The 60,948-nt window shown below is 42.8% G+C and overlaps 4 protein-coding genes across 10 annotated transcripts; 1 reads left to right on the top strand and 3 right to left on the bottom strand.

Annotated features, from left to right (window-relative positions):
• Nucleotides 1–491: 491 nt before the first annotated feature.
• Nucleotides 492–32,220, top strand: erc2 (ELKS/RAB6-interacting/CAST family member 2). 7 transcript variants are annotated; one of them, XM_030090846.1, is made up of 20 exons: nucleotides 492–1,280; nucleotides 8,542–8,565; nucleotides 9,488–9,922; nucleotides 10,214–10,288; nucleotides 13,308–13,463; nucleotides 14,505–14,672; nucleotides 15,374–15,541; nucleotides 16,394–16,531; nucleotides 17,361–17,501; nucleotides 17,813–17,953; nucleotides 19,991–20,026; nucleotides 21,902–22,104; nucleotides 24,615–24,737; nucleotides 27,437–27,448; nucleotides 27,852–27,975; nucleotides 28,120–28,280; nucleotides 29,880–30,027; nucleotides 30,709–31,407; nucleotides 31,713–31,780; nucleotides 32,110–32,220. In XM_030090846.1, exons 1-19 carry the CDS (start codon nucleotides 609–611, stop codon nucleotides 31,737–31,739), a joined length of 3,651 nt encoding a protein of 1,216 aa, XP_029946706.1. In that variant the 5' UTR covers nucleotides 492–608; the 3' UTR covers nucleotides 31,740–31,780; nucleotides 32,110–32,220. The 7 variants fall into 7 exon arrangements, with proteins under 7 accessions (XP_029946706.1, XP_029946708.1, XP_029946710.1 ...); XM_030090848.1 differs by lacking the exon at nucleotides 8,542–8,565; XM_030090850.1 differs by lacking the exon at nucleotides 19,991–20,026.
• Nucleotides 32,221–36,621: 4,401 nt separating this feature from the next.
• creld1a (CRELD disulfide isomerase 1a) lies at nucleotides 36,622–39,610 on the bottom strand. The gene is made up of 6 exons (XM_030090856.1): nucleotides 39,528–39,610; nucleotides 38,989–39,185; nucleotides 38,808–38,891; nucleotides 38,609–38,704; nucleotides 38,381–38,521; nucleotides 36,622–38,274 (listed from the first exon to the last, which is right to left on the bottom strand). Exons 1-6 carry the CDS (start codon nucleotides 39,608–39,610, stop codon nucleotides 38,054–38,056), a joined length of 822 nt encoding a protein of 273 aa, XP_029946716.1. The 3' UTR covers nucleotides 36,622–38,053.
• On the bottom strand, nucleotides 39,361–46,371 carry il17rc (interleukin 17 receptor C). Its single transcript, XM_030090855.1, has 15 exons — nucleotides 46,276–46,371; nucleotides 45,694–45,976; nucleotides 45,177–45,348; nucleotides 44,236–44,339; nucleotides 44,034–44,148; nucleotides 43,899–43,940; nucleotides 43,673–43,791; nucleotides 43,126–43,182; nucleotides 42,957–43,017; nucleotides 42,234–42,460; nucleotides 41,936–41,989; nucleotides 41,808–41,853; nucleotides 41,600–41,695; nucleotides 41,387–41,425; nucleotides 39,361–41,252 (listed from the first exon to the last, which is right to left on the bottom strand). The coding sequence occupies exons 2-15, from the start codon at nucleotides 45,799–45,801 to the stop codon at nucleotides 40,552–40,554; spliced, it is 1,941 nt and encodes a 646-aa protein (XP_029946715.1). The 5' UTR covers nucleotides 45,802–45,976; nucleotides 46,276–46,371; the 3' UTR covers nucleotides 39,361–40,551.
• Nucleotides 46,372–49,092: 2,721 nt separating this feature from the next.
• On the bottom strand, nucleotides 49,093–59,637 carry LOC115388106 (inter-alpha-trypsin inhibitor heavy chain H3-like). The gene is made up of 18 exons (XM_030091046.1): nucleotides 59,566–59,637; nucleotides 58,590–58,750; nucleotides 58,412–58,516; nucleotides 57,925–58,087; nucleotides 57,730–57,840; nucleotides 56,781–56,909; nucleotides 55,809–55,925; nucleotides 55,553–55,721; nucleotides 55,360–55,470; nucleotides 55,085–55,266; nucleotides 54,832–55,011; nucleotides 54,634–54,755; nucleotides 53,257–53,507; nucleotides 50,298–50,405; nucleotides 50,038–50,206; nucleotides 49,603–49,751; nucleotides 49,304–49,388; nucleotides 49,093–49,207 (listed from the first exon to the last, which is right to left on the bottom strand). Exons 1-18 carry the CDS (start codon nucleotides 59,635–59,637, stop codon nucleotides 49,093–49,095), a joined length of 2,499 nt encoding a protein of 832 aa, XP_029946906.1.
• Nucleotides 59,638–60,948: the final 1,311 nt, after the last annotated feature.

Raw genomic sequence — 60,948 nt, 5'->3', positions numbered from 1 at the left:
ACTAATTATTTTAGCAAGAAGATTTTTTTCCAGTGATATATTTTTTGTGTACGAAGCAATCGGGATATCGGACACAAAATTGATCCTGAGTTTTTTTTCTCTCTAACTGATATACTGTGGGGTTATAAAGCAGTCTTTCTGTCAGTGTTGTCAGAGTTAATGGGATTTAATGCAGATAAGTGGTGGCCAGTTGGGAGGCTGAGGGATGATGCTGGGAAATTTGCGTGGGCCATTTGAGATTGGAACCGCATCAGTTGGGACAGCTTGCTGCTTTTTGACTCATATAATCCTAAAAGCTTTAAAAGAAGCACAACTGCCTCTTTTTTTCCTTCAGAGCATGCGAAGCACCTCTCCGCTCACCTGAGTCAAAATTGTTGTTTTATTCATTTAAATGTGTGCATTTCTACATCTTCCACCTGGCCCGCTCTGATAGCTGTTGTTCGTCTAACAGACGTTTCTCTCTGTCTCCTCAGATCCCTCCTTCATGTGCTGCTCCTATTCAGACATGAAATAAGTCCTCCATGTTCGGTTCAAAGAGTCAGAGCGGTCTGATTCCAGCACGCCCCTGTTAAGGACTCTCTGGTGGCTGCGACGCTGAATCACGGGACATGTACGGCAGTGCCAGAGCTGTAGGCCATGTAGAGAGCAGCCCCGTACGATCCCCGCGCCTGCCACGGTCCCCCCGACTGGGCCATCGAAGGGCGCACAGCGGGAGCGGGGGTGGTGCGGGGGGCAAGACGCTCTCCATGGAGAACATCCAGTCCCTCAACGCCGCCTACGCCACCTCGGGGCCCATGTACCTGAGCGACCACGAGGGCGTGGGCTCCACTGCCACCTACCCGAAGGGGACCATGACTCTGGGCCGCGCCACCAGCCGTGCCATGTACGGGGGCCGCGTCACGGCGATGGGCAGCAGCCCCAACATCGCTTCGGTGGGGCTGCCTCACGCCGACCTCCTGTCTTACAGTGACCTGGGCTCCCTCTCCATGCTGCACCCCCACCACCACCAGGGGGTGCCCTCCGCCCTGCTCAGGCAGGCCGTGAGAGGCAGTGGGGGGGAGCTGCTGGAGATGCAGGCCCAGCTCAGGGAGATGCAGAGGGAGAACGAGATGCTGCGGCGGGAGCTTGACCTGAAGGACAGTAAGTTGGGATCCTCCACCAACAGCATCAAGAGCTTCTGGAGCCCCGAGCTGAAGAAGGAGAGGATAATGAGGAAGGAGGAGGCGGCGCGCACGTCGATACTGAAAGAGCAGATGAGAGTCACTCATGAGGAGAACCAGGTGAGACCCCTTCTCCGTTTGCGGTCGTAATCCACTCGTTACTGCAATGGCTTTCAGCTGCTGCTTGTCTGTTGTGTTTTCATTATTTCAAGTAATGTCTGCTTTGATCTGTCTCTGTTTTCATCAACCTCTCCTCTGCAATAAATCACAGCCATTCTCAGTCCAAGAATTAATGCAGCCGGTCGTGTTTTCTCAGTACTTGTTGAAACCTTTCTGGAAAGAATCCTTTGTGTGCATCAGTATTTAATCATCTCTCCCTCTCTTCACCTCCAACACTCCTGTGCAGTCAGTGTCCCGTCTGAAAGGCTTCATCTGAGATTTTAATGTTATTTTGGAAATCTGAGCTTTTAGCTGTTTGTGAAGGTGTAAAACAAACAAACAAACAAAAGAAAAAAACACTGACAATTACAACAGGCCACTTTAGACTCTACAAATCTTGCTTTATTCTCAAGGAGTCAGTGAAATTCTTCTCAGGGGGAGGGTGATGTTGTAGTTTTTTCTGCTTGCCTCAGTCTGGGGCAGTCATGGCCCAGTTAAAACAGCTACTGACACAGGAAGGCACAAAGCCCAGAGACAAATGTCAAGGACACTTAAACACTCTCTGTCTGTCTCAATCTCTCCTTGTCTCTGTTTTTTTTTTTTTGTTCTGCCTTTCTCTGATTCAGTCTGACTTTGATCGTCTCTCTCTGCCTTCCTCCATCCATCCCATCCCATCACTCTTTTTCCTCTTTGTCACATGTTTACATTTCCACTCAAAATAATGCAGATAGTGCCACTTAACACACTTGCTTTCATTCTGAAAAAGCCTCTCTATTGCTTTGATTTGGATGAGCTTCATGTCAAACCTCAGTTTCAGGATTCCAAGTCGTCAGCTGACTCATCTTGCAGACAGAATAAAAGCCCTTGGTTCAAGTTGGATATTTCAGCTGTCAGGAAATGTAAATGACACACTTAAATAGATTGTAGAATAGGTCAACGAATGGCTTTCTAGATTGGACTGTACCGTAGCCCCCCCTGTTTGAGCTTAGCTGCATGATGCAGCAAATTGAACAATGCCTGAAGCAATTTGAAGAGCGAATGTTCACAAGCTGGTTGGGATTTGTGCAACAGTCCGTCAGCGCTCCTGTCGGTCCGTCTGTTTAAGTGATGTTTCGGGGGGCGCAGCAGCCAGTGGGCCGCTCATTACTCAAAGTGGCAGACGCTGTCACTCTCAAGGTCATAGCAGGATACCGTCAGTGGGCGTGCGACATGAGAGATGCTCGTCAGCTGTTTGGATTCATGTAAAAGGAGACGCTTTGCTAAAACAGATAGTCTGGGACTGGCTGATCTAACTGGAGCTAACTGGAACCAGCATTAAATGCCTGTCAGGCTGTTATGTGAAGGAAAGCCTCACAAAAATGTCCCCTTTCAGGCTAAACCAACACCGTCGAAGTAACAGGGTCAGAGCAATTTATCATTTTTTTGCTCTTTCCTTTTAGTGGTATTTAATACTCAGCTTGTATTCTTGTGTGTATTTTCAGTCTGGCTTCATACATTGTTAGAGCTGAATGTGTCCATCAGAATATGGAAGCCATACAGTGCAGGCTTTCATCCCTTTGTGATTGATACAAAGACAGAGTTTCTTTTTTTTCTTCTTCTTTAGCCTTGTCCGGTGTTGGCCCTGCCTCTGCACTGAGCGATATTTATATCCCTCTGGTATAGTTCATTAATGAAGTATGTCAGCTAATAAAAGGCAGATGTGCCTTGTTACTATAATTAGTCTTTTCGAACTTGATTTCTGTGCTGGAAGGCATCCTTATGTAAGTGTGTACTTATGGCGGGATGGGTTGGTCACACCCACTGGGTTTGTTGAGAGGCTGGCTGAGAAGCAAATTGCTCCATTAATAATGGAGTAATTTCAGGCCAAGCCTTACGTCTGTCTTGTAGCACCCCTCACAATTGCATCAGGTGCCTCAGGCCTCTATCAGCTTGAGCAAATACCATGCATTATTTATCTTGTGAAACTAAAGATTTGGCAATGTGCACTTCTTTTTTTTACAGCATTTCCAGAAAACCGTAAATCCATTCAGGCATTAGAGTTTGTCTTTCATCAGCTTTCTGAGGCTCAGCCTCCACTGCAAGTCAAATACCAACCGTAGCCCGCAGACCTTAAAGAAAAGACGGTCATTGCTCATGACTCGTGGTGAAGATTAGCCCAGAACCGTTTCATTTGGTCCATTTTTAATATATATCACGCTACCGGCTCACGCTAGCATAGCGCTCGTCTGTTTGACTTGAATTTAACTGAATTTTTAGTCATGCTGAAGCTGGACGAAAACTGCTGGAGGCAAGTGTGTGTGTGTGTGTGTGTGTGTGTGTGTGTGTGTGTGTGTGTGTGTGTGTGTGTGTGTGTGTGTGTGTGTGTGTGTGTGTGTGTGTGCGCGCGCGCGCGCTGGAGCGTAGCATATCTGTCTGAGTCATGACCACTTCTGCTCAGCCACCACGTCAGCCCTCATCAACAGTTCCCACAAAAATGGAGGCTGAGCTCCTAAAATCGCTTCGCTCTGTCTGTGTGGTCGCAGCACCTCAGAAGACGTGTGTTTTCGAGCTTCGCTGCCCGTTATAACACCCACGTAGAAACATAGGTGAACAAATGAAACACGATACGTTGGTTCGACATTAAGCTCGTTTTACCCGGTGACACATGCACACTCAATACTGTGATGCATACATGCTGTATTGACTCTATAGGGGTGTCATGACACTTTGAGTACATGTGAAATCGTATATAAATAGTTCCCTTTCTTCCTGTGGCAAACAGCCTGCTTCTCATCTGAGCACGTAAGATGGCTGCTGCTTGTTGAATTGACAAGTGTCTCTCTGAAAATGCAGAAAAGCATGGAAATGTTTACAGAGAGACGGGCTGGTAAGATTAGGATCTGAGTGCCGGGTGGAGGAACAGAGTATTTAGGATAAGACAGTCGGCTGGTGTCTTTTTGTCAGAAATACCACAAGTTTATACTTTATCAGAGCTGTTCCAAATGTGCAAAAACACTTATTTTGACAAATAAATGAAGTATCATAAGTATTGCTGAAAAAAATGATCACAAAATAAAAGTTTTAAGGCTGCCAAAATGAATTATTTTGTCTTTTGAAATAAGAACATCATGTTTGAGCAATTTTCCAGTCAATTAAAAGCTTTGTCGCTCATCATTATCATCATCATAAATGTCGAGGATGATACGATACTGAGAGGCCAGAGTGACATGGCAGGAATCCTTGACATTGTTCCTGGTGCCTGAAAATAGGTATTTTAACTACATTCTCGAAAAATAGTACTTAGATTAAGAATTGTTTGGTCAGAATATTCTATGAATCCTTGTCTGAAGCAGAATGGTGAAACATAATTTGATACACATCAATTTGGCGATATGAATTACATTTGTTGAAGTTTATTGAAAAGATCTGACATCCAAAACAGTGCTGCTGTGGATAAATATTATTGATTACCATGCACCGGCAGACTGGCTTTGTGGTTTTCACTGAAAATGACTGTGAAATGACATGCTCCATCTCATTACTGCTGCCGTGTCATTGCTCTGCAGTACAAATCCAATGCTTCAGTACAACTTACATAGAGTTTAATCAAGTAGGTCAGATTTACAATTAATATGAATGAGCTGCGCCGATGTGCATGTGTACATGGGGTCAGTTGTGTCTTAATGATTTGTTGCCACAAATAATGAATTTAAAAGAAAATCAGGAAATGTCCCTTCACTGTACATGTTTTAGTTCTCTTAGTAGCAGGCTGAACAATGATGGAAAAGCTTGCAGCTGTTATTCCTGATAAACTTAACCTTAACCACTGTCAAATTTATCAAATGGGAGTATTTTCAGTTGCATGTGGTCATCTATGGACACACACAAATAGATTTACACAGATATAAACACTGGACTCATGTTGTTAACGACACAACAAAAACTACATTTTTCAAAATGCATTTTGAAGTCCTAGCACTTTTCTTGAAAACGAAAATCCCTATTATCTTTTCTAAGACTAAAATCCTGCTCTGCTGTTCATGGAAGGAGTTTATACAGTGTTTGTAAAGCTTGTCATCGACGAGGAAAACTTCTCACAGAGCGTCATTTTCAAGTCACATGCTGCTCGAGTGTCACGCTTGAGGTGTGAGAGATGTCCTGATGAGTTTAATTCCTTATTTGGTAAGATCCTTCATTATCACTCATTTTATTTTCACAGGATCCCCCCCCCCCCCATAGCACTTGCTGTAAAACCTGGAACATTTGTGATCTCACATATTTAGACTAAATTGGAGCTAGAAAGGGATCTCGATGTGTGTTTCTGAGCAGGTGTGTGAGTAGTTAGTAACCTGCCTCGCAGTGACACTTCGACACTCAGTGATTAGTTTGCTCAAGCTAAATAAAGATCACTCCCAGCTGTTGTCAACAATAAAGAGCGCTTCTAATACATGCTGTGTTAAACGTTCCAGTATAAATCAAACATATTAAAATGACCTTGTGCAAATGTATCGACATAAAGTATAGTTAAGAGAAGATTTCTCAGTACAGCGTTCCTTACTTAGCTCCTGTGTGTCTCGTCTCTCACATTTCTGCGTTCACACCGCTCTCCAACGTTCCTGTAGCTGAGTAGAGATGAATAAATGCAGCGTCTGCTGACGCAGTGTGGGTGTAATTGCGTATTGTCAGCCATCACGACATATAACACAGAGATTAGGAATGTAGTGAGCGGTAGGCTGCTCCGACTCAGCGCTTCAGAGCTGTCCGTCTGTCAGAAAGAAACACCCACCTTCTTTACACACACACACACACACACACACACACACACACACACACACACACACACACACACACACACACACACACACACACACACACACACAGACAGTGCACCAAACATACAGAAGCTGGCTCATGTGCCACCTGGTGAAACACTTAAATGTCATTGGAGTATTTTTAACAGTTTGCAAAAAAAACAAAACAAAAAAAACACATTTTTAACCACATGAGTTATATTACACCTGAATTTGAAACCACCACCCTCCAAAGAAATACTATACACAGCTGTATGGCTTGTAAAACTCAACTCAGATATTGAGTCATAACTACAAAATAAAAAATAGAGATTTCAGTGATATTTCCTGCGCAGTGTCTGAACTGGCAAATACTTTCAGTGAAATACTATCACCTCTATGTGATGGAGTACCAAAAGATTTTGTGAAGACATTCGTAAGAATGGAAGAAGACTTTGTGTGTTGTAGCTCTCTGAAGGATTTCCTCTTTCTGCACTACAGAGTTTATGACAGCCGGCTCCCCGAGCTGCTGCTTGTGTCAGCCGGAGAGGGAGCGACCGCAGCTCAACATCACTCCGACTCCGGTCAAACCTCTGGAATCCGAATTTCCAGGATATGCAACTTAAAAGGAGCTTTGCTTGTGAGACAGGGAGGGACCACCTCGCCGATATCCGCTGAGTCACAACTGACTCACAGGAGCTGCTTCACTTCCGCCGTGGGTGATCGGGGAATTGTGAGAATTGGCCACGTCGTCGTCTCAAACCCACAGTGCAATTATGCAAATGGAGCCGTTGGACTGACTCCTGCAGTTTAGTTCCAGGACAGCAGCCTATTGATCAGGAAGGAGAGAAGGGGTAGAAAAGAGGATAAAGAAGATTTCATCAGTGAGGAAAGGGTTGGGTTTAAATCAAGCAGCGACAGCTGTAGCAATTCAATATTTAATCATGCTTCATTCTGTTTGATTATGTCTGAGTAAAACTGAGATATTTGTAATAAAGATGCGTCGGACATTCAATATTTATAACTTTAGAGGAAAGATAACTGTTTGTAATGAAAAACCTCTGTAGAATTACTCCTCTCTTGTAAACTGCGAGCATGTTTCGGCATGTATACAGCATGTTAATCAGCTCATCAGGAATGTGGGAAAATGACAATTTGACATGTTTGTGCTGGTTTCTGTTGTCAGACTAAATGGCACTGACACACAGAAGGGAAGTGTGACCAAAACTGTTGTTTGTGGTGGCAGTTTTGCTGGCAGGAGAAAAAGCACCAGCACCAGCGTGCACTGCCAGCACAACCAGCGCCCCCCGGTGGCTGGAAAAGCTTCACATTCAGTCATATACTGAAGTAAAAGTCAAGTAATTTTTTTTTTTGAGTAACTATTTTTGTTTTCTCTGATCTTGCTGTTGCATTTGTTAATTTGAAAATATTTGCAGTGAATTTGGAATAATCGTCACAGCCACAGCGCATGATGAATCAGAATGACTTCAGTGATCTGCAAAGTCACAGTTGATTCGGTAATCAATTACAGGGAAAGGCTGATTGTGACGGCTCTGTTATCGGTTCAATCAGCAACTCTAAAACCGCTTAATTCCTCATTTCCTGGCACCAGTTTCATTTGTATTTCTTTTCTTTCAAATGACATCTTCAGTGTTTCTGCTTTTCATGATGGACTGTGGACCTGTCTGGGGTGTATCCTGCCCTCGTCCACAGTTATCTGGGATTGACTAGAATAAAGCAGTGAAGATGGATGGATGGACAATTGAGTGTTTTTCCGTGGGCCTCTCAGTGTCTGATTTCCTCATTGTTCTTCATTTTCTGGTGTTCTTCCTAATCTGAGGTGGTTCCTGCTTCATGTCACCCCCGGGACTCATTTCCCACCTCCTTCCACGCGCGCATGTGATTTTATGCTCCTCCGTTAAGTTTATTAGGCTGAGGCCTGATTGCTTCAACCATATGTCATTTCTCTTTTTTCACAAACTTCTTCTGCAGTTCTCACTTTAATTCCTGCGTCTGTTTGTCCTCTTTTAGTCGTTGTTTTTCATGTCTTTCCAGAAAGGTTAGTTTGGCCAGGTCACAGCCTGTCTACTGGTACACTGACTTTCTTTCACGGCTGATACGTTGACTTGTTACGGCAGAGGAAAAAAAGAATTTCAGAAAATCAAGCTGAAGAATTGAAAGTGCACAATGCTGGGCACTGAACTGCAGCTTCGATTGATTCATTTCTCCTGTAATTTTCCTGCTGTGGCAAGCTGAGGTAGCTGTTGTGAAAAAGGTCCCATGTGAATATGCTGCACTGATTGATGGCTGAAGACTGAAAAAATTGGCAGCTGTCCTTTTTCTTCTGAACTCTGGCTGGTTTGTGTTGACCATCCATCTTTGTTGCATCAAGCTCTGACGCTCTGTTTTCACCATACATTTGTTTTTCTGTTCATTCTGCCCATGCTCTGCAGCTGCTGGATGCCAGGAGAACCAAGGTTTGTCCCTATGTTTGCACCACGTGTTGCGTGCACAACATAGAGTCACCTTCCGTGTGGCGTGTATTTTCAGACACCTGGCGATCCCTTTGCACCTTAAAACCTCTCTTCTTCCTACAAATCCTGTAACCTCCAATCGAATGTGGAATATTTTCAGCAACTCCGTCTCCCCCCTTCTCCCATGAACCATTGTATGTTTCCGTTCCAGTACAAATGATAAGTTATTCACATCAGTCTAAAAATGTCTGGTGCTCCATCCCTTGTAAAACCACAAACCCAGTGACCCCTATGACCCCTACGACTGCCTGTCCGTCCCTTTAAAACCTGAGTGGGCCATTTTCTGGACATAGATTGATCTGTGTGTCTTTCTTTGTTCCTCCCGTTAGAGAAAGTGTTGACACCAAACGTGAGTCATTCTTTGGCAGAAAATTGGCCCCGTTATTGACATTCCCTCAAACCCTGAACCGACATCCCTGCAGATGATGAAACATCGTTGGTGTAGTTGTGTGTGGTTCCATGTCATTTTATTGTGGACACACACAAATTCACAAACATGCACACTTTTATTATAGGTATTTCCTCATTACAGTGTATGGATACTTTCTTTTTCCTACTTAAAGCTTCAATTCGATCCCCTTTTTTTTAACAATTCAACAATGTCTTGCTTCTGGTCACTTAATTCCTGTCTGAGTGTTAAAATGGACTGAGGTAAGTTCTGTGTAAGTTCCCTATAATGGACCAGCTTAAACCACGAAGGTGTGTATGTGTGTGTGTGCGTGTGTGTGTGCGTGCAGCATTTTAGAATAACCTACCCTTGTTAAATGTGTTCTACAAAAATCATTTGTATACCTACAATTCAGTCTCGATAGTTGAATTTCTTTGTTGTGTATACGCGCGCGTTTCATGTGTGTGTTTTCACCAGCACCTCCAGATGACCATCCAAGCCCTGCAGGACGAGCTGCGCACACAGCGAGACCTCAACCACCTGCTGCAGCAGGAGAGCGGAAACCGCTCCGGCTCTGAACACTTCACCACCATCGAGCTGACGGAGGAGAACTTCCGCCGCCTGCAGGCCGAACACGACAGGCAGGCGAAGGAGCTGTTCTTGCTGAGGAAGACGCTGGAGGAGATGGAGCTGAGGATTGAAACGCAGAAGCAGACGCTCGGAGCCAGGGACGAGTCAATTAAAAAGCTGCTGGAGATGCTGCAGAGCAAAGGGCTGCCTCCCGGGCCGGGCAGGGCGTCTGAGGAAGAAGAGCAGGAGAGAGCCAGGAGAATCGCTGAGGCAGAGGCCCAGCTGGGACACCTGGAGGTCATCCTGGATCAGAAGGAGAAGGAGAACATCCACCTGCGAGAGGTATCCTCTGTCAACTGTGAAGTGAGAGTGATTCAGAATTAAAAGGTGCTTTGTTGCCACTAGATGGCAGTGCTGAGTGCTGCAAAATCAATATGCACTTCAGCCTGAACTGTGTCATATTGATTATGTAATGTATAGGTGAGAGCTGGAGAGCACATCAGCAGCATGAAACAATCCACATTCATGAAGCTCTCTGCACACCGTGTAAAGACACAAATAAATCATAATTATAGCCCCACTGTGTATGTAGCAAATAATTTAATATGTCTGTACAATCTATATGTGTTGAAGGAGCTGCACAGAAGGAATCAACTGCACCAAGACCCAAGCAAAACCAAGGCCCTGCAGACCATCATAGAGATGAAAGTAAGAGCTCGAGTCACACTGCCACTGAAACACACACACACACACACACAATGAAGTCCCATCAGATAGAATATCTTCAAAATAATCAAACCGACACTGTTTCTAGTTGAACTAACTGTTAAACTGACATTTACAGGAACTTTTTTGAAGCTGGCTGCATGTTTAAACTGAAACCTCTGCTGATGTGCGCAGCGCTGCTGAATCTATTGTTGTCCTTGTGATCCTCTGCAGCTGAGTCAATTGTCGGCTCACACAACACACTGTATCTGACACAGACACACCATGTCGCCTCACAGAGCAGTCGTGTAAACATAAACAGGAGTCAACATGGCTGCTCGTCATGTCAGCTTGCGAGGTTCAGTGAATGGGCAGTTTGCTGCTCCAGACTGAAACACACACGTCAAAAGAATCTAAGCTGCATAAGTTTTTCTCAATAAATAGCTCTTCAACATGACAAACAGTGAATCTGTTTACCATAATTTTTACCGGAATATAAGTCTGAAAGGATAGATTTTGTTTAATTTTGTTAATTTTGTTCAATTTTTCTCACTAAATCAAGTCCATCAACACTTTGTCCAGGTCAGGATTATGGGGGCTGGAGCCTGTCTCAGCTGACATTAGACAAACAAGGAACACTCCGAATTCATCTCCAGTCCAACACGATGCTTAAAAAAGGAAGATACACACACTTGTGCACGCATGTTCACACACTGACAATTTAGAGGTCAAGCTGAGTAATTAGGCTAACTAGAATTAGAATTCAGGATTGCCAAATAAGCAACTACAAATACATAATTTTCAGGTGTCTGATTGACATATTTTTCCATCAACTGGTTACTTTAAGCTTCTTTATTCTAACAAAATCAGTAGTTTGGTACCTCTTAAATTGAAAACAAGTTTGTGACAACTTCCATGATAGTTGATTTCTTTGGATACTCTTGTATCTGGTCCTGCATTTTCAGTGGCTGAAATCATAAAACACATAATAGGCAAATGTGCATCTCTTTGTATTTTTCATGCAAAATAGGCACATGAATAAAAACGAAGGCGTCTATTTCCTACAGTCACAACAAATATGAAACAATAACTCATATTTCTGTCTGGTGTATGCTGTTCATGCATTCATTCACACAGGCCTCAAAAGGGAATCCTGCATTTAGATAATTTGCATGCAACTGAGCGTTCAGTTTGTGAAGTGTTTGGGAAATATATGGGTGTAATAGTCGGTGTTTCATGAAGCTGTAGAGCTTCAGGCGAAATGAAAAAAAAAATGCATAATGAATTGGACAAAATTTTAAAAAATGGACTGGGATTGCTGCGGATTTAGAGACCCCACCCACTAACACAAGTGATCTCTTTTCAGCTGTGAGAAAACTCAGCTTTAGCTATGCCTGCTCTGTTGCCACGGATGCAGCTGGAGTATTCTTAATGCCAGGATCCAGACATGCCTGTGTTTTGTATATGTACGTATGTGGTAGGTGGAAATGTCTCTGCAGATGAACACTTGTTGTACAGCAGCTGGATTTGGCGCTCCAGATATGAGGAGCATCCAGCTCCTGAAGCGCTGCCTCACTGCAGAGGCCTGACATCACTTCCTCAAAATAAATCATGACATCATCGCTGAGCTGACACAGCCTCGCTCGCTCGCTCACTCGCCCGCCCGCTCGCTCGGCTGGATCCACACTGTGCAGGCCCCAGCCTCCCTCAGCGTGGTCATGTGACATCTGGGCTTCAGGATCCTGTTGATTTTCTCACAGAGCGAGGGAAGTCCCGCCTCCTCCTCCTCCTCCTCCTCCTCCTCCTCCTCCTGTGCCGAGCAGGAAGACCCTGCATCGTTCCCCCTCTCCTCTCTCGCTCTGCCGTGTTGATGCTGATGGAAGCACGAATAATCCTCCATCCCTCCCTCCCTCCAACTCCCTTCTACATCCCGCTCCCGCCCTCTCCTCCTCACTCACCAGAGACAGTGCACAGTATATAGCCTGCCTGCTGCTGCTGCCATGGAAACAGGTGTGGTTGTTTATGACAGTGAGAGGCCAGTATGCAGGGAGGTAGAGGGAGAGAGAGAGATTCAGAGGCAGGGAAAGAGAGATAATGAGCAAGATTTACTGACCAGGTCGATGTACCAGTGATTACATGTGGATGGAATAAAATCACGCTTCTCTGAAGGTACGGTGTCTCGTGTCTATCGCAGCGTTGTTAGTTCATCGATGTTCGTCTCGTAACACAGAGACTGAGGTGAGATGCAGCAGCAGGGCGAAGTGCATGTACATGTGCAGTGCTCACGCATTGACGTTCACCCCAGAGATCCTTCTTCGGCAGTTCATCATTCCTCATTACGACACATTACCCATGTTCCTCTGCAGCGGGCTCGGACTGACCCTGCCGACGGCCACAAGTTCATAAGTTCAGAGAAACCAGGAGGGGAGAAAGAGAGACGCGAAAAGAGAAGGAAGACAGGAAGGAACACGGTTGCTCTGTGCTCTGCTGAAGAAGGAGATGGACCATGGCTAATCTTAAAGACGTTGTATTATTTATTTAAAAAGCCGTGAAGCTAAAGCTGCGCTCGCAGTCGCAGTACAGAGACTGGGTTCTGCATTGATCTGCAAGCAACTACGACAAAAGCTGCGGCTTGTTACTTTTCTTTCTCTCCCCTCTGCACGTTTTTTTTTTCTCCAGTCCTGGCTGATCTCTCTGTGCTGGATGTGCGCTCAATATTTCCCAATGGTGATTAATCCTGTGAGCCGCTGCAAAGAGCTGGGTAGAAAGCTTCTGATTTCACCGACAGATACTGCAGTTGCACTCGGCCAGACCAAAGAGCTACTCTACTCTCCCTTCTTAGCCTTCTATCTTTCTTCTCTCCTTTCTGTCTTTCTCTACATTTCGGTCTGAACTTTTTTTTCTCTCTGTCTTTCCTGGACTGCTGTCTGTAGTTGAAGTATTTTTTTTTTTCACGTCGTGCAACTTGTGGACATGCAAGTCTGGATTTTGAGATCTGTGTTATCTGCATGTTTGTGTGCAGGACACCAAAATTGCCTCTCTGGAGCGCAACATCCGAGATCTGGAGGATGAGATCCAAATGCTGAAAGCAAACGGTTTACTGAACACAGAAGACAGAGAGGAAGAGATCAAGCAAATGGAGGTCTACAAGAACCACTCCAAGTTTATGAAGACCAAGGTAGAAGCATCCCACAGTGCATGCACAGAAACTGATCTTGTCAAACTTTGCTTGTTTTATATAAGATGACAAACTTGTACGAAATAGTTGAGATCGTCTGTGCAGAGTGGACACTAACTGAAGTCGATTTTAGTTCGCTGCTTTGAAAGGTGCCAGTAGCAAAGTGTCTTGTTGGCAACAGTGGTTGAGAAGTTGATCTGCAGTTTTATTAATGAATGAAAAATCAGAAATCCACACAAACCCACAAACCTGTCTTTCATGATTAAATATCTTGGATAGTTTCTTAAACCATTCATTCGCCTGTAGCGAAAAGTGGAACAAACTGATTTCAAATGTATTTATTTATTGATGCACGAACAGCTGAGTTTTTATTAAGGTAGCCTCATCTGCTTGATTTTCCGAACAGTCTGAATCTCAGAGTTAGAGCATCGCAGAGGAGCCTTCGGCTTTGCTCACTAAAACGTGTGATTGTGTCGAACATCGGCATGTCGGTGGCTCTCTGGGGCTCGTGTGTCTCTTCAAAGCGTCGACTCCGTGTTTACATACGGCTCTCTGTATTAGTCGACCAGGCACGGACCAGCCACATTTTGTTATTCTATTTTTGGATCCCTTTTCATCAATCATGAATAGAGATGATGTATAATATATGATGCATGCAGGGGAGTCAGTCCCAAATGCATTTTTAATGAGAGAAAAGCGTGTTGATGAAAATAGTGCAAAAGCTGTTCTGACTAACTGACGCTATTTTGTTGAAGAACGTTTCGTAAAGAACGACCCGTCTCCTGCCAAGCAATTGTTGCACATGTTTGCATTGTGGTTCCGTGTGTGTGTGTGTTTATATAACTGAAGAGCAGATGTATCACAGTTAACAAGTTATTAATAATATTGTCGTGATCACTGACCTCCCAACCACAACCAGCTGCATTATTGCAGTCAAACAGACGTAACTTCACTACAAAAACAAACTGCTTTCTTGTGTCGATACTCTGCATGGCTCCTGTTGTGTGTGTTATTTATTTTTGTATTGTTTATTTTGTGCAGATTGACCAATTGAAGCAAGAGTTGTCCAAGAAAGAGTCTGAGCTCCTGGCTCTGCAAACAAAGCTCGAGACCCTCAACAACCAGAACTCAGACTGCAAACAGCATATCGAGGTGCTCAAAGAGTCTCTCACTGCCAAGGAGCAACGCGCTGCCATCCTGCAAACAGAGGTAATGAAAAACCCTCCAATGTTTTCACACACGCAGTAAATCAAGCCAACAATACACTGCCCTACAAACGTTTTCAATTCTCCTCACCGAACCGGGCAAATAGCAGGCTCGCCCTGGAGCTGGGGCTTATTACTGCAAATCATATCAGCACTTTGTTTACTTTGGGGACTTAGCATTAAGTGAACTGCAGTTCAGGTCACCACGGAGAAAAGTTGCACGGTTATTATGTACTGTCACAGCCCATCTAGACCTGGAAGAGATTAAGCAGGTTAAAGTAATCAGTTACTGCATGATTTACACAAGATAGAGAACATTTATCAAGAACTTCTTGTTCAGACAAACCATGACAATTAAAATTAATTTAACTATTTTTCCTAAAGATTAAAAAAGAAGTTTTGGTAACACTTTACTTGAAGCCCCCCTGCATAACACATTATAAGTACATTCATAAAGCATTATAATGCCATTATAACATGTGTAGCTGTAGTTATAAACATTCATAGATGATCACAATGCCAGGACCAAACCCTAACCCTAACCCTAACCTTAATCCTATGCTGTATACTGCTGTATAGTGAGTTATAAAGCATTGTGATCATGTATTAGTGTTTATAACTACTTATAATGTGTTATAAAGAGGGGCTTCAAGTAAAGTGTTACCGAAGTTTTAACTCCTCTTTTAATGGGCCGTTGTTGCCCAGGTGGATGCTCTGCGTCTGCGTCTGGAAGAGAAAGAATCCTTCCTGAACAAGAAGACCAAGCAGCTGCAGGACCTGACGGAGGAGAAGGGTACCCTTGCCGGGGAAATCAGGGACATGAAGGACATGCTCGAGGTCAAAGAAAGGAAGATTAATGTCCTGCAGAAGAAGGTGAGAGTCAGAGGTGAAGAAAAACACCAGCGTGGAAAGGTTAAACACGTGGTGAACCTATTGAGCATTATTTCTTTTACTCTGCAGTGCGGAGGAAAATGTAGCTTTACTGGAAATGTTAGTATTATCACAGTGATTCAGTGGAGTCTTGTGTTGTTTTTCTTGTGTCCTGGACTCAACCAGTCACTGTGAAAATGCGAAGCCGAGTGGTTACTCTGTCCATTAAGTGTGTGAGAGTCTTGTGCTCTCTGGGGAAAAGTGTCCATAGAAAGACAAGCAAGAAGATATTTCTGCCTCACTGGCTCTAGTGTGTGTGTGCTATAAATACTCACCGAGTGTTACTCTCTCTCTGTCTCTCCACAACCTTCTCATCCATTTGCTTTTTTTTTTTTTAGTCTTCTTTTGATCACACCTCTTCTCTCTCCTTATCTCTTCTCTGACATTTCTTATCATCTCTTACCTGTTCACAATCTTTATTTTTCTCCTAGTGTGCCTTTTTGGCGTCATTTGTTAGTTTTATATATTAAACTCTACTATGCTGCAGTTCCTATTTGTTCAGAATCACCAGCTTGACTTACAGTATATTGTGCTCCACCCTTCATTCTACCCTTCTAGTCTTCCTCAGCAGATTTTGGTGTTTCTCTTCCTAAAATAGGAAGCTTTTTCTTTCCCCGTAAAGCCACAGTGACAAAAAAGGGTGTTAATCTTCAAAGACTTCAGTAATCACCCACTTCAGCTGCTACGCCATGTTTAAATACCGCTGTGGTTTTCTGATCCTGCTGTTTACCTCTGCTGTTTGCCTCTCCTGTCTGTGACGCCTCCGTTCCCCCGGCCTCCCCCTCGTCGGGTCAGATCGAGAACCTGCAGGAGCAGCTGCGGGACAAAGACAAGCAGCTGGGGAACCTGAAGGACAGAGTCAAGTCTCTGCAGACGGACTCCAGTAACACAGACACTGCCCTGGCCACCCTGGAGGAGGCGCTGTCCGAGAAGGTGGGCGGCTGGGGGGTTGTGTTTGAGAGCGGGGAGTACCTTCGCACCACACTGAGATTAGTTTTATCAGAGCGTAGCTTTTTATAGAAGCTAAATTAATGGACAGACACTTTTACTTTTGCGCAAAGCTACATAACTGCTTTAAACTGAACATGCAGGCATATTTGACAGAAAATTAGTGAAAATTAGTCATTATGTTGTTAAACTTTTTGAAATAGAAAGAGCAGCACTGAAGGCTCCCTCCACACCATGAGAAGGTTATATAATTTAAATGCCCTTTTCAAAGTTTTAAATAATAACTATAAGCTGACGTGAACTAACAGATTACAATATAATTAGATACCGTAACATTTTTATACCTTTATTCGCATTTAATGAAAAATCCGCTTCTCAACACTGGATGAAATTTTAGCAAAATGTGAAATAATATATTATTCAGTAAGTAGCATTGAATACATGAACGAGCTGTGCAGTTTGATGTGAAGCACAGTCCCTCGTATCTTTTAATGTCAGTGCCAGTGTTGATCCAGTATTCATAGGATCCAGACTGTTATTGATAAACTGAATCACAGCTTTAAATTCACAGGTTGTGGTTTTGGAGCCTCTCTTCCATGCGCAGATGAAACCCGTTAAATATCGAAAAGCTCAGCTCTTTACAGACCACTAATGGTTCTGTATTGGTTTAGTTTTTTTCTCGGACATCAGCAGATCTTTTACATGACGGATTTCACCCATATAAAAGTTTCACATAACAGTTATGTTTTAGATAAATACATAGTAATATGATGAACATGGATCTGACTGTTTTCTCTCTGTTTGTGTGTGCTAGGAAAGGATTATTGAGCGTTTAAAGGACCAAAGAGAGAGGGAAGACCGAGAGCGCCTGGAAGAAGTAGATTCCTATAAGAAGGAGAACAAGGACCTGAAGGAGAAGGTCAACAGCCTGCAGATAGAGTTAACCGAGAAAGAGGTCGGTCCACGGAGAGATTTTCTTTGTGAGGGTGTGTCTGCATGAAAGTGGATTGCACATGTGGTGGGTGTGCCTTTGTGTTTGTCTACTCTACTTTTACTGTACAGCATGCCTCATGCCTCTTTGTGTGCACATAATGAACCACTTTCTCTCAGTAGGCCTTTCTGTGGCATTTAAGCAGTTGCCTCGGGCAGTCTGACCCGTATATATACCTGCTGCTGCCGCCGCCGCCGCTGCTGCCGCTGCTGCTGCTGCCGCCGCTGCTGCCGGGCTGCCTGTTAAACCTGGGCTCACTGTCTTTCCACCTGCAGTCCAGTCTAATCGATCTGAAAGAGCATGCATCGTCGCTGGCTTCCTCTGGCCTCAAGAAGGACTCAAAGCTCAAGTCTCTAGAGATTGCCATTGAGCAGAAAAAAGAGGAATGTAGTAAGTTGGAGACGCAGTTGCAGAAGGTAGGTGTGCGTCTCTCAGTGCATAATCACCCATTAACACAATGTCATGTGCAGCTTCCAGTGAGGGTTTGTGAATTATGTCCTGATTAGTTTTAGCATCTTTCAGCCTCTGGTTTGGAAGCAAACAGTTATTTTAGTCGTACTTTTAAACTATCATGCCTTTATAAAATTTTGGCATAAAGATGGAACCATTCACAGCAAAAACAATATTTGAAAGGCAAGAACACTACAGAAGTCAGTCACCAAAGTGTATTTTTTTGTGTTTGTAAACCAAGTAAGTCTCATATAAGCTACTTTAAAGTTTCTATTGTTTCATACGTATAAAAAATAAATAAATCACAGCCTTCATCTCCTCAGAAAAGTTGTGTTTTATGAATGAAAGCTCAAGCATGAGGTAACCATTTATCTACGTTTACCGTGAATGATGAAGATTCACTCAGTTATTGAATTGAATGCACAATATGAATCTCCCATGGAAATATGAAATTGCTTGTTGAAGCGACGAAGTGGAGACTGTGGAGATGTCTCTCATTATTTGTGCCGAACTGAAGACAAGAAGTCAGAGCGGCACTGGAGAAAATAATTGACTTACTGTGAGTCCGGGGACCACTTGAATGGAGACTGTTAAATGGTTACAAACTAAACTTAAAAAGAACAAAAAACACTTGGTTTTTATGCTTTAAAACAATCATTCAACTGAAAAACAGATTTTGTGGATTTTTTTTTTTTTTTTGCCTCACTAGATGTATAATTTACACTGAAATATATTCTGAATGGCCACAGTTAGTTTGCCATTTTGTCAGAAAGTGTGCATAAAATACAAAATACCCGACATATCAAAACGATTCAGAAATCTTTAACCACCTTTAAAAATCACCCTGACTAATTCAGGGGACTGTTTCTTATGTTTTGTGGTGTTTTGAAAATGAAAATGAATAAATAAAGTACTTGAAAACAAATAAAAATCACCCTGACAGTATTTCCAATATGTTGAGAGAAAAGTCCAAATGTTATTCAATTTAATCGTAGATAATTTAGTGAGAAATAACTAATTATAACAAGAAAACTTAATTCATGTCGTTTTTGTCTTGTGTCTCTGGGCTTCTTCATTGATTTCTTCATCTCTGATAAATTAGATTCAAAAAACTACTATTTCAATATTTCTACACATAAAATCATCTTATTTGTTTTTTCCTGTAAAACACTGTTAAATGTTTGATGACTCATCTGGTGGGGGTGGGGGGGGGGGGGGGGTGTTATTCATCTTGCCTCCTAAAGAAGTGCGTCTGCTGCTTCCCTGCGCCAACAGAAGCACTGGCTCTAGATATTGGATTAAATTACTGGGGCAGTTAATGAACATTGACTTCTGAAAATGTTAATCAAGTCCGGAACACGCCCTCTCTACATTTTTACCAGAAATATTATTACCAGGTATCGAATACCACTCATTTATCATTTTATGCTGATGATAATGTGTTTGTTTTTTTTTTTTTTTTGTATTATGTTAAGAATACATTTGAAATGCAGTGTTTTAATTTTTACTATCAAATCACAAAAGAAATGACATAATCTTGTTTTTTTGGGGTTTTTTTTTTTTTCTTACTGGGGCTTTAATACTCTGTCGTAGCTTTTATGTCTGAACTGATCACGAACACAAACTTGACTTATGCAAAGCTCAGACTTCTAAACGCTGCCGTCACGCCGTCTCTGCTGCTCCGGGCCGTCATGCTTTGTCAGGGTGCGGCGAAGAGCAGGCAGTTGGTCAGGTCCTCCCCCCCCCCACCCCCGTCCTCCTCGTCTCCTCCGTAACCCACAGACGATCCCTCTGTCTCCGCCCCTCTGCATCTGTCCGTGCCGTCAATCCGTGACGACCCGTGCTGTACTGAGACTGTGTCACTGATCTGTCAGTCATGTAATGTCTGCTGTTCTCAACTTACATCCTAACATTTACTCTCCTGGGACCTCCCTCCTCCTCCTCCTCCTCCCCCCCCCTCCTCCCCCATGTCCCTTCCCTCAAACCCTCCGTTTGAAATGTAGCAAGCTGAGCAGCTATTCAGTCACATGAACAATCCTGTAAGTCCATCTTCTGAGTTTTCCGAGGCACATATTGAAAGCATGAGGACACTGATAACCTCTCTAAAGATAATGCCGACGGTGTTTGCGCCAGATCCCAGCACAGGTCCTGCTCTCACACAGATGCATGTTGCTCATGGCACTGAACGGATATCCTGAGCTTCGTATTGCACTCAGAGTCCTGTGTGACGTACTTCCTGTTCCCGTCTGTATCTGTGACACTTGGTGAAACTTGTCTGATCATACAGTGTTGTAGGTTTATTTTGTTAAAATTTGGTCCCATTACTAAGAAGGCCTGACTAAAATTAATGCAGAACTCAAACACAACTCTTCTTATATCCTTTTTTTCTTTTTTTCTTTTTTTTTTAGATTATGGGTTGTTATTCAGAAAAATAACAACAGAAACACGTTTATTTATTAGACAATGAGGTTCCCTCAACACCCTTCTATGGCAATTTCAACAAAACCTGGAAGAGGATTTACTCCAGAGCTGTTGGATTAGATTGCATTAGTTTTAGGTCAGTTTACCTCTGCAGTGGATTTAATCATGATTAGTATAAATGCATTAATGTAATGGCCAATGTCACGCTGAATTGAAAGAAAAAAATGGCCCAAACATTTCAGAATAAATGATTATAATGGGAGAAGACAGGAAATTAACCTGCTTTTTCAATTCATGGGTTAGGAACGATGGAATCAGATTCTGTGTGCTTCATCTCCAAATAAGTGTCTGAAGGAAACTGTAGAGTATTTCTTTATCATAATTTTGAAAATGGATTCTGACTTGATTTAATAAAAGCCATTTTTGCAGCGCTTGATAAAATCACAGGTTCAATATCAAATTGAAAGTGAAGAGACAAAGTCAATTAAGTCAACATCTTACAGAAATATACAAATAGTCACAAAACTGACCTCCTTGAACCCGGTTTGTCTATTAAAGAAAACATTTTATCAGCATATTATTGTGAAAATCATCTCTCACAAAGTAAATTCCAACTTTGCTCCTCATGCTTAAAATATGACATTTGATCCAGATCTATTCTTGGTCGCGCCTGCTTCTCTTTCTGTACTCGACTGACGGAGACTGTGCCGCTTCGTGGAGTTTGCATGACTTGGTTTAACCTTGATGCATGCCATCGCTGTCAGTGTTGCCACGCTTCTCCCGTGTCTCGATGTGGTGCGGTTCTCTGAGATCCTGGCCGTGGTTGGAGACCTCTGCAGTGTTTTTTGATGGATGTCTCTGTATATAACTCTGCGACGTGTGTTGACATGTGTGGCTGCGTATCGTCTCTGGGATGATGTGTGTGTGTGTGAGACGCTGTGATGTATTTGATGGAGAGTTACAAACTGCTGCAACCACGACGACACCGGTTTTACCGAGCTCTTCACTTTGTTCGTTTGTGTCAGATAACCAGCGAGAAAGAAGCAGGACCCTTCAGTTAACCGCCACTGATTTGTTGCTATTTCCTTCTCCACACACACACACACACACACACACACACACACACACACACACACACACACATACGCTGTCCTGCATTCTGCACGCTCACCAAATGTACGCAGGGACCGGGAGTCTCAGGGGGCCATTTAAACGGAGCTAAATAATAGCTGTGTGAAAGCTAATGAGCCAGCAGCAGTAATGATGCCTGCGTCCGCAACATTTCACTCCGAGCTTCATTCATTGAGAAAGACAGCGAGACAGAAAGCAAACTCCACATCCTGAGGCAGTGTTGGCCTGCAGTGTGTTGATTGTATGTTATTTTTTTTCATGGGCAGTAAAACATGCCACATGTTTTGAGTCGACTGTGTCATATTCCCTGAGTGTGTTGTTGCTTGTGTGTTTATGTGTGTGTGACCGGCCTGTTCCTGCAGAAGGCCCACGAGGTGGAGCAGCAGTCGGGCTCCAGAGGGAACCCGGAGTACGTGGACCGAGTGAAGCTCCTGGAGAAGGAAGTGAGCTACTACAAGGACGAAGCCAACAAGGCCCAGACGGAGGTGGAGCGGCTCCTGGACATCCTGCGGGAAGTGGAGACCGAGAAGAATGACAAGGACAAGAAAATCGCTGAACTGGAAAGGTAAGATCGGCGCTCTTATCTCAGCTTGGCTGTCGATGGCGCGCCGACGTAATGCGAGGATTTGCTCGCTAGTTCAGCAGAACTGATATGGCAAAGCCGCTCGCGATTAGCGCCGTGTCTGTTTGTTGTTTGGTTCTGCACAGATTTGACGTCACTAAACCCAGGCCTCGCAGCTCTGGACACGAAGATAAAGTATTAATTGTGTAGAATTTATGATTAAAGACAAAAAAAGCGTTTGTTATTCATGTTTAGTGTTAAGAAAAAGACTGTAAACCTGTAAATTTGCTAATTTACTGCTTGAATTAACCACAAAATGAGACCTGAACTGTCTGAACAATCCGAAACTCAAATAGTCTCTTTTAACCAGGTAGAGTGCACAGCCTGTGCCAGTGCATTTGGGGATTGTGAAATTGTACTTTTTTTTGCTATTTACCTGCAGAGTAACAATGTTCTAAGTTGGCAAAGTCCATTATTTGTTAAATTATTCATAGTATTAGTACTAGTGCTGCTGCACCAGTGAGACAAGCACAACCAATACCAGAACCCTGCACCCATCACATCAACAAAACATAAATTATTTAAATGTAGAAAAACACAACTTATTCAATGAAAATGAGCAAATTCATGTTGTGAATATAACATTGGTGAATTGACTGTTTCTCTTCGTTTGTCACACACAAGTAATATTATAACAGTAATAATAATAATAATAATAATAATAATAATAATAATAATAATGAAAATAATGATAATAACTCAAAAAAATCTGTTAAACGAACAAAATGTACAAGCCTCCAAGTAAACCGAGATATCTTGTGTTTCCAAGCTTGTGAATCAACTCTCTATCGTCATTAACCTAAAAAATACAGCCAGTCCCTTTGTGCTTGGCGTCCATAAGGAGTTTATTTTTCATACTTGATGTTTGTCATCTCAAAAGTGTTCAAAGAAAACCCTTCCGTCTTCATCTTTTAAACAGAATTTTGTGAGCCTGTGTTGATATCTACTGCTGTGCTCTAGCCTGCTCTTTTGGAGTGTTTTTACTCTGATACCACCCCGTTTATCCCCATCTGGAGGATCAGGCTCAGCAGAACCGACAGCTTAAGATCACTTATGGTTGTAACTCAACAAAGTAACATTCAGGTCCTGTTTTAGTTTTTTTGGTATTGATTTAGTTATTGACGAGTATCACTGACGATTGATTGTCTTTATCTCAGTAAATGTGTTTCTGATACAAGTTAAATTATACTTATTTTAAAGTCAATGAAGCAAACGTCAGCATTTACGCAGTGTAGTGCTCTAACCTGTAAGTCCAGTTCAAACTTTGGTTTGAGGTTTATGGTATTTATTATGGTATTTGTTGTGTTTGTGAAACGAGGTGAAAATGTTGAAAAATCCAGGTGTTCAGATGTCCTTCTTTGAAGGATTAAAATGCCTCATTCAAGTTTCTCATGTCATCAGTTTGACACCTGAAAGTGAAACAAACAAGCAAAACAAAAAGAAATAAAATCAGGATGTTGAAGGGTTTTTTTTTTTCTCTGTATTTTGTCCTTCCGCTTTTTTGAAATGGTTTCAATGAACTATTGCAGCTTTTTTTGTTCATTATTCAGATTTTAATATTTTTGAACCAAAGCAGGAAGACCTCAGTTGAAGTGATTTTGGTTTCTGAACTCGTCCTTTCTTGCTGAACCTCAGTTTCCAAGATATGTCCTGTCATAACATAAATGTTAGTTTTTATCTCCAAATGTTTGATTTACATAAAGCATTATCCCTCTATCAATTATGGCTACTCTATTTATGTTTTATGTTCTATAAAGGTATGATTTCATGAAGCTTTCTGCTGAGCGCATTGCGTTAGGTCCAGAAAGGAACCGTAGCTTTAGAACTGCATGGAGTTGCAGCAGAGGAGTTGCTGTAGAACTGCTGGTTATGTTTGATATCAGAGCATTTAGCTGCCTCCTTATAGAAGAGGTCGACCTGATTTCAGTTAATGGACTGCATAAACACACCCGAGTGGCCTCTTCAGCCCCTGGCTGGATGAGTGTGATGTGTTGTACCGTGGAAGCAGCTTGGCACTCCCGCTAATGAAAGAGACTGTTGTCAGTGACTTGAACAGGATTCAGACTAATGAGAATCTGTGTCATGAAGACGACCCTTTCCCTCACGCCACGCACCCATCTCTGAATGTTCAAACCAGTTGTATAGTTCACTTTGTTGAGTATCTTGATGATTTCTTTAGTAGTGCTTGAATAATTGAGTGTACTTGTGTTTTTTTTTACCATCTTTGCTCTCTTTCTTCCATCCTGTTTTCCCTTTCTTTCTCCTCTTTCATGCCCTTCTGTCTCTTTCTTCGCCCTCTGCCATTGACAACTTTCAACCTCGGCCTCGAAACCCTTTTTAACCTCACCTCAAATCCAATCCTGTCCTCTCGGACCTTTTTCAACCCTCCCTTTGCAACTCTTTCTCTGTCGACCCCCCCCCCCCCCCCCCCCCCCCTCCCCCACCGACACCAGCCCCCCTTCCACTGCCCCTCGCCCCACCCCTCGTCCCGGTGGCAGAGCTCCCCCTGACCCGCTCCCTTCTGTGTCAGCTGCTCCCCAGCAGATAGGGGGCATGGTGTGGGATTTCCTGGGAAAGTGAGTGCTCTGCCCTGGCACTTCAGCTCGGCTGCGTGGTTAAAGTCTCCGACTGCGACTGCTGCAATTGTATCTGGTTTCACCCGTGTGCCTCGGTCTGCCTGCTGTCTGAAGGATCCACAGATCTTTGTATCAGAGCGGCACAGAGTCCAGTGGTTCGTGCTGTGCTTGGTGTACTCGTGCACATGATACAAACATCCCTGGATTCAGATGTTTTTTTTCTTTTTAGTAGTTGCACGTGTTTGCTTTGTGGTGAATAGTTCGCATTTGTGCTGTCAGTGGTTTTTCATTGGCTTGTGTGTACTGTGAGTGTGTGTGGAAGAGAGAGATGCATGTTTATTTTTTTCAACTGCATGTGTCATTAACAGCTAATCAGAAATGAAAGAAAATAAAGATTTGGCTAAATGACATATCATTCAAAACTCAGCATAAACCTTGTGGATCACTAAATTGTGTCAGTTCAACGTGCAACTCAATGGTTTAGTCTTCAATAAGATCACAAGTGCAATGCATCAGATCGTAATGTTTTGAATATATGTCAGATGTCAGGATTTGGCATATATTCTGTGGTATTGTCGTGATTCTCTGATGCATTGCTCTTGTGTTTCTGTTGTGGTTTCTCACTATATTAATGGCGCATTGTAAAATCACTCTCAGTCACCAAAGACAAGAAAAACAACCAGCAACCAAACTTCACTCTTTAATCCTCAACATTCTGACTTAATTTCTAACCCTTACCAAAAATTGCACATATAAGATTTTTAACCTTGATCATTCTGTAGATATGATAATCATTGCTGTGTGATCACCTGTCTTGTCTGTGGTAAATTTGGTGTAATTTTCCCCACAGCTCTCAGTTGTTGTTAATTTCTCATGCCTTTCTATCTTTCTGTTGAAATAACTCGTACACACCTACAGACACACCGTTTGTTTCTTTGCGTGTCGTTGGCTGTTTGTCGTCTCTCATCCTACCAAGTCTCTATTCTCAGAGCTGAGTCCTCCTCCTGCCATGAGCACGCTTCCCCTTCTCACGGCCCGAACGCACTGGACGCGGAAGCGCCGCGCGCGGTAGCGCCGCGCACGGTAGCGCCGCGCACGGTAGCGCCGCGCACGGTAGCGCCGCGCACGGTAGCGCCGCGCACGGCGCTTCTGATCGCCTCCCATGTTAACCTATCTGACCGGCCGCACCGAACGCGCAGTGGAGCGCCGCGCGCGCCGCGGCTCGCGCTCTGCAGCGCGCCCGCTCCGCTTCGTTCTATTTTTCACGCGAGCCGCGAGCGCAGGGAGCGCCATATGTCAAGCTGGATCAAGCAGATCGGACCAAACAGGAAGTCGGAAACAGAAAAGGCAAGAGAATCCGGTCAATTTTCAAAATATAACAAATTAAATAACGATTAGTTACGGACGGTGTTGCTCGTCCGTCTATAATTTGTCACTTGGGTCTAATCACAAGAGAGATGGACACACAAACAGACATACGCACGTACGCACCCAAACACACACACACACACACACACACACACACACACACACACACACACACACACACACACACACACACACACACACACACACACACACACACAGCGACAGACATTCTCGTGATGCAGAAAAAAAGAGGACAGGAGGAGAAAAACTCTCTCCACAGGTCACCAAAACACACACATCCATACTGGCAGAGCGAGACAGAGGGAACAGGGAACAAACGTGAAAACCGAGAGCTGACGGAGCGAGCCGAGTGCAGCCGATGTGTGACCAGCGCGGAGAGCGCAGGCGCCTCCAGTGCGAACAGCCAAGCGCCGGCGCGGAGACGCGCGCGGCGCGCGCGACGCCTCCGCTACGCTTCCGCGTCCAGTGCGTTCCCGGCGTCATTCCAGCCACCCATCTGCCCGCCTCACCCCCCCCCCAACCCCCTCTCCCTAACTCTCTGACTCCCTCGCACCCTTTCTCACCTGCCAGCTCCTCTCCTCTGAAGTGATCCTCTCCCTCCTTCCTCCGGCTTTCCCTTCCCGACCGCCCCCGCCTTCCCCTGCCCAGCTTGCTCTAGCAGACACTGAGGGAAAAGATGAGCCCAGTGGCCTGCATGAATAGAGCTGCTGAGCTCCAGGTCCACAGGCGCTCAGAGTGAGGTGCCGTGGTAGGTAGGGTCTGGACTGAGCCCTCAGTCCCCGAGTGTGTCGGTTCAGTCGGGTCTCCTTTGTCTGAACGAACCTGCATCCATAACTGACTCCCTCACTAGCTCGCTCCCCCCCCCCCCCCTCCGCTCACTCCGGACAAACCACTGTTGGCTTCCTCCCGCCCTTTTGCTCGACAACTAAACCTGACCTCCTCTTCCCCTTCTTCTTTTGCCCGGCTGTTTTGTTTTTTTTGCCTGTCTGACTGCATGTCTGCCGCTCTCAGGCTGGGCAGCAGATGCACATGGTTCCATTTCTCTCGGAGAAGGTGCATCCTGCATTGGCCGCGTCAGGCTGCAGAGCAGCAGCCGACAGGCAAATCTGTGTTGTTTGACAAAAAACACAGTGTGATCTCCTCTGGGTTCACTCTACTATTTTCTTTTTGTGTGATTGTTTCTTTAAGTTCATGTTTTAATGTGTCTTTACTTTTTTTTCCTTTTTGTGCTCTTGTCTCTGGCGTCCAATGTCTTCTTCACTTGTCCCATCATCCCCTTCTCTTCTACCTATTCCTCTCCCCATCTGCAGTCTAGCTCCCCGGTAAGTAAAGCCCCTCCTCCCAGGATGCCCCCCATCTCCGCCTCTACCCATCCTATCTTTGGTACTAAACCTGTGAGTTTTCTCAGCAAATTAACATGAAGCTACCAGGTCATCTGCGATGCTCATGTCACGTTGCTTTCCTGGTAATCCCATGACCGAAACCATTTTGAAACAAGAGCTATTCATTCAAAATGAACTCGCCATGATTGCCTACTGTGCTGTTGTATTTCGGCTTCTTTCCGTTCCTACATTTCCGTTGTGCTTCACTGAACCCTACTGACACGCTACTGACTTTTGATGCTCCTCTGTCTCCTCAAGAAGATCCTTCATCAATTGAAAGAATACACCAGGTTTCTGAAAGTGCTTGACATGAAAATGCTCCTAAATCTTTGTGATTTTACAGACAAGGAGGCAAAGATTCGACGAAGAAGGGCTCAAACATCAAACTAGGACCACAAGGTGACAAAAAAGGCTTGGGAGGGGACCCGCGGAAAGACGGCTCCATAGACGGCAGTCACCACTTGAAGGTAAGGATTCTTTTTTAATCATTTGTTAAAATATTGATATCATATTTAGTAAAACCTCCAGCTGTTTTTTTACAGCTGTATGGAGATATGGGTGTTTTTTGTGGCAACTTCACTGAAATAATTGTTTCCTCCTTGGCGGCTCAGCTGGAGGAGCTGATGAACACGCTGGAGAGGACAAGGCAGGAGCTGGATTCCACCAAGCAGCGACTCTCCTCCACTCAGCAGTCGCTGCAGGAGCGAGACTCACATCTCACCAACATGAGGCAAGAGCGCCGGAAACAGCTGGAGGAGATCCTGGAGATGAAGTTAGTATCGGTTTAACAATCTAGCGTTAAATTCATGAAGACCTCTCCTAATTGAACCTCTTATTTATTTTTCTCATTGTTTTTTGATAAAGCTACATATTGAGTTCTTGATTGAAATTGCAATGTATTTTGCCCTGATATCATGGAGGAATCAACTGCTGGTATTTGCATGTACTGTAATGTCCATCCATCCATCCATTTTCTACCGCTTATCTGGGGCCGGGTCGCGGGGGCAGCAGTCTCAGCAGGGATGCCAAGACTTCCCTGTCCCCAGACACTTCCTCCAGCTCCTCTGGGAGGATCCCAAGGTGTTCCCAGGCCAGCCGAGAGACATAGTCTCTCCAGAGTGTCCTGGGTCTTCCCCGGGGTCTCCTCCTGGTGGGACATGCCTGGAACACCTCCCTAGGGAGGCGTCCAGGAGGCATCCTAAAGAGGTGCCCGAGCCACCTCAGCTGGTTCCTCTCGATGTGGAGGAGTAGCGGCTCTACTCCGAGCTCCTCCCTGGTGACTGAGCTCCTCACCCTCTCTCTAAGGGAGCGCCCAGCCACCCTACAGGGGAAGCTCATTTCGGCCGCTTGTATCCGGGATCTTGTCCTTTCGGTCATGACCCAAAGCTCATGACCATAGATGAGGGTGGGAACGTAGATTGACCGGTAAATCGAGAGCTTCGCCTTTCGGCTCAGCTCCCTCTTCACCACAACGGACCGATACAACGACCGCATCACTGCAGCCGCTGCACCGATCCGCCTGTCAATCTCACGCTCCATCCGTCCCCCACTCGTGAACAAGACCCCAAGACACTTAAACTCCTCCACTGGGCCAGAGTCTCTCCACCGACCTGGAGAGGGCAAGCCACCTTCTTCCGGTCAAGGATCATGGCCTCGGATTTGGAGGTGCTGATCCCTGCCACTTCACACTCGGCTGCGAACCGCCCCAGTGCATGCTGTAGGTGTGGGTTCGATGAAGTCAACAGGACAACATCATCTGCAAAAAGCAGAGATGAAATCCTGTGGTTCCCGAACCGGACCCCCTCCGGCCCCTGGCTGCACCTAGAAATTCTGTCCATAAAGATTATAAACAGAACCGGTGACAAAGTCCAACATGCAACATGGAACAGGTCCGACTTACGGGCCGGGCCCCGTGGGCAAAGGCCCGGCCACCAGGCGCTCGCTTACGAGCCCCAACCCCAGGCCTGGCTCCAGGGTGGGGCCCCGGCTGCGCCATACCGGGCGACGTCACGACCTTTGTTCTTTTTCTACTCGTAGGGGGTTTTGAACTGCTCTCAGTCTGGCCCGTCACCCAGGACCTGTTTTCCATGGGAGACCCTACTAAGGGGCATAAAGCCCCCCTGCAACATAGCTCCTGGGATCATGCGGGCTCTCAAACTCCCCCACCACGATAAGGTGGCAGTTCTCGGGGGAGATACTGTACCCTAACCATGTAACCCTAACGCTAGATACATTTTTTATTTTAATAAATGTTATTTTCTGTTGTTGATGCTAGGTCAAAGTGGTCTTGAGTAAATGGAATTGAATTGACTAAAGATGCATTGTGTTGCAGATTTTTGTGCTGAATGATTCAGAGTCATTTTTCTTCCAGACAACAAGCTCTACTGGCAGCCATCAGTGAGAAAGATGCCAATATCGCACTGCTGGAACTTTCTACGTCCAATAAGAAGAAGACCCAGGAGGAGGTGCTCGGCCTCAAGAGGGATCGGGACAAACTGATGCACCAGCTCAAACAGCATGTTAGTACGGCCGCACAGTGGCACACAGCCACCATTTTCCATATTGTGTAAACCAAGATAGAAACTAAAGCCCTGCAGGACGAGTCTTTTTCTTCATTCTATTTACGGGAATTCACAGATATGCATGCTTACTGTGCAGATTTAGTGTTGTACCAGTTCCAAATGCTCTGTCTTGTTTTAGTGCACAAGGGCTGTTTTATCATTTGGGAAAACTTTTATCTTAAGAGTTTTAATTTACATACGGAATGTAATTTGAATATTCAGCTCCTGGAAAGATTTTTTTCAAACTGCAGGTGTTCTAAGCAGAGTGTATTTGTTGTTAATCATCCGTCTATATGCATTTTCAGTTTGCCATCACTTATTGCTGCCTGAAAATGTCACTGCACCACTACTGCACCTGACCAAAGCCTTTTTTAAAGCAAATACGGCCAGAAGCTCACAGATGTGTGTATATTTTGCAAACTAAGCAACTTTGGTGCAGGAAGGGACGATGGCGAGCTGAATAATTGCATGAGAAAGCAATGCATAAAAAGGGTTTTTTTTTAACTTTAAGATGTATTTGCAAAGCAAAATCTGCCTTTTCAAAAGATTTTAATTAACATGGATCTGCACATCAGTAGCCCCAGTGTTGAACAGGTGTTTATAGTTTACAGTTGTTTTCTGACCTTCTTCTTCCTGCAGACACAAAGCAGAATGAAGCTGATAGCCGACAACTACGAAGACGAACAGTATCATCCTCATGGTCCTCACCACCCCCAGCCCCAGCCCCCGCACGCTCAGCCTCAGCCTCAGCCCCAGTATCCCCACGCCCCCCACGCCCCTCATGCGCCACACGCCCCGCACGCACCGCACACTCCCCACGCTCCCCACCCCCAGCAGACTCCATATCCACATGGCCAGCACCCACAACACCCGCAGCACCTGCAGCACGCACAACACCCTCAAGCTCCCACGCAGCACCCGCACCCACAGCAGCCCCAGCCACAGTACCCCCACCCGCAACACCCGCAGCACACACAACACCCGCAGCACCCCCAGCATCCGCAGCACCCGCAGCACCCCCAGCCTCCTCAGCAGCACCAACAGCACCCGCGCCCCCAACAGCCCCAGCACCCCCACCAGCAGCACCCGCAGCATCCCTCGCAGCACCCGCATGGCCACGCCCCGCCGCAGCACCCTCATCCTCAGCACCCACACGGACCCCCCCAGCAAGGACCGCATCCCCAGCACCCACACCCACAACACCCTCAGCACCCACAGCACCCACAGCACCCCCAGCACCCACACCACGCCCAGCACCCACGGCACCCATCACCCCACCACCGTGGAGGCCCGGCCCGAGGACCCCCACACTCTGGCCACCGCCCGTCCCCAGACCAGGTGAGACGTGTCCTCCACCCTCCATGAACACCACCTCAAAGGAAACCCTTCATGCTATACTGTTGAACAAAACAAATATTGGAATATACATTCATTATTTTTTATCAGACAGAATAAATCATTGGATTCAGAAGGAGTTAAAACAAAAAACCTGTAGCTTCTGCTATTTCACTCAAACCCAACCGCTGTGACAAAAATCAGAAAGAAAATTTGTTCTCTGATTTTTAATTCTCAGCTTGTGTGTTTTCACTGATGTGTGACGTTATTTAAAAAAAAGGTTTGACTCAAGTTTCCATGTGCTTCAGGATGACGAGGAGGGCATTTGGGCATAATCCTAGCTGTGACAACCAAAGCTCTAATGTTGTTTTGAGGGGTGAGTTCCATTTAAAGCCGACATATTATGTCCTTTTTTCCAGCAGCCATGCATGTCTTCATAAACTGTTAAGCATTTTTTTGAGCCAAAATCCCATCAGCTTTATATCTGTGTGAAGATCGTGTTTTTTTTCTGATTAATGTAAAAAAGACATGGGTTTTGTGTTAGGCAGCCCACAAAATAGTGTGTCATATTCATGTAAAGTCTCTCTCTCTCAAAAAAAAATCTCAATATGTCTCCTATAAGCAGTTTCCTGATTGTTTTCACTTTGCTCTTCATGTGTGTTGAGCTTCAGGACTTTAAATGTTTCCTGTCTCGTGTTGTTTCAGATGATTCAGTCACTACTGGAGGAGCAGAGCCATGCCATGATGTTGAAACACTACCCGACTAAGCATTTAATACCTTCACTCAATTCGAAATCAGAAATAGGACTTTTTTTTTTCTTTTTTTTCAATTTGTTTGTGTTTGTTTGCTTCGGGGAAGAGGAGGGGGGCACTCAGGTGTGCAGGCCACGTATGGAGACCGACGGCTGAGCAGGTACCTTCAGGCTCATCTGGACACACAATAATAACTGCGTGTTCAAACTGCAGCTCATACTCACACTTGCTCATTCCTAATTCCCTGCTCCAGGAGATGTGGGACCTCTTCTACCTGCGAACAGAAAAAGACGTCCTCCTCTTGGGTGACAGAAACACACCTGAGCTGGACGAACAGAGACAGACGTGCAGCCGATCAGGTAGCTCCGCTGTAAGAGGTCTCACAGAGGTCACCTGCTGATCGATCCGCCCGTTCAGGCCAAAAGTCACCCTCGTGATCCTCCCTGCAAATATCTCATCTGACCGTCCACCGGCCCAGTGTTTCTCTGCTTCATGCTTCCTCCTTTCTACTGCTTCAAGATCATGGTTGTCTTGCTGTTTGTTTCACTTTGCCTGACTGACTCCTCTGGCTCTGGCTGGCTCCTCCGCCTGACCTCTGTCATGGTTTCTCAATCCTCACTGCCCATGTGACGCACCCGGTGACAACTGACCCCTCTGCCTGGCTACCTTGACCCTCAGTGTGCAGAGTCTCTTGTCATGTTAAACATCTGATTATGTTGATGAGCTGTATTAACCCTTTGTGGCACACAGCGACCTATTTTTTTTTTTTTTTCAGCCTTTATACATGCCTCGCTCACCTTCCATTAATAGGGAGTCTTATGTTTCAGCCGTTCTAAGCGTGACGTTGCTTCCCTTTACTAGCATGTTCAAAACACCTGATACGAGTCATTCTAGGTTTTTCTAATGTCATTTCTCAGTGACATAGGGAAGAGGTCTGAGCTGGCTGGTAGCACGCCTTCGGTCTTGCCTGCAGCATCAGTGGGTTTGCGTGGCTGCATGAGCAGGGCCCTCCGGTTCCCGGGCTTGTTGGAGCCTTGATGCTGTTGCTGCCATCAACATTTCTCTTCATGTTACCTCATTTTAATCAGAAGTAGTCAAAAAAAAAAAAAAAAAAAGAAGAATCAATCTATGCAGATGTCAACATAGAGTGAATGCATTTTTTATTTGCCATCCTCACCGAGATCCAATCAAATCGAACTGTAATTAACCATCCAATCAGATCAGCCAAGAGAGTGGTCAGAAAACATTCGTTGTATTGTTCTGATTTTCTGAGACTATGCACCTATGCACCTCCTCTTTGTTGCAGGAATTTTTACTGATGGTGCTTCTGCTGGTGCTCAAACTGAAATCGTGTCAAAAGACCTGATCCAGAGCATCTTTCAGTCCTTTTACAATAAAGGGACTAGATCCCAAACGGGCTTCACCAACAACTTTAAAAAAAGACTGCTTTGTACATATGATTTGACAATGGAGGCTTCGTGGACAATGACCACTTTAAAGGCCCACACACACACCCACACAGAGGCAACGTCCCTCAACAGATACTGCTACTACTAAACATTGTTCTAGACTATGAAGTGAAGGCAGTGGCCAATAGATGTTTTCCCTGCAGGTCTATTTGTACCACTGACACCCCCGTTCTCTGACCTGCAGTATGCTCCAGCTCCCCTCGCCCTTGTACTCTTCCAGCAGTAGTCAGTGTGACCTCCCCAAAACATAGTGACTTTTTTTTTTCTCCTTCTCAACAGAGTGGCCTGTGCCTCGTAAAAAACTGTATACATATGATAGATATGCATATATTATACATATAGAGAGAAATCTATAGAGTGTGTCTATACATGGTCAGAAAATCGTTTCAAACTGACAAGATACTATATGTTTTTTCCTTCATGGTTATTTTTCTAACTGGCTAGAGGTCAGACAGATGTCTTATTTAGAGCGTTGAGTGGTGTGATTTTATTTTTCCTCTGATTTGTACTTTGTGAGAAAACCCCTCAGCAGCGAGTTAACATTCCCTGTCTGAAAATACAGGACAGCCCAAAAAAAAAAAAAAGATGAAAATAAAGAGCTTTAGAGCAGTTTATGGGAAATAAAGAAGTGCATCCATATCAATCTAGAAGTCTAGAAAAGATTACATTATTACATTCCTTTCTTAATGTGAATACAACTCAGTTGAAGACCACTTTGCCTGTGGTTACAACTTTAAACAACAAAAAAAAAATCTTTGTTATATTTTTATTTATTTATTTATTCTTAATTTTGCAGCTCACACAGGTAGCAATGAGATTATGTCTGCTGCACTCAGCAGGCAGAAACCTGCTCCTGTGAGTGAGGACTATCACACCGAACATCCAAGTGGAGGTTTGAGTGACTCTGTCTGGATGCATTTCTTTGGTGTGTTTGTCGTCGTCGTCGTCGTCGTCGTCTTGTAAACAGAAGTGGTGACGTATATGACCGTGACAGCCAAATAACTAGAAAAACCAACTCACATCGTTCCAGTTTAGTGGAGAAACTAAGTAGACTGTTACTAAAACCACTTCCTCTCACCGAGTCCGTCCCCCCCCCCATGGTGCCTGTCTGTCTCCCGTGTTCGGCCGAGTGTTGGTTGTTGTATATAAACGTCTTTCCGTCCGCCCATCATCCGCGAACCGAGGGTGATCCGTGCATCGTCCCGTCATGTCATCTGTTCCCCACAGCTCCCGTCGCTGACCAAGAATCAATCGGATTGTGTGGAACTTTGGTGTTTGTGTTTACAAATGTTAGGAGAAAGCTCCTCGTGTGGGTTTTCAAAGGAAAAAAAAAAAAAAACACAGGGGGGAAGACAATGCACACAGACAGAGGAGCAAAATTCCTCTCACTACACCATCAGGGGGATGGAGTACAAATCCTCTGTTTTCAGGTCCTTATCTACTGAATACTTGAAATAGGGAGTTTTCCTACCATGAAATAGCGCGTATGATTTACATGGTAGACAACATGGAACAGTTTAATTGTGCCCATGCATGCTGATTTTTACATAACGTGCCAACTGGAAGCGGTGATGTAAGGATAATCTCCTGTTCTCTATGCAGAGCGATTTCTCTACTGTCGTGTCAAAATAAGGTTTTCGGAGACAACGAGGCTTTGCGGCAGGCGACGTGCTTCTGGGTTTAGACCGCGGCGTAATCCTGGTTGACTGGCGTCGCAGTCGAGAAGGCAGCGCTTCATCCGTGCCTTGAAGCAGCTGTTTAGAAAGACTTTAGATTCACCAGTCATTTTCAAAAAGGCCTTCAAAGAAAGCGTGAGAAGCCGAACATAAAGTTTCACTTTATTGTTGTCAAGAGGTTGCTTTTGTTTCACTGTACGTCGCTGAAAACTTGGGATTAAACAAATCACTGTGACCAATGCCAGAAACATTTTTGTTTGACAGAACAAATATTGAGTTTACTTTTTTATCATTCATTTTTGTATTTAAGTTTGAGCTTTATTTTTTCTATGGTTTCAGCTTATTGAAAATGCCAGTTTGAGACTGTACTATTTGTATAAGTAAATGTTCTGAGCTGTACAGTAAAGACCTAGGAACAAATTTAAATGTGTGTCCAGCATGCTGAATGATTATTTGTGTGAACGTGAGTTACTCTCCCATGATGCATCATTCCTCATACATTAATTGCATCTGCATCGTGCATTGTGACGGTGTGATGTTGTGTTTGAGAGTGATGTGTGTCTCACTTACTGTGTCCCCTTAGTAGACAGCCTGTGCAGTTTTGTGAGAGTGCAGCATGTTTTTTGGGGTTGCTGGCGTAAATGTATTCATAAAAGGAAGATGTGTGTGTGTGTGTGCGTGCGTGTGTGTGTGCGCATAACTGCAATTTTTTTTGTTTTCTGAATGTATGTGTGTGTGCGTGCGTGTGTGTCTGTGTTATTATGAATGCACAAGAGAAAAATCTATTTAAAAAGATAACTTTATCAGAGAAAGTAAAGTCCCAAGAGAAAAAAGTGAGACTGAGAATGTTTCAAATGAAGCATGGATACTCTGTAATGTTTTTTTCTTTTTTCTTTTTTTTTTTTTCTTTTCGGGTTTTCAAACGATAGGAGGCTGTCCTCAGTGCCCCAGTTTGCTATTGTATGTGCTGTATCAGAATATTACTATTGAGTGTTGGCCAGCTTGTTTATATCCATGAAATAAAGGTGACTTTCTTTCTGTCTTTGTTTGTGATTTCCTGCTCGAGATTAAACTGTTTGCCGTTGAACAACGTCTTCAAACATTAACAGAGGAGTTATAAATACGTGGTAGACGTGTAGAAATAGAGGGTGTGACATTTTCTGCATGTATATCTTCAAAATGACAGCTTCAGTGTGAAGACAGTGAGTTCGGTTTAGCCTGGTGAAAAACACTGAATGTAATGACTGTGAATACAAAGACATTACACACAAACACATTTTATTAAAGCGAATCTCAGGTACACAAGATTCCGACTGTTCCAAAGTCAGTTTTTTTTTAAATAACTGAATTCTTTTTTTCCTAGTCCAGTGCTCACAAGCAGTGGAGTTTTTTTGACGACAAAATGGGGTAATAGCCTCAATTAAACAGACCATAATGTTATATAATGTGTTTAATGCAAAATGATCCTATTTTTAGGATTTTACCATCTTTAGAGTGCAGAGATGGGAGAGCTGGAGGGAAACAAACAATGCACTAATGAGCCATGAATAAATAAATAAACACTAGTTGTTGAACTATTCAAAAATTAGTTTTTTATGTTTGCACCCATAATTTATTTGTGTTCTTAAATGCAATTTTCAGTTACATGTTTTGCATAAAGCCTGTGACATCTAGAATTTTTAAAAGAAAAACAATCATTAAAGCCTTTTTGCTTGAGTGTTATTTTGCCAAACTTTGAAAAAAGTGGTTTATTTCAAAACATTTTAAATGAGGAATACATTTAAAATTTATAGCTTCGTTCTCCAGTCACTACTGTCAAAAACTACAATAATCAAATTTTAAATTTCACCACTCAGTGTCTGCACCTCGTGGATTTTGCAGCAGCGTCATCATAGATCACTCAGCCTAATAAAGATATTTCAGCATCTTTCTGGGCTTCATTTACATTTCGGTGACACAACATGGAAAAGTTTTTGTTCTCGAACTAAATGAGAAAACAACCACAATGATTCTGAGTTGCACGCAGCTTAACATGTTACATGATGCATTTCTGATTCAGTACACGATCAGCATTAAATGTGCGCAATGTGAAATATAATTCATGCCTCAGATGTTGAGTCACTATTGCCAGTCAGACCTGGTTTTTTCTTGGCTCTTGTTCTTGGGCGTCGTGATCCAGACTGGGTGCTGAAGTTAAACCTGTTTACCATGTCAAGTTCACCACACTAGTAGCTCAGATACTGATATTGTAGTGTTAACCGAGGGTCTGCAACCTGCAGCTCTTTATCCCCTTTTAGGTGGCTTCCTGCAGTTTCCTCAAAGTTCAGAGTAAATAAACATTTTTATCAACATTTATGCTGCTTTTATATCTTATAATGGACTTTGAGATGACAAACGTGACTCTTAAAAAAGGAGTGGCTCAGTTATTCCTTATCTCAAATATGCATTGCGTTCTGGCCTGCCAATAAAAAACATGAGGAAAAAAAAACAGGAGGAAGTCATTGTGTAAGCGCTAAATAGCCGAAATACCTAGACCAGGCAAACCAGCTGATACTACTAAATGACGAAAAACAAGTCAAGCAGTAAAATGGTTAAAGTTGTCACAATAGTTACATTTTCCATAATAAATAGCTGAAACACCTGAAATTGCTTTACTATGACAAAAAATGAGACAAATGAAGTTGTTTAAAGCTTTGCTGAGCAGAGACGTGGACTTGCACACCTTCGATACGGAATGTCCATTTTGGAAAATTAACGTCCCTTCAGGAAGCTGCTGATCAGCCGATCTCCTCGGTCAGACAGCCAGTAACCCGCCATGGCTGCCACGCCTCCCATGAATATGGACGTATAGACCATGTCTCCTTTGGCTGCGAGAGTGGCCAGAGCACAGAGGATCACCCCGAAAAACATCTGCTGCAGAACCTCCACCTCCTCATCCTGGATGTCCTCGAAAAGGCCCTTCTCCTGAGCATCTGCAGCAGGCGGGACATGAGAGGAGACAAGCAGAGCATTTTACTTTTGTATGACATTAACTTTGCTCGTGTATGCAGTTGTAAGTCAGTTTGGATGATAACTCACTCGGCAGCTGCTTCCTCACGCAGACGTCTGACTTGCGGATGAATCCGTCCGCACAGTCACATCGAAAGGAGCCTTCTGTGTTGACGCAGATCTCATCGAGACCGTGACAGGCAAGCACGCGATCGCTGCATTCATCGATGTCTGAGCAAAACAAAGGCATCCCGTCAAATTTCAGCTGCTGCACATACAACTGAAGTGTTTTATTTTTCTTCCCTGAGTTGTAATTACCCAAACATTTGGGCCCCATCAGTCTGTACCCGGTGGCACATTTCCTGCAGCGAGCTGGTCCACTACCCATGCAGCCCACGCAGGCTGCATCACAATCTGAGAACAGAGTGAACACTTGACTTTTTAAATGTAAATAACATTTTATTCGCAATTCTTAAATCTCATATTGTGCCTTTTACAGTAATTCTACATCACTGACCTCTGCACTTGAAGGATCCCTCTGTGTTCAAGCAGTAAGCGTTTGGTAAACAGTGAGCCAGTTCTGTGTCACACTCATCAATATCTGCAACAAACAAAAAAAAAAATAAATAAAAATTCATGTTTTATATGAAATACATTATGATTCTTTCCTCATTCATGGACAGATGTGTTAACAGTACCTACACAGGATTTGTTGTGGAGCGTCCACCCAGCTCTGCACTCCTCACACTGGTCGTTTTCTGGGCCAGAACACTTACTGCAGGCATCTGGACAGCTGTGCACGTGAGCCGCCAGCAGAGCCCACAGCCACGCAGCCTGCAGCAGGTTTCTGTGAAGCCTCACCTCCATCTGTTCACCAGGTAGAGCCTGTCTCTGTCTCCTCCAGTGAAATATATTCAAATGTTACTCTACAAATTTGAATGGCAATACTAGTAATAATAATAATGATAATAGCAGGTTGTACTTTAATTACAAAGTAGCTGTATTCGGTTTTTCCCCACTACTATGTGATACTTAAAAGACGGACTGGTTTTATTTTGAGTTTATTTAGATTTTTTTTTTTTTTTTTTTTTTTTAAAGGTTTAATGCACTTTATGGTTGTCACATTTTCACCCTGAAAAAATGATCTCAGAATAAACCTCACACACAGTCATATTACATGAAATGCTTTAGAAAAATACACGATATCATCAGAAAAATAACTGAGAGTGTTTATTACCTCCGCGGGAGTTCAAACTGAGTCGTCTTCAGTGATTCCAGCCGAGCGACACACCGACGCACAACTTTAAGTTTTCCTTGCATATAAGAACCGGATCATCCCGGGAGAGCGGAGAGGCCTTAATCTCCAAGCGCCGCCCCTGTGAACTGTACTGATGTATGTATCGAGCGTCACACTGTGCGCTTAACCAGACACGCGAGTGAACCAATCAGAATGAGGCTGACCGCGGACAAACGACCAATCACAACACGGGATCCTTCAAGTGGAGAAAGAACACGAGGCTTCATTTATTTATAGACGGACTGTGCTGTCCTGCGATATAATTAGCCTGTAGAATATTAAGGTAAGCATTCAACAGATCTGAATGTTGAACCTCTTAATATTTAAACATTTTTTTGGAGTATTGTGTGAACTGTTTTTGTGCTATCAGTGACATACTTCATTACAGGTAATTAACTTTGATTGTTGGACATTTGTTGAGTGAATCTTTTTTCCTTTATCTCAGAAAACATGTCCACTGTTTTATTTCATGTCACTCTCAGGGCTTATCTGAAACTTAGACTTCAAGGGACTGCACTCACGTTTGAAGTGTTTTCCAGCACAAACCCCTGTCACCTCACAGATGGATTTTAATAATTAAGTTGAGTACTAATCATTAATTAGCTGTGTATCTATTTATTTAATTCACCATCCACTCAACATGCTGATTTAATTTAAATGATCAGTTCACATGGTGATGCCCCCCTTCTGGAGCTATCAATGAAAAATTGTTATTTTAGAGGTTAAAATTTTAACTACTGGAATATTGCATGGACTATGTGTGAAAGTATCGGCACTCAGAGGAGTAAATCAAAAGCAACAGAGATTAATTTAATTCTTTTTACACAATTTACATTAGGAAAATGTTTTATTTTGGACTCTACATGAATTCTGTTGCTTTCAATTACAGAGGTAGTGTTTCAGTTTCACGGCTTGCTTTATAATATTTAAATGCACAGAACAGCAGCATGACTCATTATGATATTTAAGGGTAATTTTTTAAAGGGTTTGGCTCGTGGTTATTCCCAACTCCAAGATATTTGCATGACGATGCCCTCTGCTGGTTTAGTCCCTTTGTAGTTTTTGCCCTCGGTCCATCTGTGGTGCCCCTCGTTGGGATCGTCTGTCTCCTTTTATCTGATCCCCTTTCTGCCTCCACAACAGTCAGCTCTGTTAGAAGGGATTGGGTCTGAGAGGGGAGCTGGAACAGAGGCAGCCCCTGAAGAGGTTCTGGTAGACGTCTGTCTCTGCTGTGAGACTGTGCAGGATGTGAGTCGAATTTCACGAGAAGGAAGCGTTCCCCGGCTCTGCCCAGCTGCTTGTCCGCTTGAATGATGAACAGGGAGGCCGTGAACGTGTCGGCGTAGGGAGACCACAGCAGCGGGAGCTCCTTGTCTTTCCCGTTCATCTTAACGTCATTAGTCCAGTGAGTCCACTCCGCTGTTCTCTCCACAGCTTTTTGGGTTAAAACGAGCAGAATCCGGCCGCCCTGGCTGTCAAGCTTCAGCAGCTGCGAGTGCAGCCATGGCAGAGGTCCCAGAGTGCACTGCTCCTTCCTGCTCCACTGATCAACGGACACGCTGAAGCCCTGACTGCTGAGGAGGGATCCCAGCTGACACACTGAGTCTGAAACGTCGTCATCCACGTCCGGAGGGCTCAGCAGCACAACGTGACCATTCCTAACAACTTTAAATCAAGAAAAACACACAATAAGGTCAGAACTGTGCATTGTTATTATTATTATTTTTATTATTTTTATTATTATTATTATTATTATTATTATTATTATTATTACTTTTTAACAGTATAAATTAACTCACTCTTCACAAATCCACCATGGCGCCAGCTCCACACCCACTCTGCAAAATCAAGAAAATGTCCACTCAGTGTCCACCCAAAATGTGTTATTCTGTGTCGGACACACTTTAAAATCACCAGAGGCGGATTTTCTTATGCAGTCACACCATCAAAAACATAGCTATTCCCAAGAAATGCAAAAAAAAAAAAAAAATTAATAATAATAAAGTACTTACTCTTGACAAAGTTGTGGAAGAAATAAAACATTATCACAGTCAAGCAAAGCAGCAGCATGAGTCCAATACCGAGGAGACTCCAGTGACTCCTGCCGACTGCAGATCAACACAGACAACACAGAAAGTTCAAGTTAGAAGTGTTGCAATGTATTTCAGGAAGACGTCACAATCGGGGTGTCTGTGTTTATGTGAACTGGGCCAGACTTACTTTTATGAGTGCAGTAAGGTCCAAGCACAGCATCCTTTATTTTTAGCTGTACAAAGAAATACACTTTTCAACTAAACTGGTTTGTCATGTATGTATAAGGTGTAAAAGATAATAGAGGATAACTTTACCATCACACAAGACGAGAGCTTTGGGTCTGTGTTTTCAAATGTCCCTGATTTCACCTAAAAAAAAGAAATGCTAATTGTGAGTCATATTTAACATATTGTAAAGACTCCTGAAAATGTAATATACTCTATCCTTTTTATAATCTTTTTATAAGACATATCTCAGAACAACAGGGCGAAAGGATATAAAAACTGTGCAGTTTGCAATTTGTTAAAATTATGCAGTCAAATACTCAGAGATGTCACTCAATGTCCAGCAACAGATGGCGAATTAAGAGGTCAAAATCCAGAGCATTCTTACCCAGTGTCCTTTGGTGTTTTGTTTCCATGCACCCTCCACCAGCAGTCGTCTGAAGGCGTTTGCCTTGGAGCAGCTTCTCGCTGCTCCACAGGGCCACACTTCACCCTCCAGCCTGCAAGGAGCAGACACGTTCCACGACAGCATGGTGCCGTTGTTGTTCATTTTACTTTGGCGGACAGTCACCGACACATTGTCCAGTATATTCTTTTGTAGGATGTCAGAGATATCTAAAACACACAAATAAATCACAGTGTTTTAGCATCAAAAACATTTATCTCCCTTTTATCTTTTATTTTGTAGCATAAAAAAAAAAAAAAAACTAGAGGATGTGAATGGAGCTAACCCTGGAGGCAACAAAATGAAAACAAACTGAGGCCTTCTTGGCAGGCAGCTCTCAGCATAGTATGATATTAGATAACATTAGGGAACCTCTTGTCATTAGTTGCAAATGATGTGAATAATATTGACAAACGTTTACATACATTTAACCCCATGAAGCCAGAGTTCACTCGAATTCTGTCTTTTTCTCTTTTGTATATTTTGAAAACTAATTGATTAGATGTTGACTGTCCATCATCCCAGTAGAGGCCTTCATCGTCACATCTGTATCTGTGTTTTTCAAGAAGCAGTTTTGGGGTGTTGCGATGTTCATGACACTCAGTCAGAAAGGTGTAGAAAGGGGATGGAAGAAAATAGATGTCAATTTTTGAAATAGATTTTCACCTGTTTGGTTGAACGGACAGAGTTTTAAACGTCTCCCCCAATCATCGTCACTGTCCCAGAGCTACAAGACATAAAAACACAAACATAATTAGCGGATAACTCACAAACAGTTTTAAAAAGAGAAAAAAAGATGGAAGTATGCAAGAAGATGTGTGGGCGAGAACAGCACCTGCAGACACATACACGGGGTCACAGAATACAGCGGGATGGTCTCGTTGGTCCAACTCTGTAAAGTAAGATCATGACTTTAATGACATTGAGAGATACTCAGCAGAAACAGACAGACTGTATTGACTCTAGGATTGTGGCTGCATTTTCTTTCTTTCACCTATTTTCTATTTTTATTCTGTTACATTTCAGAACAAATTTTTTTCCAGTGCTTTCCTTCTAACAGCTTGCCAAACAATTTCAGGCCCTGCAAAAAGGCCAAGGTCAGAATGTGGGCCAGGACCTCTCTGTGTGGAGTTTGCATGTTCTTCAGTGTCTCTGTGCTGGACTGTCCATACTGCTCCCTGCTTCCGCCCGTAGGCAGCTGCCATTGGCTTTGATCTAACCTGTCCTGCCTCTGCTGCCCGTGACCCTGGTTTGGATACTGTGGGAATACGAGCTCCATGGATTGATATATATTTGCAAGATCAGATTTTGGGGATTATTTTTAAAATCTAACAAAAAAAAAAACAAAAAAAACACACAATCAACTGTGACATAACACTGACCTGACAGTTCCCATTCTCCTCGTACTGCACACACATCGAAGGGAGAGTATCGTTTCTGTTCTCAAAGTGCAGCTCCACCCGATTCATCTCTTGGTTTATTACACTGCTGACTGTTGGCACTAAGAAGAAGACAATAAAATACAATAATGTTTGTTTGAACGCTTGACATTAGACATGTTGCAACGTATGGATATGAGCATACATGTCCTTTTTTTTTTTTCTTTACCTTGGCATTGTGGAACACGCTGCGACAGGTCCATGGAGCAGACTGAGAACAAACAAACAGGTCATGTGTCACTGATACTGTGCAGTAAGAAACATATTTGCATGTTTTTACTGGAAATATATCAAATGTTATCACCTTCATCTAGAGATGGAGCTTCAACCTTTTGAGACCGACTTGCTTGTTGAGCAGGACAGACATGCACTATACTGCTGAATGGGAAGCCGTCTGCTTCAGTAATAACCACGGTTATCTAGAAGCGGCAGACATATTCATAAAAGCAGGCGCCTGGAAGTGAGTGGTGTATCAGTGACAGCAGAGTGTGTGTAGTCTTTAGTACCTTGACCTGGTTTTGGTGAGAAAGAGCTGCATGATCAACTGTAAACTCCACCTTCTTGCATATGGACACGGTAGCGGGTGTATAGTAACACACTGTCACACACTCTGTAGGAAGAGGGAGGACAAGAAGAGTGCAGCTGAGAATGGATTGACTGATGAGTAACATGAATGCACGTGAATTTGGAGGCCTGCTAAACCTCAGTTTCAACTGAAGCAGTTTTATTAGTTTAAATCAGGAAATACTTGATTATTTTTAAGAATTATTTCTCTGGTCTAAATATGAAACAATCTTATATATGTGCAAGTTTTCCATTGACATCTAATACATGGTTTTATCGATGGTGATGAAGATCTTTCTCCCAGAACGACCAAGAGATTTAGTCCCTCCAGTGGGATGCTCCGTACACCTCTAACAGCGACATCCGGATGGCTGAACCACTTCAACTGTCTCCTTTAAATGTAGAGCTGTAGCAGCTCTACATTGATTTTCTCTCAGATTTTCAGGCTCCTCACACGATCACAGAGTGAAACCTACGACCCTGTAGAGAAAACTATTCTAGTTTCTTGCCACAGCGGGCTGACAGTTCCCTCCTGCCACTGCTGATCTATAGGAAACTCCCATTTTTTCACCATTTTTTTTTTTTTTTTTTTTTTTAAATACAACAAGCTTACTCACCCTTCCCTGGAATAGCTCACATACTTTTACTGTCAGTACTTGGTTGGCTTCCAAAACAGCCTCTGCTTGTAACTACAGCTTAATGTTTACCTTTGGTGCATGAAAAAGTAAACTGAAGGTGAAGTTATTGTAGTGAGAGTTTATCTTAAGGCAGTTTAGACTGCTGGGCCCTTCACTATTTAGGAGAAGGGATTTAAAGGCTGATCAGTGGATTCAGAATACCTTTTGTTTCAGAACTAGTACATCAGATGGCAAGTGGCTCTCACCCTCAGTGTCCCCGTCCGGCTGAATGATGAGCTGGATGTCTACAACCAGACACAGTGAACACAGTCCTCCATCCAAACAGCAGAGCTTGAAATGTGGCTCCAAGCTGTGAACATCCACTGAGCTCATTGGGAGAAGAGACGTCTCATCTTTCATGGTGCACTCAGAGAGACCCTGAATAGACCCAGAATTGAAGAGAGAAGACAAGTCATCACTTTGCTGACTGAGCCTGGCCAGTAAATATTTGCTGTTCTGAGGATTGTATGCACATGAAACAATCTCATGTTGTGACAATCTTGTCTCCGAGCGATAGCGAGGGTCGGTCCTTTATTCTGTGTTTGAGAATGAAATGCCTTATCAGTCAAAAGGGAAATTGTAAAGTGTCAGGCAGGCTTCAGTTGTGAAAAGGAAATTAAAAAGGTGGAATCTGTCTGTGAGGAATACAGCTAATTTACTTTATCTTTCTGCAGTACAGGAACTAACTACTTCAGTGCAGCCCGTCTATGTACCACAAATTACCTGAGGGCAAACAACTTTGAGGCTGTCATATCCAAAAATCTCCAGTCCAGCAGCTGATATGAAGAGAGTCAGTAAAACGCAGCAGATGGATCTTCCAGGAGAACACATCCTGCTTCAGGACGCTGTGGGAGTGACTCTGTTAGGCAGGTCCACCATCTTCGTCCTCCTTGTCATCATTCAGGGTGGAGAAACTGTGCGCTGGCATAGAAGTCACTGTCCGCAAACAAGTTGTCCTGCCACAGCTGTGTGTGCGTTTGGCTTGAATTTCACTTTTGTTTGTTATCTGACAGAGAGAAACACACACAGCTTATTTTTTTGGAACTTATTTAACAAACTATCAAATTTAACAAATGTAGAAACACTCTTCAAGTGGTAGAAAAGTCATAATTGGGATCGGGACTGCACATGTGCGCACACAAACACAGACACACACACACACACACACACACACACACACACACACACACACACACACACACACACACACATGGGGTGTTCTGATATGATTAACAAGTAACTAACTTACTCAAATACCCAAAATGGTGTTAAAATAGTGATTGTAGAAAGATTTCAGGTACTTACTGTGTTAATGTTCAGGCTTGTTCCACCCGGCTTCCACGTCTGAGCTGTTTTAGTTGTTGCCAGGTATCTGAGTCAAGGTTGCACCACACTCGAAAATGATCTGATTCAGAACGTCCCTCCCTCTTTCTCACCTTCCCCTTCCTTCCTAGCTCTCTCTCCCTCTCTCTCTCTCTCTCTCTCTCTCTCTCTCTCTCTCTCTCTCTCTCTCTCTCTCTCTCTCTCTCTCTCTCTCTCTCTAATTGTCATTAAAGTGTAACCAACCTCAGAAACTGGACAAAGTTCAACATTTTAAACAGTTTCACTCTGAAAACTGCCTATATATTTTATTGTTTTTTGTTTTGTTTTTTTTTATAACACAGACTAGCTGGTCCTGGCAACAATTGGTGATTTTCTCTCGCTGTCGGGACTGAAACTTCATGCAGGTCAAAACGAAAGCAAATGTGTTGGCTGCGTGCATGAAGGTACACATACCTTTGGCCCACGCTTATAATCTTGAGTCATTGAGCAAGAGTTACCCGAGAAGCAGCACGAGGCCTCACGCAGCCGCTCGACTGGTTTGGCCACTAAAGGAGGACTGAACGTATGCGATGCCTGCTCCCTTCTTTATTTCACACCCAGAAATTTCACTCCTCTAATCGAATGAATCGAATGCAGCTTTCAGGCAATTCTTACTGCAGAGGTCACATCGTAGTCAATAGCTGTGGCCAAAAGAGCAATTATGCAGGTGTGTTGCAGTACAAGTAGTAACCATATCGCTGTTGGGAACAAATGATAAAAACATTATTGCAAAATGTATCATCAATCTTCTGGTCTTTGATCCTGAGTTGTTTTTTTTTTTTTTAATAGGAGCACGTTGTACTCCTCATAAACCGCTGGACAGAGCAAAACAACTATGAACAGTGGAAAAGATACACATAAAACTAAATCTGTGTCTCTTCTGAGGAATCACTTCTAAAGAAAACATCTAAGCTGAGTGCAAACACTGACTTATTCTCTTGACATGCAGCCACACACCCAAATGCAATTACTTTCAAAAGCAGAGCAGAAAAACACACCTTAAGTCCCCTTTAGTCTCTTTTCACTCACCTGAAAATGCTTTCACGTTTAAGCCTCGTGGCCTACATTTGGCCAAAGGAATTCTCTACCATCTTTTAACGAACCATGAGTATCATAGTATCATGAATATCTTTCCTGCAGCAACCTGTAGATGTTTCAGTCTAACGGCCACTGATTTCCTGAAAAATCATCCTTTTATTTATAAAATTTTTTAAACTAAACAACCTCACTCAGGATATTCCACGTTATCTTTTGTTGCCATATTTGGGTTGGATCTTGGCCAGAAAATGAATTGGAAGAAGTACAAATCAAACTTGCTATTCAAACAGAGTGATAAGTTACCGCCATGGCGAGAAAAGGGCATATTGTTGAGGGTTTACTGCTGCAGACGGTCTGACTCAAAGGGGATCATCGCTGGAATCAGCTCAGTTTGTCCCACATTACTGTTTTGCATGTCTGTATAGGAACAACGTTGAACCAAAGGTTACGGCAAGAAAGCCTGTACCCAGGAGTTTGAATTCACTGCTGCATTCACCAATCAGTGAGCAAGGCACTTAACCCACAATTACTCTGCCAGGAAGTACCACAGACACACACTTTAATTAAAATCCATAAATAAATACAATATTGCTTAATTTTGCCCTCATAGATTTCTGTTTTATGTATCTCCTTATTAACAAACCAACAACCTAACTGTAAAATAAGTAACGACTTTTTAGGAAAGATTCAACATCAAATGTATTTTAAGAACATTTGAAAAGCAAATTTCAAATATTTTACAGTTGTATGTTATGGTTGTTGTACAGAACTGACATTAAGATGCAACAAAGCTGTTATTCTGATATACTGTTTACTGTCTGGAATGGGTCCCTAAAAATATACAAAACACCTTTTCTTTGTTAGCTGAGCTGTTTCCAGTGCTCTGCGAGTATTTATACTGACAGCATCACTTGTGACCCCTGGGTGACCCAGGAACAACCATAAGTTCTGGTGTCCAACCCCAGGTCCGGTTCCTTTTTTCTTCTTGCGTTCAGTTTTGAAGTGGTGAAAGTTCAGTATGAAGAAAAGCATTTCAAGTTACTTTTGCGACAAAATTCACCCGCGACCCTGAAAAGGACAAGCGGCAGAAAATGGACCAAAACCTGCCAGTTTTTAAAATAACCCAATTAGCATACACAAGGAACGTTTTTTGTTACAGTGTGCTTTATTGATAAAGGTGAAGATGATCAATATAGTTCTGCATGTACACAATATCTGTTTTCTTGTGTCATTTTTGTTGAAACTGATCGAAAGCATCTTAAATTTCAGAATGAAAAAGATTGCTCACTGACTGGAATCCAAAACTGATGCAGACCAGGTCTCCAGTTAAAACTGGGATGAGTATCTTCCACTCCGTCTTCATTTTGCCTTCCTTCGGTTTATGAAGCACGTTGGTCTTCTCCCAGCTTTGGATGTTGAGAAGCCACTCTGGATGTGTGATTTGTCACAAAGCTGTACTTCAGTGCACTTCTTTCTAGGTCGCATGATTTGAACAAAAAAACAAACATATATTTCTAACTATTTATTGGCAAACAATGTTTGGTACTTAGGTTGATGTGTTGGGTGAAGAAAAAAAAAACTCCCACAAGTTAAGTCTGTTATCATCCTTTAATCTTTTACAAATTTGTGAATACTCATTTTTATGCTTACTTTATTTGAAATTAAACAATTGGAGCTCTGGGAAAGGTTTATATTTTAAGTTTGAAGTGACATTTCTCCGATTCAGAGTTGAGCAACGAAGAAATCATTGAGAGGTCTCTGCAAGGCAGAGTCAGCAGGCGACAGCCAGCATATCAACGTCTCAGGAGGGGTGACGCTGTAGTGAACACCAACAGCACTACAACAGAAAAAAAAAAGAACATTGATATTTGAACAGGAACACGAGCACACTAAAACTCTCTGATGAACAAGTATTGATATGAACTGACAGTACCGTGTAACAGGGAACTTCTGGTCTTTGATCTTCTTTGTTATGATAGGAAAATCATATGTATCCTGATATTCAGCTGGTTTTAGAGCTGGACACAGAGAAAGGCAGTAAAGCTCAGTGAAAAAGGGACACAAATACAAATCACAGTATCTGTCTCCTCCTTACGAAAGCGCCTCAGCCGGGTGCAAAACATATTCAGTATATATAAGCTACAAGATGTACAATCACACATGCAAATACAATGACTTTTAAAACAGAGCCGACAAAGACAGAAAAAACACTTTCCATCTCTTTTCACTCACCTAAAAGTCCCTCAATGTTGGTGGTCGATGGTTTCTGTCTCATGACGGGCCAGAGGAACTCTCTACCAGCCTTTTCATGGACAATGATGACTATTCGTGCGTCTCCAGCTGCAATGTCTATTTCCTTAGACCTTGTGATCACCGTCAAACTGAAAAAGCATTTGTTTTGTTGTTTAACAAAGCAAACACCCTTAGCTTTTAAGATCACAGTCATGTAAAATTGTACACTTTTATTTTAATGAGGACAGCTCAGAAACACAACATGCACATGACTAACAATGAATTGTCACCTTCAGGCACTTCACAACAAAGATTTAGGGAGTGGATATGGGTATGGGGCCCTATAAGGGTCAAATTATTCCTGACAGACTCGCTCTGATAAGACAGTCCAACACTCAGTTTTACACACTGCTGATGGTCGAAATGAAAAGTCACCTGTCATTTGTGAACACATCGTCTCCAGTGAGTCGTGTTGTATTCTCTCCCACTCGTATCGTGACTCCTTTGACGTCAACCTCAACATATTTATCAGCTTCAAAGTGGATGACAATCTTCTGGAAGACTCCAGTTGTTTCTGAATCGAGCTCCCCATTTACAAACAACTCTAAAGCAAGAGAGACAGAATCAGAGCTCGTCTTCCATCAGATTAATAAAAGATCCGAGAGGATGGAGGCATAAAGGAGATCGTCACTGACCTCTACTGGGATGGTGAAGCAGTTTAATGAAGGGATCTCCAGGGACGTCAAAGCACAGAGGAGCAGCTGGATTTTCAGTTGTAATCAAAAATCTGTGCAGACGAGGAGCTAAACATGCAGAGACGGGCAGAGTTACATGGAATATAAGAACTACAATTTCCCGATAGCTATTCATTCAAATCTCCTCTTTAACAGAGTGATCAGCACTAAAGTTTGACTTAAAGACATCAAAAAGCAGTAATATGAGGGCGTGGTCGCATTTTTAGACGAACAACAATGTGGACCCCAATAGCTTTATTGATAAGATTTATAATGTTTTACCAGCAGTTGCAGGCTTCATAGTTGCAGGCAGCATAGATGGGCGTGTAATCATTGTGGGTAGGAAGGGTTGATGGAAGACTCGATAATCGTCTAGGAGAAGGTGAGACATAAGAACATGTTGAAAAATCACGAAGGCATTTGTAAGAAAAATAAAATAATCGTAAGTAATTAATTAACACTTTTTTTCATTTTTGTAGTTTTAAATTCTGTAGGAAAACAGAGTTTACGTGTCAGTGGCATTTTTATGTGATTTTCCGTGTAAAAATTACACAAATTATTTTCAACATGTTATGATTAGTGTAAGTATATCTTCGACATGTTGAATGCAGATTTGAATAATTGCAAGAAGATAAGAAGTGTTTGGATAACTGGATTAGTTAGCTTTACTGTGTATTATTGTATGATTCGATGAAAATAACCCTGAAAATTAACAACTGGAATTTTAGGAATAAATTCTTTTTCAGTCAAAATTAAGCAGTAAACTTAAGAAAACCCTGGATAACACACTTTTAGTGACTGTCTTTGTTTCTCATCTAAAAGATGTGATGTTTATTAAACATGCAATCATGAAAAAATATTTTTATATTATTTAAATACAGAATAAGAAAATCACTGTTGCAACTTTCAAATTGAGCTTTTTTTCTCATGAAGTGACAAAATGTTTTGCTTTCAATGTCTATAAAGTCTATTGAGAATCAAAGCTTGGGTTTATGAGAACATTCTCATGTCTTCTTTAGGTTTAAAGTTTCACGTTTTAGATATGTGCAGCATAGATTTATCACCTTTCTTTTTCATTTCATTCTAAGTTTCACACCAACTTTAATCAAAGACAGATAAACAAAACTGCTACAATCAAAAATATTTTCAAGGGTGCCTCACTCATTTGCTGGCATTAACAGGTTTAAAAGAGTGTCAGAAGAAACTTTCTGTGATGACCCTTTGGTGTAACATTGTCGACAGAACTTTACATTGATACATGACAGTAAATACATACGTACCATAATCGTCTTCCACAAAATCCAACCGTGCCGAGGAAGAAACTGACAAGAGACCACCATCACATATTGTCAGTAATGATCTTGAGAGAGTTTCAAACTAAAGCTGGCTCACCAAGGCGTATCTTATTAAATACAACACAACATGCTACATGTTTTTGCTAAAGCACATTTTAGCATTTGTAGGACATCTACATCCAACGATGAAAATGATTTTGTTCCTTTGCTGTGTGAAGTAGCTTTTCTCGACATCATATTGGAATTAAAAATAAATAAACAAGCAATATGCAATTGCATATTCTGTGATTATTAATAAATAATAATGGTTAGTTTTGTTGATTTTATTATGGATGCAGAGGAATTAGTGTCAACCCTTGTTGTCTCACTCACTTGCTGCCATTAACAGGTGAAGGAGTGTCTAAAAGACCTTCTCTATGATGACCATTGATGATAGTGTGGTGTCAGCAGGAGGGGGGATTCCTCACATTTGAGGGGGTGGGGTTTGATGATGTGGGGAGGTGTGGTGCACTGATGGTGGGGGTGAAAAAGGCAGTAGTGATCTGTCAGGTCGGGGTTTCTGGAATGACAGCTGTCCCTCGTGTGTGTGGATAATAAACGACACTTGATCTGACTCCCTCAACCGTCTCCTCTTTCCGCGACCTCCACAATAGAACACTCTAGTAAAGCTCTCAAATATAGTACATTATATGCTGTACAAACATACTTACCAGCAGGTACCTGAATCTGCATTGTACGCGCTCCTGAGGGAAAAAATGACAACAGAACGCTATCACATATTGTTAGTAAGTGCATTCAGATAGCTTCCAACTGAAATTTGCTCTCTAAGATGTATATAATTAAGAAAACACAATCTGTTGCTCAAGGAAAACTTCAGTAAGACACTTTTTATCCTTTGTAGGGCATTCACATCCAACAGTGACAATTCCTTTGTTGTGCAAAGCAGTATTTCTGTACATTATCATCACTTACAGAAAAATAACAAAAAAAAAAAATAAATAAAATAAATGAATAAAGGAGCAACATCTATCTTAATGTTTATTGGATGATTGGAATTATTAACATATTCTGTGATAATGAAGGAATAAAAAAAGCATTATTAGTTCTGGTGATGGTGAATATGTATGCAGAGGAATTAGTGTCGTACCTTGTGGGATTCCTCCGCGTGCTTAAGAGAAAAAAAAAATCTTAAATTGATGCAGCACTTGTTTTTTGGTTTTCTTTAGTAATCTGTTGTTGCATGATGTTTTTGACAGCATATGTATTTTAAAAGCAAACCAAGCTCACGATGAAGAACACAGGTGTTAATTAGTTCATTCATTAACAAGTTATTATTGACTAGTACTGTAATATTCTTCCAATGTACAAACATGTGAACAGGTCACTGCAAAGCCAAACTGTGAATATGCCTGAGTTGGAATACAACTCATTGCTGCTGAGAGAAAACATCAACAAAACCAAGACGTCTATACATCATTTCCCAAAATTCAGAATTTTGACTGATCCTTTTATGGTCACTTACATTTCACACTGATTAGAAAAACAATTGCTCATTATAATTATGTAATAATTACCAACATCAGCAGTACCTGTAGGACGAGCACCTAGACGAGTATAAAGAGTACTTCCACGAGGACCAGGAGCCCCTGGAAGAGGAGCAGCAGCAGCTGGAGGAGGAGGAAGAGCTCCTTGAAGAGGATTTCCCCAGATCCGAGACTCTTGTTTCCCCTCCTTTGGTTTATCCAGTACATCGGCCGTCTCTCCGGGGGGCTTGGTGACCACCATGGATGTGTGCGGGGTCACAAAGCTGTACTTCAGAGACAGCTCCAAGATATTTTTCTTCACTTCCTCTTTCTCGGGTCCAGACATGAGCAGCCTGCATCATAAACAGCTGGTAAACGGTTGTTTCTAGTGACCCTCGTGAGTCAAAGTATTTGAAGGAACAAATGTGTTCAGGTGTACCGTATTTATTGTATTTTTAGGAACGTGGCTTTCTGCATGATGTTGTGGTAACTCGTTTGAATTATGGGTCATGATCAGGACAAAGAGAGCTCAGCAGCTATTAGTGATGGGACGAGATCTCGCGATATTGAATGCCGTGAGATTGAGCATGATTGTATGAAGGCCAAAACTCTTTATTAACTGGAATATTGACGGAATAATACATTACATGGCGCACAGTCATATAAACACGTGCAAAACCCTGAATATGCTCATATTCATATTTAAAAACCCGGTCGAAAAGGACATGAAATACTGTTCTGCGCATGCTCTATCCGCAAGGAATCTTGGTCTTTTGAGTACAAAAACTACTTGTGATACAGTTTAATTGATACGACGTAAAGAAAATGTACAGAAACGATCGTTCAGTTCTTTTATTGAAAAAACGGTGCATCGCATCAATGAACATTTTACCACATCTTGTTGGCTCACACTGTGTTTCTAACAACATGCAGAGAGAGTCTGCAGCGGCTGCAGCGCTCTTCTTCCTCTGTGGTGTCTGTGTAAAATAAGGTTGAACATGCAAACAGCACACCTAGTGGCATGAAGTGCAAATGCAGTCATGGCGTCGTTTGTGCACCGCGGTTGGAATGGGAATTGGCGAAATAGGCGGCCGCCTTGGGCGCAGTGTACAGCGGAGGGCGCCGTGGCCGTACAAGGGGTGCCCCCACCCGACACTCCGTGCTCCGACGCTGCATGTGAGTACCGCGCCGCTCCCCACACCTCAGCAACAACGCCCCCATCCCCCCACCCCCTCCCCCGGTCTCGTCTCGTCTCGATCTCGTGGACTCAATCTCGCACGACATCTCGTCTCCTGGAATTTGTGTCTCGTCCCACCCCTAGCAGCTATGGAAGACCGCCGACCGACCCTTAAATCAATATTTCTGATCATACTGTGATAGATGTGCTGACTGAGGTCAGTAATTAGTTATTCAAAGGTTTCAGCTCATTGTTATACGATTGTTCATGTTGAATACCAAAGACAGAGACTTCACACTTACTCTTTCTGCAGAAGCTGTTTGACAGTGAGGTAGGCCCAGACTCTCTGAGTTTGGTTCTCAGACACTGTTTCACTTGTCTCCACTGGGCTGTTTGTTTCAGAAAAGGTCTTTCTTTCAGTTCTCTGTCATAAAGACACAGTATTCAAATACTAGGAGAGGTTTCAGACATATACAGCTGCATTGTGGATCCATCCTCACCGTAATGGCCACAGCTTGAGGAATGAAGGAATCAATGTTGTTGTCATCGATCTGACCAGCCACCACGATCTCAGAGCCATTATAATACTGGCTGAAGACAGTCTGGGTTAGATTGCTTCCACCTTTGTAGGACATGGTTACATCGGTCAGAAGAGGAGTGGCCACTTCTTCATAGAAACCCTGTAGATATTAAAGTATGGAAGTTACAACATGGTTTTGCTGCAAAGTGCATTGATAGTGAGGAGGAACTTACCTTCAGCTGAATGGCAGCATCAGACTCCTCATAAATCCGGCGCGCTACGCCATTGTTCTGAAGTGCCATTTTCTCCAGGAACTCAAAATTCACATCAAAACCGAAGCCAAGACAATAGAGTGGGAACTTTCCTGCAATGGCTTGTCTTACGTTTGAATGTATTCTTTCAATATTTGTCTCTCCTGCATGAACACAAGACATGAGACCAGCTGAGTCTCAGAACAACACTGAACTGTTCCTAATATGTACTTTTTTTGTACGGGCTTCAGTATGACCTGAGGTTGGATCTCCATCTGTGAGAAGTATGAGGAGAGATGCTGAGCCTTCTCTGGGATGTGCATTCAACATATTGGATCCTTCCAGCACTGCTCTGTTAATGTCAGTGCCTGAAAAAAATGCAACAGAAATCGACTTCAGCACCAAAGCATGAATGTTGATGTTAAAGAACAGCAGCTCCTGAAAACTCACCTCCTCTGTCTGAAATTCGTCGTGCAAATTTCTTTGCACTGTCCAAGTTTGCACTGTTTGCCTGAACAAGTTCTTGTTTCCAGTGAAAAATTTTATCATCGAAAGTAATGAGACCAAAGTAGTCGTCTTCTGCCAGGTCACCCAGAATGTGGATCAATGCTGTTCGAGTCTGGAGAAACATGTTGGCATGTTTTGATTTTTATGCAATGTTTTGTGTGAAATAGGTGTCATCATTTTGTTTCTTCAAATACTGTACCTGTTCAATTTTCCTGCCATGCATTGAGCCACTTCGATCAATGATGAAGACAACATTTTTTGGTATTCGGGAAAGATTGGATGGAGCGAAGTGATGAACAAAGTATCCTTTAGATACCTTAAAGGAAAGAATAAAAAATATCCTACATCAAAGGAAAGAATAGAAAAATACCAGGGAATGAAAGATATGTAACATTGAGTTACTCACATGCAAGCTGTAGTTATGAACACCAAATATTTAAAAAGTGGTGGAGTCACTTCATTCCTAAATGAAGATGTAACCAGTTTCTCACAGATTTAAATATTAATGTACTTTTGTCGTTCTCCCTAAAGCTCGATTGGATAGTGCCCAGTTATCTGTATTGTTGTTCTGTTACTGTGACCCATTAATTCAGATTAATGACTCTTTCACCTATAAGCACATCTGAATTGTCACCATTTAGCTTGAAGAAAAAATTCTGTAAAATCTGTATGTGAGCAGGCTATATGTTGACTTTACTTCCAGTCAAAGATGTCACGTCCTGTGCCCCTCCGGCCATGTGGGGGCGCTCTGGGCCGGTTTTGGTTCTGTTTTCCCATTTTTTGCATGTTTTGCCTCAACTGCTTGTCTGTTCCTCATGTTCTCCTGCCTGGTCTACCCCTCATTAGTGCCCTAATGTGCCTCGCCTGTGTCTACCCTCACTTGTCTTGGTCGGTGCGTTGTGGGTTGTCTGTGTGCTCTGTGTCCCTGCCTGCACCTCGGCTCAGCTTGCCCTGTGTTCCTGTACCTGCAATAAACAAGCTCAACTATGCCTGGCTGCCTGTGCGTGGGTCCTTCCATCCTCGCACCGTGACAAAAGATCAGTAGACTCAGTCTTATTAACCTACAGAATGCTCATCCTCATATTCTGTTCAGATTTTCAACATTAAGAGTTTTTTTTTGTTTTTTTGTTTTGTTTTGTTTTTTTTTTTTTTGTGGAAAATTAAGTTTTACCATGATGTCCCCCAGTGTGGAGTTCCTGTTGACGTCATAAACAATAACCAGATCTCCATTCAAACCCTGCTCGTCACAGCTGTCACATGCTTTCTGTTGGTCCTCGGTAGGATAGAAATGCACCCAGGCCTGGAAAGAGAGGGAATTATATTTTACTGATTAATCAACTCAATCAGCAACATTTCCTAGTCACTTGCTATTTCAATCATTCACTGTAAGAGAAGAAAAGTTGTTGAAGTTGTGGATTTTGTTTAACTCTGTATGTTATAGTGCCTTTGGGAGTAATTGTTCTGCACAAATAATGGCTCCGTTATTTGTGCAACGATCTGTGGATCATTCTGTGCATTTTACACCAGTGCAAATTGGCATGCAATGGTGGCAATCTATCACTGCAGGTTTATACTTGCACTTTCTGTCCAACTTATGCATTTATAGATGGAATGTCCCCTAACCTTAATCCTAAACCCATGTTTCCACTGGATGCGACGCAAATTTTTCGCGTGATGAGATTGCATACAAAGTCAATGTAATTACATGATTGTCGCTCAATTTTCAGAGGCGGGCGGCAAGCGATGAAGCGCCGAGCGGCGAGTGTGTCCAGCGAAAATTCGCTTGCTGCTTCATCACTCAAGTTGAAATAATTGAACTTTTCAAGCGAATTCGCGCCAGGACAGCCTATCAGCGTGGAGGTCATCACGGACGTGACGGGTTCGAGTGACGTGATGCCAGTGACCGGCGAGGGTTTTTTGCAGCGATACAACTCGTGCGTCTAGCATTTCATTTGTCGCGCAAATGCAGTCGCGTTCACCGCTTCCAGTGGGAACACGGCGTAACTCTAGTAAGGATCCATTATTTGTGCAGTGCAATCTTCAGATTGCACCCATCACCTGAAAATGGCAGACATACTGATACAGAAGTCAAATATATATTACATCAATGCTGTAGATACCTGCTTGTCTGCTTGGGTTCGAGTGATGGCATTAGCCAGGGCATTAGTGCTCAGTCCTCCTTTTACATCCAGGAAACTGATTCCAGCTTTCTCCTGAATGTGCACATCAATCTGGCCAAAGAACACACAAAAATTAAATGCAGTTACCCCAGGCACGTGTTTGTAAAGGTTACTTATAGTGAAGAGAAAAGATACCTTGAAGTCTTTGACAGGCTGCATGGGTCGAGCGTGGATCTGCAGCTCGTACTTCCCGAGCGTGCGCTTCATCAGCTCCTCATATGTGAGTTCAAAAGTGACCTTGTTGTGTGCAGAAATGGTGACAGAGGTCTTGAACTCCTCCAGAGTCCTCCCCACTGAACTGCAGCACAAACAGCAAAAATGTTTGGAGCTCAAGCGCAATGATTTCACTTTATGTGAAGATTGGAAAGTTGAGAAAAATAATAATAATTAGGTCTAAATCTCAAAAAGGAATGTGAGCAATGTGTATCTTGAGCCCTTCATACGTCTTCCTTGCAAGTCAGAGAAAGTTTTGAAAGTATTGAGCAGCTTAAAGCTGCTGTTTGTTCTCCATATATTATGTTCTCCATATATTATGACGAGCACACAATGTTCCTGAACAAATACAGCTTAGAAATGGCTTTACACAGAGCAGGCAATAAAATAAATCGATCAGTTCATTCACCTGACGATTCCCGCACTTTGACCTCGGGACACAGCGGTGGTGTACTGCCTCTGCGCCTGCTCTTTCTCCTTCACGTTCCCATCATACACCTGGCCATCTATAAACCTGAGATAAACCAATGAAAGGTTTGGACACATTTTTGTAAGGATCCAAAAACGTGTTTGTTTGAATCACACACATTCTGAATTTAGTGATGAAGGCGTTCTTGGGGATCCGAACATGGAACTCTACTTCCTTGGATTCGGCCATGCGGTTTGCCACACGGCTTGTGATGACGGTGGTGGCATAGCGGCTACTGACTGTGGAGTTAATGTGGAAGCTGTAGATGTTCCAGTTGTCCTGAACAAACACAAGAGGCAGCAAACAAAAGTTATGTATCAAGTGACTGATTGAATTAATGACCTACTGACCAAAGGTGGAAAAAATGAGCGCTGCAAATCACATTTCTTCAGTGTATCTGACACTCCTCCCGTCATTTTAAATCATTCAACTTAAAAGTGACTTTCCTTCATCGGCGTACTTATTTTTTTAAAGGAGTAGTCTCATAAAGCTACTGAATGGACAAAATCATGTTCCCGCTTAGAGACATACACACATTTTCTTATGTAATACATTTTGGAGACTGCATTGTTTCCTGCAGACATACCTTTACCTCACTTGGTACATTTGCTTGGCTTATCTTAATTTGAAACAATATACCTGCAGGTGTGAATTTTGCTTTCACCAAGTCAAGTCTGTGCAGTCTGAAGTCACAACAAGAAAAGAAAATCTGAATACATGCACTCAGCTTCCCCTCGTGGACACTTTAACCTGATTTTTATGCATAAAACAGTCCTCCTTTTCAGACATCAGACATGAAGCTCTAAACTTTTGTTTATATATTTATTTTCATGGAGACTCTCATTTGTTTATACTGAATCATTAACTAAAATCAAACTCAAAAATGTTTTTAACCAACAAGTCAAAGTAGAACTATCAAAACTGTCAACAATGTTTAGCAGCCTTGACAGTAAATAGTCAGAAGGTCATTCAACCTGCTGTCTCTGATGTTTAGACAAAGTCCAGAGCTGTGACTGAGACCAACATCTTAAAATGCATGTCTATACATAATTCATGTCTGAATGCACCTCCTTGCTGACTGCGGTGTGTCTTACCTTGTTTGGTAGTGTGGCTGCCAAAGCCACCATCAGCCCAATGAGGGTGATTCTCACCACAGCTCGCTCCATCATGCCTCCAGCAGACTAGCTCCAGCAGCTGAAACTGTCTTTTAAACTCAAATGGGGACAACATGGATGTGTGCTTAGTTCTCTTAAAGGGAAACCTCTTTTTTTCTCCTTTCTCTCTCAACAGCTCTCACTTGCACAATAAAAAAAACTCCCACACACAACAGAAATTGATCAGAGATTAGGTTGCTCAATCTGTAAACATTGGTAGGACTTTGTAACTATGAAATAATCTGCACAGATAAACAACACCGGATATTAAACAAACTCCCGATGGCCTAATTTAAACACTATCAAGAAAACAAGCTTATGACTTTTATTACGTTGAGTCAAGCAAAAATGAAATTTATTAATCCTGTCTTCAAATATGTACAGTTTTTTTTGAGAGTTTTGTTCTGACAAGGTCAGGAAAGTGCTGGGAAAACAGCAGGCAAAGCAATCATACATGGAGCTTTTGCTGCAAGCATTAAAGCGATTAAAGATGGAAGCTCCTGTTTAAAGCACAAAAACAAACTGCATAGGAAATGTTCTCAAACACAATCAAGCAAACAATCAAACACAAATATTCACTTTCAAAGCATTGTGATACAGTGCAAACAAGAAATGACTTTAAAGGGGCACCAGTGAATTTATATATCAATCTAAATATTCAACATGAGGAGCTCCACTTGGTCTGTTTGTATTATAACTAATATATATGACCCTGAAAGCAGCTGAACAAAATTAAAATGCTAGATGGTTTTTATTTTATTTATTTATTTATTTATTTATTTATTTATTTATTTATTTATTTATCTATCTATCTATCTATCTATCTATCTATCTATCTATCTATCTATCTATCTATCTATCTATCTATTTCTCTGTTCTGTAATCTCTCTGTTTTGTGCCTCTACTGGAAACCAATCCTTCCAATATCAATGAGATTAAAATACCCATTTAGGCAGGGGTCGTATTTTTCCGGAGTGGATTTGTGTGTCAGTATATTACCTGCAGTGAAATTAACACTCACTGGATTTTGAGTATGTGCCTCACATAATCACAAAATACCATTCTAATTAATTACAGCAGAGGTCAGTTTGGCTGTTTGTTTTCTTTTTTCTTTTTTCTTTTTTTTTTTTGTGAATCAAGTTTGCTTTGAACAGGGAAAATAGTGATGTTATGTTATGACAGGCTGTTTATATCACTCAAGCTGCTCGACGGCATGAGGAGAAACTTGGGGTTTCATATCCTGTCCACAGACACAATCTGGGGATTTAAACCATCAACCTTATTTACTTGTATGAGCTTTCTTTGATTGGCTGAAATATTTTT

Source organism: Salarias fasciatus, chromosome 5 (genome assembly GCF_902148845.1).
Source record: "Salarias fasciatus chromosome 5, fSalaFa1.1, whole genome shotgun sequence".
Classification (NCBI taxonomy): Eukaryota; Metazoa; Chordata; class Actinopteri; order Blenniiformes; family Blenniidae; genus Salarias; species Salarias fasciatus.
This window is presented reverse-complemented; position numbering and strand designations above follow the sequence as displayed.

Bases quoted from the DNA above. Each gene is read 5' to 3' on its own strand.
- erc2 (XM_030090846.1), top strand. From the start codon at position 609: ATGTACGGCAGTGCCAGAGCTGTAGGCCATGTAGAGAGCAGCCCCGTA. The intron at 1,281-8,541 runs GTGAGACCCCTT...CATGCTCTGCAG, and splicing joins TCACTCATGAGGAGAACCAG to CTGCTGGATGCCAGGAGAAC. The intron at 15,542-16,393 runs GTGAGAGTCAGA...TCGTCGGGTCAG, and splicing joins TTAATGTCCTGCAGAAGAAG to ATCGAGAACCTGCAGGAGCA.
- creld1a (XM_030090856.1), bottom strand. From the start codon at position 39,610: ATGCAAGGAAAACTTAAAGTTGTGCGTCGGTGTGTCGCTCGGCTGGAA. The intron at 38,705-38,807 runs GTCAGTGATGTA...CTCTGTTCTCAG, and splicing joins GGGATCCTTCAAGTGCAGAG to ATTGTGATGCAGCCTGCGTG. The intron at 38,275-38,380 runs GTGAGTTATCAT...CGCCTGCTGCAG, and splicing joins CGTGAGGAAGCAGCTGCCGA to ATGCTCAGGAGAAGGGCCTT.
- il17rc (XM_030090855.1), bottom strand. From the start codon at position 45,801: ATGTGTTCTCCTGGAAGATCCATCTGCTGCGTTTTACTGACTCTCTTC. The intron at 44,340-45,176 runs GTGAGAGCCACT...CTCTTCCTACAG, and splicing joins GCCGGACGGGGACACTGAGG to AGTGTGTGACAGTGTGTTAC. The intron at 41,854-41,935 runs GTAAAGTTATCC...TTCTTTGTACAG, and splicing joins AGCTCTCGTCTTGTGTGATG to CTAAAAATAAAGGATGCTGT.
- LOC115388106 (XM_030091046.1), bottom strand. From the start codon at position 59,637: ATGGAGCGAGCTGTGGTGAGAATCACCCTCATTGGGCTGATGGTGGCT. The intron at 55,722-55,808 runs GTACAGTATTTG...ATGTTTCTCCAG, and splicing joins ATGGCAGGAAAATTGAACAG to ACTCGAACAGCATTGATCCA. The intron at 49,752-50,037 runs GTGACTTTTCAT...ATGCTTTTTCAG, and splicing joins GATGTGTTCACAAATGACAG to TTTGACGGTGATCACAAGGT.